The sequence below is a fragment of the Micropterus salmoides genome, unplaced genomic scaffold (genome assembly GCF_014851395.1).
Source record: "Micropterus salmoides isolate LMB-PRFRI ecotype aquatic unplaced genomic scaffold, ASM1485139v1 Ms_hic_scaffold_11, whole genome shotgun sequence".
In the NCBI taxonomy this organism is placed as follows: Eukaryota; Metazoa; Chordata; class Actinopteri; order Centrarchiformes; family Centrarchidae; genus Micropterus; species Micropterus salmoides.
This window is the reverse complement of record NW_024040152.1, coordinates 10216202-10283835: the sequence shown is the minus strand read 5'-3', so window position 1 is coordinate 10283835 and position 67634 is coordinate 10216202. Positions and strand designations below refer to the sequence as shown.

General features: G+C 41.0%; 2 protein-coding genes across 2 annotated transcripts; one reads left to right on the top strand and one right to left on the bottom strand.

Annotated features, from left to right (window-relative positions):
• The first annotated feature begins 17987 nt into the window (after positions 1–17987).
• On the top strand, positions 17988–35123 carry si:ch211-107n13.1 (uncharacterized protein LOC798535 homolog). The gene is given in 4 exon segments (XM_038710840.1): positions 17988–18144; positions 31671–32657; positions 32660–32815; positions 32818–35123. Coding segments are annotated over 3 exon segments (1347 nt in total). The 5' UTR covers positions 17988–18144; positions 31671–32374; the 3' UTR covers positions 33726–35123.
• Positions 35124–60718: 25595 nt separating this feature from the next.
• On the bottom strand, positions 60719–66247 carry LOC119896855 (uncharacterized protein C1orf232). The gene is made up of 4 exons (XM_038710284.1): positions 65920–66247; positions 63664–63744; positions 63273–63379; positions 60719–62041 (listed from the first exon to the last, which is right to left on the bottom strand). The coding sequence occupies exons 1-4, from the start codon at positions 65998–66000 to the stop codon at positions 61702–61704; spliced, it is 609 nt and encodes a 202-aa protein (XP_038566212.1). The 5' UTR covers positions 66001–66247; the 3' UTR covers positions 60719–61701.
• Between the last annotated feature and the right edge of the window lie 1387 nt (positions 66248–67634).

Sequence of the window (67634 nt, the reverse complement as noted above, 5' to 3'; positions counted from 1 at the left end):
TTAGATTTTTTTATTGTGTAAATTCTTAAAAGTAATCTTCCTTTGAGTTAATTTTGCTTATGTCAGAGCAGCCACACCAGGCATGTGAGTCTATGCACAGTTACCACATGATAACGTTAAACAGCAGTGTTATGCTTTGGCTTCAGTCTGTTCCCAGCGGCATTGCGTTTTTGTGCTGCCAAACATGAGATGCCTTCTGATTGGACAGGGAAGCTGTAACTTCCATAGTAATGAGAATTTTTATGATGGTCTTAGCCATACACAAACTGTCATCCGCCACTATGTCATGATGCCGTACATTTCTTTTTTAAACACTGTTACTCTTAAGTAAACTGTACTTCTGCTTAGCTAAATATGTCACCATGCTCTGTCACCCTCTTTAATCAGTCCAGCATTTCTCAGTTTTAGTCGCATAACCACTGTGTCAGCTCAAGGTGACGAGTCAATTCCAGAGTTCACTGCCACTGTGCCTCGAAGTGAAACCACATGAGAGTTACACAGTGACCACTGAGTCTATAAAAGGAGCAGCGCGTTGCAGAGAAAGAACCACAAAACTCCGTCTTCACCCCATTTTCAGTGTAGGAATGACAAAAATACAGTACACAAAAACACATAAAGTATGCAGGGCGCTATTTCTGGAAGACAGCACGTTTATACCAAAGGGCATAATGGGACCTATAAGGGCAATCCTTAAATCGGTTTATAGACTCACTGTTACTATGTGATGACTTATTTTATGAGTGAGGGAGAATGTTAAAGCGTAACCTTGCCTGTGAACATACAGTATATAGTACATGGACAGAGGCAAGAAAAGCAATCCAGCACAGTACAGGACAGGAGAGGCCACATCCTTCATGGCTCTCATTATATCTCTGTTCACCATACTGTACATCTGAATTATGCTTCCTAAGTAGTAATTCTGTGGGAGTAGCCACAGCGCATTAATGCATACTGTACACCCATTTCAGATAGGGCGGTTGCTGCTGTACTGGAACATGAACAGATTACTGAATAAACATGACCAAGTTAATTCATGACAAATGCATTGTAGCTCACCTGAAACACTGATAACCAAATCATCCTTAGCAGGAGTTTAAATAAAGAACTGAATGGAGAATATAACATGTAGAAGTCCTATTCCCATGCATTATCAGCAAAATCTTAGCCAAATATATTCCAAAAAGTAAAAGATTGACCAAGTAAAATCAAAAGATTGGCCCCTTTGAGTGTGCTATATCAGTATGCATATGATAATTCTACTGATTATAACAGATGCTTAACATGTACGCGGCATTGTAATTATACATTATATACAATTTGAGAACTATGTAACCAGAGATTATGTGTTTTTAAAGAACTGTGACTAAGACATTAGTCACAGTTATAGAATATACACTATATGCAGTAAATATACTTACTTTCCAGCACTAGCAAGACTTCATGCTTTTACATTAAGGTCAGTGTAATTATGAAAAATCACTGTCTATGTGCATTGTCAATTCACTCCAATTAGAAAAAAAAAATACAAAGTATATTAACGCATATTTTGTGTGTTCACACACGCATTCGTGTTGTCTTTAGCTTGAAGCATATGGGTTTGTGTGTAGGTGCCGAAAGTGTGCAATTGCTACTTACTTATGTTTGTCTTAAAGCACATGTGTGCATACATGTGGGTTTATCCACATTCCCACATGTGTGTTCACCCTCACTGCCCTCGAGTGGTACAGAGAATGTCAAGAGGCTGTGGAGGCAGCGCGGGCGTGGGGAGCGTGACTCAGCGTGGACGGTGATGAGACAGGACAGATTTACAGCAGCGGGGCACGCTGCAGCATCAGACACAGGCAGGATTTGAATATTGCATTAGAGCACTGGAGCTGTCTTCACGTTGCCCCAAGGCTCTGTGGAGCTATGGCCGGGCTCTAGACCCTCATTCTCGGGGAAAACGCCTCAGAGCCTCAGACACAGTTGACCTTATAAGTCTGGAGCTGGTAGGGTTGGACCAGACTCTTCCTCAATGTATTTTACAAAGAGTTTCCCATGGTTGAGTGTGAGCCACAGTTTGCTGACGTGAGTCTGTCTGTCTGTGTAAATGTGATGACATGTTAGGTAGGTGCTACTGTGAGGAGAGGGAAACTGAGCTGCCGTTCCATTCAGCCTGTTTAAGTAGTGGCTGACCACAGAGTTGCATTCTGGACTAAACCCAAAACCACAAAGCCCAGTGTGTAGTGCAGTGAGTGGAGTAGGGTGGGAGAATACAGGCATGGCCTGGGCTGAACTCTGCAGGATTGCAGAGTATGGATAAGGATCTGCATATCAAAATCAGGAAGATGTTAAGAATTCCTGAGAGAAAACAACAAGATCAGTGCAAGATCTTCAGACCCAGAAACAAGTGAATGTGAAGGGGATTAAGATTCAAAGCTAGCTCATGCAACATGAAAAATTCAACATTATATATTTAAATTACATACCTAATATTTTTTACAGTAGGGCACAGCAAAAGAGAATTCTCCCCCTCTGAAATGGTAAAAGAGAAATCCTGAAAGCACATCAGCTCAGTACAAAGGACACACAAAGGACCATTAGCCACAATAGGCATTGTAAAGTGCAATACTCATGTATGGTAAAGCTTTTTTAAAACAACACTGTGCCGAGTGTTCATTTGACTCACAGCCATTAACAATGCCCACTGGAAAGCCAGACATGCTGGCAACCAGGGGAACAATACAATAGACAAACACTGCACTGTAATCAGCCCAGCCCACTGATGGATTCCAAATGAAGATGTCATCTACTACACAAGTCTGTGAGCAAAACATCAGTGTTGACAGGAACTTGGTGTGGTGCAAAATAAAGGAAATGTTAGCCCAAAGGTAGAAGCAACAATAGTTTTGACTGGAGCACTGCATCTGAACTAATCTGGACAGGATTAGTAGATGATTAACACTCTCAACAACCACAGTCAAGGTGCTTTTGTGCAGTGTTTAATCCCCAAACTGCACATGAAAATTGTTTGAGAAAAGAAAAACATTTACTTAAAACCAGTTGGAGTTAAGAAAAAGACTTCAAAAGAGGTAATCCAGATATTCAGTCTCTGCTGCAGCAATACAGGAACCCTTCTTTGGTCTTGACCACATCTTCTGTGTCTCATACAAGATGATACACTCACAAGGCCCGTTCTGAATAAGCCATTGTCTTGAGTCTGTGGTCCCCAGCAACAACAACAACAAAGGAAGATGACAAGAAACAAATAACAATTGTACTGTTTTTGGAAGAGAAAAAAGTCAGCGACTGTTGAGTTTCTCCTCGTCAGCGATCATAAGGAAAGGGGGGCAGAGAAACAAAGACACATGTCATGGTGCTCGTTTGGGGTAGAACTTGAACCGCAGTCCCTAATATTCAAGAGAGCAAAGGGACTGTGTGATGTGGTCTGTGCATTTGTGTGTTCTTGGGTGGGGGAAGTGGGGATATGTGTTTGAACTTCATTGTATGCCTGCACACATTTAAAACATAAAAATTATCCAAGCTATGACAACAACCAAAAAACAGCAATTATACATTTGAATGGGCCTCTGTTTGCATTACGTAATAGAGAGACTGACGGCGACAGAACATTTATGCGTGTCTGTACCTCATGTCCCTGTAATGCAAAGCTGAGCTAGGCTCCAATTTGAGAGCACTGCATACTGTATATAGTATGCTTTTGCTGAGCTCTGATTGAAGCACTCTACCCTTTTATTTATTTATAGGGACTAATTTAGGGTCAGGCCCTGTGGCTAAAAAAGCAGCACATTCTACATGCATGCACACATAAATGCTAATTAAACATGCCATGTACAGTATTCAAATACCTGAGGGTGAAACATTTTAGAGATTACAGGGTTATACAGAATTATCTTTTAATGTAACTAACTACTTCTAATTTTTGAATACTTATTCATTGGTTTTACTTTTGGACCGACAGTAACTGTAGTTCCCTGTTCCAAAAAAACTGTTTTAAAGAGTTATCTGGATATCTTTCCCGAATAAAACCTAAAATCTTCAACATGGACTCATTCACTCAGCTAAAGTTATCCGGATAACTTAGCAAACCTGCTTCTTAGAAAAGGTACTCGCAGAAACCTTTTTTGACTAGCTGTATTCAATGATAACCAGGTTTTCCATTGAGTCTTCCAGAAGTTTATTTGAGCACAGGTGTTGTTCTCGGGTCACTGCTTCTGTAACTCTGTCTGTGCATGTGATAAGAGCCTTGGTCTATCACAGCCACCATCAGATGCAAAATTATTGATGAGCCACATCTCAATGGGAAAATCGGTGAGTCTTTGTTGGAATAGTATTGCAGTTTTATTCTCCCATGTGATATTACCGTGAAGTTCACCACAGTGGGCCTTGAAATGATCACTTCAACACATTTTATATTTCCATTTTGGAATCTGAATATCTTGTTTATTTAGATTATTGGTAACCTCAGATAGAATTTGGTCATTTTCACAAGAAAAAAAATTCTGTTTAATTATTGAGTTAGCAAGATTGCTATGACTTTTAAAAAAAATATCACTTGTTTGTACATGTACCCAAATGCACACAGACCGAATGCAAGCGAGCACAGAGAATCAATAATATTTCCTTTAAACTAATTTTAAGTCTTAGTACTAAAGCATAAGTCATTTTCTTTCACCTCTGGCTTTTCACCCATGCCATTCTCCTAATGGTTGTGGAGTTTTATGTGGAGTAGACATTGTACAATTTTGCCCAATTTAGAATTGTACAAAATTTCTACTCTCTTGTTCTCCTTTTGCATACAGTTTGAGGAGGATCAGGTTTCATTAATAAATTTTCTGAATGATCAACAATCTGGCTGTTGGGCAGTCTTTGAGGAAGCATCCATCTTGTTTGAATAAAACTGATGGAATTGTGAATGGACATAATCCACCCGGGGTTGTGTTCATGTACAGTGTGACCTTACACTATGAGCGCAGAAGTAGTGTGTTTTGGCTGTGCAGAAAGGCAATTAAGAAAAACATACAGTGTTCCAGATACACCAATCTAAAATGTTTAGAGGTCAGCAAGCTATGCCAACGTGATGCCCAACCAGACAACACATCAAGTCCCAGAACAGAGTAACAGACAGCAGCTTGGAATCCATCTAAAACTAGAGGGTACTGTGTCATTTCTGTTGACCTAGTTATCAAATTTGATCCATAAAAATGTAGAAAAAGAAAGTAACAGAAAGAGCAACTCAGGACTTTCTCCTTTCACATAGTCAGACTCAATCAGAAGAGTTATGAGTCATCGTTTCACAGTTTACTGATGCCTGACAGTCCTACTCACATCATCCCACAGGGGTTGTCACTTAGATGCACTTCATCATTCAGCATCATGAGTCCCTTTTACCTGCAAACACAGACTCACTTAGCGAAGAACATAGTGCAGGTACATAGAGGAGGGCACACACTGACTCAAACATACACCAACACACTTAAACACTTTGACCACACAAAATACAAACCGATATTTACACATATGTCAAGTAAAACTCCAGGGACTGAAGAAAGAGGCGGGCCAACATAAACACTTGCATTTCCTTTCCACTCCTCTTCTTATCTCCTCTCATCCCTCTCCCTCTTGTATTCTTTTTCCTCCTGGGTTTTTCCAACTCCTGCTGACACAGCTGCATATTGGTCAGGTTGGACTCTACTACTATTCTGACAATCCCCATCTGTACGTGGGTGTGTGTTTGTCCAAGTGATAGAAGCTGAAAAGGTAGGGCTTGTTAAAGAGAGACAAATTCCTCTCAACAGTGAAAGGAATTCATCTGGCACTTGCTGTCGTGCAATGGAAAGTTTACTTCCCAAAGTAAATAATTCATATGACGTGTGTTATCGGCACCTATGAAGCACATTTCCATGGGGTTTCCCAATACTGTAGACTTAAAATAACTTTGTAAATCTTGTAAATGCCACTGATTCATTCACTCATTGTTTAGACTCAGGTTATTGTTCTTCTACCAAAATATCAGCTCCAGAGAATCAAAAGAAAACATGACTCCTGCAACCTAAAGTTAACAAGGAAGTGAAGTAATAACAGAACTGCATTATTTTCCACATTCATGAATCACCAGCCTTCCACTAAAACTCTTCTCCGAATTCTGATCACTGCAAAAATGTATGTCTCACATCCACATCCGTCTCTTTCAAATAGGATTATGAATTCTTGGACTTTTTCAGGCTGGATCAATCCTCTCAGGGTAGTCACTATAAAACATTTTGAGGTAAATTACCACTTACTTGTGGTGACAAGTGGGAGGATTGAGGTGGTAAATAAAGCCTGATACCTGATTGATAATGAGGACTTTGTGTTTGTGTGTGTGTGTGTTCTGGTTTGTGTCACTCACTGAAATGGGGCTGTCTCTTCCTGGGGGTTGAGATGAAAACAGAGAGGGGCTCTGTTTCCTGTTTATAACGTCTTCGTTTTTAATGCTTTGTCCCCGGAGACAACACAGAAACCTCCAGCTGATAAAAGGAGAAGGGTTTAGAATAACAAGTGGACAAACAGACTTGAAGTACTATGGTGTTTTTTTCTGTAGCTAATCTCTTATTAGTGACATTAGAACAGTAATCTTGTAGTACTATCTGTAAACATGCTACTTTCCTACCAGAAACAATCTTACAGTTGTGTCTGTCTGTTGTAGAGTGTGTGCTTGATAAGCACAACAAATCAATTAAAGATTGACGAGATGAGGTGCAACAGAAAACCAGTGAAATACGACTCTGTCAAGCAAAAAGTGTAACCTGTTGTTTGTGTATAAAGGAAAAAGAAATACACATGTACTTCCACTATTATACAAGGGCAACCGTGTATAATAATTTCAGCAGGAGCAGGTATACAACAAGAAAAAGAGGATCCTCTGTAACCCATAATGCAACAAGGGTCAGTTAGGGCAAAGTTCCCACACAACATGACAGAGGATACTAACCAAAGCAGACTTGTGACCTTTGAATACAACCTGTGAGTGGGAGGTCTGAGGCAAAAGGCAGAGATGGAGGTCAAGCTTCATTTAACATTGTTCTAGGGGTATACACCTCTAAAGGACACTTTATAGATGAACAGTAAAGGGTATTGGCAAAAAGATAAATTCTTATATTTAGAGTTTTTACAGTTTTGAAAAAGCATGGATTTTAGCTCAGTCCCAGTGGGATTCAAACTCTTAACCCTTCATGTTAGTGAGCTCAGTGAGCAATGGAAACACTAGACCAGCAGTTCCTAACCTTTAGTCTGATGTACCCCTACAGGTGTTCCAAAGGTATTTACATTTACATTCACATCTATTCATTTGGCTGACGCTTTTATCCAAAGCTTTTTATGTCAGAGGTCGCATGCCTCTGGAGCAACTAGGAGTTAAGTTTCTTGCTCACACATTGGTGGACATGTCACAGTGGGGAGTTGAATCCGGGTCTCTCACACCCAAGACATGCGTCTTGTCCACTGCGTCATCACCACCCCTTTATTACAATTCTTTTGAATGGATATTAATTTCATTTTAATATCAATAATATAAAACTGGAAATTGTTACAATACATTTTTCATACAAGACATAGTGATTATGGAGGTATGGCTGTTTGTGTTACTACTACTACAGAAACTGGACGTTTCAACCATTTATCCATTACCTTTACCTATCAATTTTCACTTCTTTGCTTGCTTGCCAACTAGTCACACACTTCACACACTCAAAATCATGTGCTCAGATATTACAACTCAAGCTATTAAAACTCAAGCTGGAATTACATTTCTATGAAGATTGGCTTACCTTTGTAGAGAAGGTTGTTATGGGTAACTGTAGGTCATTCAGAGACTCGCAGAGGAGCCAACGCATTGTGATGATTCAACTCATGTTGAGAGGCAGTTTAGAAATTTTTTAAAAAGTATAAAAGTTGTACATACAAGTACAAATGAAACAGCCACACGAACATGCCAAAACAACCTGTGCATGTTTGCCTATGTGCAGAAGCATATTTCAGCTTTGACTCATGTCAGTTGAGCCCTGTGCAGTCAGTTTATTGGAAGTAGTAGTTTAAAGATTACTGTGACTTTATTTCTTTCCTAAAAACAAATAATCTTGGTAATGTTAGAAGAAGATTCCTACTGGAATCACTGCACTACACAATATACTACACAATTAAACCACTGGTCAAGCTGAGTGCTTTGTTGATTTACCTCTGCCTATAAGCACTGTCAAACTTCCCCTTTATGTTAATAACTCTACACTGAGCAGTGGTCCCTGTGATGGTCACATAAAAGGTGCAGTGTGTCAGACCCTGGTGTCAAAAGCAGTTGTGTCCAGTTTAATGGAGACTCCTTGATTTAATGACCATGTGACATTTGGCATGGGAGTACCCTGAGGTTATCCATGGCTGGAGCCAGACTGTGCATATGCCAATTTGGCCTCTTAACACTCAGTCTTCTCTATGCCCCCCTCAGGGAAGCTTGGACTGGTCCACAAACGGCTGATTAGGGGGTACTAAAGCTTCCTGCAAGAGCCCTAGCAGATCAAAGAGCAGAGGGCGGTGGGCAACTCAATCCAAAGACCCAGGCCAATCAAAGTTAAATTCAGGATAAGCCTCCAGGTTTCACCATTGGCCAATAGCTGTAGACAATGTGATTTTGATTAAGGTTGATGGCACTGGGAAAATCCATTCTCTTTGAAACTCCACAGGGTTAAAAGCTAAGACCACCTCTGTGACTGACAGCCATGAAACATGGGAGCTCAGACTGCCAGCATCAGGGCGACATTTGCCAAAGCACAGAATCAAACATCTGTGAGCATGGTGAGCTCTTGCAAGGTTACGCACAGTACTGGGACACATTATGAAGAGCTCTCCTCTATGTACCCACATGTGGGGGCTGAACAAGTTAACATGAAACATTCACCGTTGTTTCAAGCGACTGTAAATTTGTTTGCCCCCCGGGCCACAAACTCATTAGAGACAAACAGACATTCTCTCAATAGAATTAACATCATAAAAAGTTGTAAATTCAGATTGTGTGTTTGATAAATGGCTGCCATTTCAAATCAAGCTCTTCCAAATAGATGAGTTCGACATTAAAGAGCTTCATATCCATACCCTTGGCTTTAACCATGACTGGTTTCATGGTCATTTAGACACTGGTTGAAATACAACTCACATTTTGGCAAAGTTGCTGGTTGATTGTTACTGTCCTTGTCAAAAAGGCAACGAACACTTTGGCACCTGGGTGTGAAGCCTTTGGCCTGGCAGCAAGCTGCTGCACTCCAACCCTCATTAACTGGAGCACCATTTGGTGAACACATGGCTGATCCAAACAGTTGCAAGACCCCATCAATTAAAATTTGAACCATGTTTAACTATACCACACATTTCAAATTATATCATAACGCTTTCTTGCTGTCTTTAATACCAAAACACTTGCGTATGCGGAGTTCTGATCCAAATGATCTGTTAAAGTTTAAATCAAATTCATGAAAGAACTACTTGTGTGAACCTAAATAGGAAAAACAAGAGACGAGCAAACTGCGGCACGCCTCACGTCCCTACAAGATATGTCCACTTAGTCTCATGTTTTGGGACAAGATAGGTGTTGAAAAGGAAAGTGTATCCACATCCTACCACCCTGCTGTTCAAAAAGCTACACGAGGTAAATGTGAACCCATGCATGTTCCCACAGGTGGGGACACCAACCTGGTAAAAGGTCTGTGTCTCCTGTTGAGGGACAAGCAGAAAGGAAGGCTGAACTTCCATCCCTGAGGGGACAATAGGGCCTGTCACAGGGCTACTTAACCTGCTCAACACCTCTGCCACAGGACAAGTGATGAGAATTTTGTCTTCCTGAAAGGGATGCGGATAAATCAGAGAAAACCATTGGACCACAGAGAGACGGACAACATCCTCTTTCAGTCAACTTCATCCAAGGGTGAATTACAACAGGAAAAGCTGTTGAGGCCTGACTCTCCTTAGATGAGGCTTTGTTTAGCTTGTTCGCTAACTGTGGGATTTAGGCTCAATCTGCAAACCATCTCTCCCAGATGACCGTATAATGCTTGGCGTAGCTCATTAGCTAGCATACATAGCCATACATCACCAGGCAACCAGAATACATGTGGAAACCATTTTGATTTCACCTGGTCCCTCTGCTGTAGGGGTAAAGTTCAGGCGGAAGTGGCCTGTAGGATGTAGAGCGCTCCTTAAGGATGCTAATGGGTGGTGTAGATGTAGAATAGGCCCAGGTTTATAGATTTGAGTGGAAAGTTGTAAGTTTTGCAGACTGAGGCGTTTGGCCTGTATGGAGAGCCACATCTGTTCTGTGCCAGCTGTTTGACAGATTCTTTTGGAGTGCATGGGCAGGCTATGATCAAGACCTTTGAAGTCTTTAGCTTCCAGTAAGCGCTGACTGTCCAGATTAATCCTCCATTACAGTCTGAGTATCTTCCAACAACAAGCGAAATGGGAAAAACACATGATCTTTCCAATAGTCTATAGCCTGAAAAGTGAGAAATGTGAATTGCAAGGTAAAAAATGTGCTGTCCCAGTTCCATTGACAGCGAGATCATTAGATGAGAAAATATGGCATGAAAATTCAGATGCAATCAAAAGCCAACACCCATACTAATTTATGAGATGTTTAAGTGTTTGTACTTAATCTCTCTTTAGCTGGAATTAGTATCTTATTCAATTAATGACAAAGTTTCACAACGGGAAAAAAATATCTAAAATCCATACAAACCTCTCACTCCTGTAGCATAAACTCTAGATATCAGTCAACTGTGGCTAAATATAGTCCCTCTATGTCACACAGATTTTGGCAAAACAAAGACTTTTCCAAAAAATCTATTTATCTCACTTTTTCTGAGCTTTTTGATATTTTTTATGTGTTAAAACAAGGGTCTTGTTTGTAAATTTGTAAGATTGTAAAACCCTTTAAGGCAAGGTTGTGATTTTATGCCAGCCTATGTGAATAAAAATGACTTGCCTTGACTAGTGAAAACAACTTGGAATCCATAATATGTTTCACATTCACGTATCTGTTCTGTGTTTTATCTGGCTGAAAGTTTAAACTGACCACAGCTGCTGTTGTTTGTGATGGATCAAAACACAAAAAAACTTTTTAAAGCCATCTTTCAAGCCTACATGAGGTGAGTATTTGTATTTCTCAAATGTTGGACTTTGGGTGGCATATCACTTTAATATCAAGCCAGCATACATAGAAGGGTTCTTACACTAAAATCACAACCTCCTCATTTTTGTCTTGTTCCAACAAACAGCCCGATGTTTACAGTGTTCATTATTATTGCAGGTGGCAGAGCTGCCATCTAGACATGACAACCTCTCCAGCCATCCAGCTGACAGACACTGAACCACATACAAAAACTAATCCCCTACTTTCCAGTGTTTGTTTTCATAGAAAGCCTGAATGTGTTGGTTTGGGTCGATTATGTGGAGACCTCTTGGCTGACTGACCTCTAAGTCTGGCTGCAGTGTGCATTTCATAATGCCAGCTCCTTCTCTTCAACGTCTGGTATTGTTTCACCACAGGAAAGATGTTCTGCCAAAGGATATGAATCCCTGAGCCAAGATGAAATACCCAGAGAATGTCTCCTGATGTGATGAGATCTTTTCTCTGTTCTCACACAAATATTGATCTTTAATATTAGAAAATATTACACACACAGCATTCCTGCCATTGTCATCATACACTTTGGATGCCCATCATATTATGTTTTCTTCATGAAACAATAAGAGCTGTAAGCCTCCAGAGACATGCCAGCAGATGGCTCCGATCCACAACACAGCATTTCACATCTTGCCTGGATTCAACAGCAATGCAGGCATCAATCAGAGCTGTGGCATGTTGCAGCTAAAATAAAACAATGCTTCATACATCCAAGCAACTGTGGCGCTGGGTCAACAACTCTGACATATTTAGGACTTTGCGAACATCTTTCTCCCTTTTTTTGTTTCTTTTTCCTTCTTCTTTTTTGATTAAGAAAACAATGTAGGGGCATGCTGTTCCTCCAACAGATTTAAAATGAAAACAAAAGGCGCCGTCACTGGCAGGAGTTTAGTGATGAGAGGGGTAAAGGTCAGCACAAAGGGCAAAATAAATGGAGGTAGACACACCTGTGTGAGCATGTTTAGGTAAACCAACAGGTCTGGGCTTTAACAGATCAATGTGGGAGATCTTGTAGTATCCACATGTATTGGAGTCAACTGTCTCCTAGGAATTATGTACTTATACTTGCATTTGCACATTTATTTCGTAAGACATTTAATGCTGCGTGGATCACATTTATGGTTATTTTGAGGCAACTCAAAGCACTTGATAAAAGTTAGAGAAAGTCCAGGAAAGATCTTGGTTAGGTATTAATATAGGTCAATGCTGACTCAAGCACGAGACAGCATGTATTAACTTTTTTTAAATATCTAACCAAAAACCATGAGCTTTCCCTGTATTTATGTTTTTTTCTTTTGGCCACAGGGGAACAAGCTGTAAACACAACACTAACAACTGTGTTAGCAAACAGCTGTCTATTTATACATCCAGCAGACACAGAGCAACATTAGCAACATATTTATTTAGAGTCGTGTTTCTGGCCACTTGGTGAATTTATGTCCAGCAGTCATGCTCCTTTTAGCTCTGTTTTGGTCTCCAACCCTTAAAGGAAATATGTGGCTCTTTAGCTGAGTCATTATGTTTACCAGCTAACTGTGTCTGCCTGCCATTTGGTACTGGGCTTGTGGCGTACTGTGGGTTTTTAGAGTTTGTTTTTCGAGTGAACCAAAACAGTAAAATTGCGGGCAGTAAAACCAAAACAATCAGCTGAAAGATGTTATAATACCCCAAAGAGTTGAGAATAAAACAGCAGTTGGGTGATATTTCTCTTTGGGTTCATCTACAGGATTCATCACATTACACATAGTCATCTGATCCATTATTAATATCAAAAAAAAAAATAGTGCAGCTTTAACCAAGTGATTTGGTAGCTGTGCCAAAGTGTCAGAGTCCTTGTAAGGAGAAATATCCACTTAACTTCCTCTTCTCTGTGACTTCATAAATAGGTGACACTCCCTGGAGATTCTTAGCCAGTTAGAATAACTTCAAAGCAAATTACACTTTACACAAACAAGGAAAAATTGTGCCCGGGAGAGACAACGATGCCTATACAGGAAAAAATAATTACCCTCCTCTTTTCACTCCATTCACAATAAAACCCAAGAAGCATTTTTCATTCCGTCAAGTTTGAGGCAGTCGATACCACAACAAGTTAAATACCCCAGGCCCCTTATTGTCAAAGTTCACCTGCACAGTGCTACTACATAAAAGGGTACCTGGGACGATTACCCCTGTGTTTCCCAATAGCCACCACATGGCTCACAAGGCCGTCATCAGCTACAGAGAAATGCCAACAAATGGTCCAAGATGGACTGGGGCAAGAAGCTGGCCACAGTACAGCTTCCTCTCTTTGAAGTGTCATTAATCCTCAAGCTTGTGTTTGTGTGAATGTGTGTGTGTGTGTGTGTCTGTGCTCTTTTGTGATGACCAATTTGAATCTGTTGAAAGTGAGGACAATTTGACTAGACTATCTGTGAGTCAAGTGATCAGTGTTGTGATATTCTATGTTTTTCTTATTTAACAAATCTCATGAAAAGACCAAAACCAACAATTGCTTTCTGCCTTCATCATTTGTGGCCCCATGCCCACTGGTTCCTACTGAAGATAAATATTTAAAATCAGCTCAAATATATTTTTCCAATTCACACACACAGGCCCTCACAAACCCCTCAAACAAGTCATCCCACTTCTGACACCAAATGGAGATTTAAACCAGGGTCTATATGGTGCAAACGTGCAACTTGACCACAACACCAAAGAGCCTTACAAAGGTAGGAAAGAAACTTACAGCCCCCCGGTTAGTGTTATAGAACCAAAAGGATGGCAAAGAAAAGAAGAGATATAAAAAGAAGCAAAACAAATGTAAATAACGCAGCGGAGGAGACAGAGACTGTGGAGACAGCTCTAAAGCTGAGTAATGAGATGCGGTTTGATGCTGAAATCTGAATGTGGCTGTTTTCTTGTTACTATCTTGGTGAAATTGAGCTAAGCAAGCTACACTATTGGCCGATGCCACATTTGAAGATTAGCAGTGTTATTTTGATTGACTCAGCAGTTTGGTAGAAATGTGATTATTCTTGCCCCGCTTTTTTATATAACTGATGAGATTATGGACATAGTAGTAGACTGATGTTGATTGGTTCACTATATTGTAAACACTTATATTACTTACATTACAGTATTACTGTTATGAGATGAGGCAAGACTGAAAGCTATTCAATTTTTGAGGACATTGGACAAAGTTTATTGCACATGTCTAACTGTACACAATCCTGAACAGTGTCATCACTGCATTTAGTAAAACATGCAGTTCTTGCACAATACTGCCCCCAATATGGATCATGTGACCAGGAATTACACATTGCACTTAAAATAGCTCTCAAATTAAGTATTGACCCCTCAAACATGCTCGGAATAGTCTCAATATCTAAATCTCAAATTAGTCCTCACAAAGATAGTACAAGAGAATTCAAACATTTCCTGTTGACGATCCTTATTAATATACATGTGGAAATGTATGTGTGCATGTGTGTTCTACCCTGTAGCCCCTAGTCCCTAAATGGAAATATCCATCCATCCATCCATCCATCCATCCATCCATCCATCGTCGACCGCTTATCCTGCGTACAGGGTCGCGGGGGGCTGGAGCCAATCCCAGCTGACATCGGGTGAAAGGCGGGGTACACCCTGGACAGGTTGTCAGTCCATCGCAGGGCCACACATAGACAGACAACCACTCACACTCACATTCACACCTAAGGACAATTTTGAAGACACCAATTAACCTAGGCTGCATGTCTTTGGATGGTGGGAAGCCGGAGCACCCGGAGAGAACCCACGCGGACACGGGGAGAACATGCAAACTCCACACAGAAAGACCGGGGAAATATCCATATTAACAAAAAAAAAAAAGATTATTTAGAGATTAAAGCATACATACCTGTCATTTTTTTGGAAAGATGCCCAGCCATCATGGAAAGACATCAAGTACATGAAAACTCTGACAACCCCACTTCTAACATTTCCCTGATTTTTTGTGGGTATCCAATTCCCTGGTGTTAGATAACATTTGTAAACAGGAGCTGCATGGAGGGGCCTTCAGCCTCGTCCCTGAGGAAACCGCTTTAAAGAAGGCTTATGGAAAATGCTGAGCTATTTCAAAAAGAAGATGTAAAAAGTATTTTAAATGGCCACAGCTCTGCCCATCAATCTCTTGCCAGACTACATACATGAGGAGTGTTGTTAACTTCTGTTGCTTAATACCATATGTCATAAACTGCTTTTGTGAGTCACGTGAAAAGGATATTAACATTTTAACAAATATCATTCTTAAATGTGAACTGAGAGAGACTTGCCCTGAAAAAAGGTTGATGTACACTGCAAAAGTGCTATCTTTTCCAGTTATTATTGACTTTTCTTTACAGCATGTTTACCCAGTCTAATATCTCATAAGTTAAAACACTGCAGATCCTTTTGGATGCTGCGTGTAACCCTGTTGTCTCCCTCACCCTCTCAGTACGTGATCTTTCACAGCTTTTACAGGATTATCACCCCACGAGTTAACAGGGTCTTAAACAGCTGACTGGCACCAGGTATCATGCTAGGAATTAGCCTCCTGCTACATTGACCCACATAGCAGCAGAGAGAGACAGAACTATCTACACAGGAAGTGTCCTCCGGCGGGCAAATATGGCGTCAAACGAGGTTGAGGTCGCTTGCCACCTCGCACACAGTGCTCAGCAGGAAGTGTGGCTTCCTTGAGTCGTGGCTGTGAGGGCAGAGGTCAGGGAACGGGATCAGCAGATTGTGTTTCCTCACCCAGATGTGGCAGAGGACAGGCACGGCTCCAGTCTGGAGGTGCCCCAAATGTAGCGTGACTGCCTTCTCAGTTCTCCAGAAACAGGAAACTTCTATTTTGAGAAATGCCATAATACAGGAGTGCATTGATCTATTTTCTAAAACCTGTATTCTTTCAAGCTTTGCTGAGCATGCTTGCTATTTTCAAACTTCCCATCTAGACACTTTTCCTGTGAACTACAGAGCTGCTTCACAGGAGTAGGTTTGGCCAGTTAAGTGTGAAATGTTCGTCAGGGTCATGGCAGGAGGAAAAGAGTGCATGTGTGTGTATGATGTCTGCACTATGTATGTATCATGTGAGCCTTAGCATGTCGTTGCTTTGGAGCGTGTTTATATTCTCGGTAAAATATTTCCAGTGGCTCTGTGTGCGCTGTGCTTCCTCAATCGGCTGTCTTCCATGTCAAGAGTGATGAGCTTGGGAATGAGAAACAGGTGTGTGTGAAATGTGTGGATCACTCCTTTATCTCAGCCTTTCTCTCCCGACCTCTCTGAGCCAGTCGTGCTGAGCTGTGTGGGGATGAAGGGAGGAGGGTGAGCAGAGAAAACACAGAAGGAGAGAGGATACTGTTGAAAAACAAGCAACATACTACTGCAAAATATGCTGTTTATTCTGTGCTTTCAATCACGTACTGAGAACAACAGCACGGTGACATTATGGTGTTATTTCATCGAGAATTCCCCAAAGCTAATTATTAAATCATTTTCATTCAGAAAGACTACAATAAGTAGAGGACAAGAAATAAAAACATCACAAAACTCACATCAAAATAAATCATGTGAATGGACTACGAGGCTTGGGAAAAGGAATATATAAATAAATAAACAAACATTTAATCAAACTGCATCAAATGTGACTTTATCAACAACAAAGGGTGTAAAGCTGCTCACATCATGTGTGATAAACCTAAGTCATCTAAGATAATGTGTGAAGTGCACTGTTAAGATTCATTAATCAGCAGCAGGAGAACAATACTGATTAAAGCGCAGTCAATCAATCAATACACTGGATTAACTAATTAGTTAACAAGCTACAACCAATGAATAAACTACTCAGTAAGCATAGCAACTAATTCATTTAATAATCAATTCGAAAATAAAATAAAAAATAACACTAGTGTGAGTTGTCAACGATTCTGGCCTGCACACCAATTGCTAAGCTATAAATAATGACGGAGGAATAAAGCACGGTGGGGCATCAGTGCTTGTGCCAGAACTCTCACTTCAGGAGAAAACTTCATTGTCAGATACACATCCCATGTCACATGTCAATCTCAGCACATCTTATTGGTTGTTGGCATTGCTCATCACACAAGACCTGTATTAACACACTGAGAGCACATTTGTTTCTAATATGTCAACAATTAGTGAAGTTAAAACTGCCAGTTTGTTGACACAATCTGTCTAATACTTTGGTTTCTGATCAAATACTTGTACCAGCTGTAGGCTAGTTTGGTGAAAGCAAATCATTGCATTGCATCACCGTGCCTAAGAATAGCCTCACAAAGCTGATAGCAGAGCTGTAGACTGTTTTCAGTGCAAGTAAACTTTTCAGAAGGCTAGCTACCACTTACAGGCATCCTCTAAAGTTTGCTTCAGTCGTTCTTGTTTTCTCCCAGAAAATAAGCGGTACCAGTGAACACCCTCCCCCAACTGTAGCCTACCCCTATAGGCGAATTAAAGGATATAGCAACACAGAAACCCCAAATTCTACAAAGGATTAATAGGTATTTCTTACATTTTAATAAAAAAACATGTACTCTATGTCCTATTTCATTCACACATAGCGGATACTATAATGTTTATGAAGCTAAATAACTTATTATGTTAAATTTGACACTGTACTCTTGCCCTAATCCACAGACCCCCTTACGGCTCCACTCAGCTCCCTGCATGCTACACAGGAGTCAATTTACACGGCCTCATACCTGCCCCCCCTCGCCCCTTCCCCCTCCGCTGTAGGGAGGTCGGGAGTCCCTCTTTATCGCGCTGCTGCCATGCAGCGGTCCCTTCAGTGTGCCAGCTGTCCGCGCAGAGCGCAGAGCGCAGCGCCACGGTGAAGCAGACCGTCTGTCACAGGGAGGATCTCCACACCTTTACCAGGATTTGAAAAACAACCAGAGTGGATAAACTGAGCGAAACAGGTGAGCAAGGAGCTGACTGTATTTTTTAATGGTTTCGTTATAAGCAGATGTGTGAGTCGAGATTGATTTATTTTGTGAAGTTTTCCGGGTACCGATCATGTTCGATTCGGGAATGAATGGATTCAGACGAGCGGTGATTTTGCGAGTAGTGTTATTTTGACTTCTCGTTCTGTTTTTAACATGTGGCAGCGTTGTTTTACAGCTTTACACGAGAAAGACTGGCATGGGCTGATCAGGCATTAACTGAATCATATTTACAGCTGGATTATTTTTGTAGCTACTGCTGGACAAAAAACAAAAGCCTCGTAACTGAAAAAAGACCATATGTGGCACACTATGTGGCACAGAATAGCTGTGGCACTCACTGGTCATTGATCCAATGGTAGGCTACATGGTATAAAATCACTATTATTAAATATGAGTTAAATCCTAAATTGGATAAATATGTACACCAAAGAAGAGTACACGTGTCTGACATTTTAAATTTTACTGCGTGATTACTTGAGTTTATATTCTTTAGAGTCACGACTGAGATCTTTATGGTGTGTTTATGGCCGATGTATGGCAGTATGTCTGTGAGGGATGAATGTCAAGCTTTTTGTAGGTGGATAATCCATAAACAACAGACCAAGCTTATGTGTCAACCCCAAACAGTTTTTGAGAACTTAGTACAGCAATTCATCATCTGCCATGTAAACCTATATGTAGGCTCTCTGGTTTATCTCAGCCTTGAAGTCCAGTCAGTAATAGCTGCATGGTATGGAGGGGGTGAGAGGGAGAGAGATGACTGACCACTGAGCCCTGATTAAAGCAGATACAGTTGACCTGAGGCACCAGGTTTATCCCTTCCTAACTCTGCTCTACACTATTTACATCTGGATGAAATCAGGGGAACGGCACAAATGAGGCTCTGGCTTCCAAACATCTAATCAGGGAAGAAACATTTTGTAAGCTTGAACTAAATTAAGCATTTTCCTACCAGTCAGTTAATTCATGACAAATACATGTTCCGTTTTGTAGTCAGCTATGCGAATTAAAACAAGCATACTCATTATAAAGCCAGTGTTACCTGAGAACTTACAAAAGAACAAAAGTAAGTTGGAGACCTGAGGGGTCATACTGCAACACACTCACTCTAAAACTTAAAAGACTGGTAAGACTGTGTCCTCCAAGGAGACAATCATGTACCCCTAGGGTCAACTTCACCTTGACCCAATCGCTCCCCTAACTCTCTATTCATATGTTTAAAGCTCATGCGTCCTGAGTTGGCTTGATCAGTGCGGGGTCAGAAGCATAAACAAACTTTTTTAGCTAGACTAAACAGACCACACATACCTTATAAACACATTCACCCTGAGATTCATAGGTGAGTGTTGGTTTGGCCGGCGTGCAGCAGCAGGAGGTTTAATTCATGCTTTTCTTGATGCAGATCATGAACTGGCAGTGAGGAAGCTTTCCAGAGGGGGGGTGGTCTTTCAGAGTCAATGTGACTGACAAAATGTTGGCTTAAAAAGATGAACTAATACAAGATAAACACATTGCTTTTGTCATAGTTTTGGGTGTAATCCCCCTCAAGGAACTTGGTAAAATGAATGTGGTGTATGCATGGCATAAGGAATTGTTAGGAGGTAGATTCAGGTCTACTTTTCCTTGATTCAACTTTTGTTTTTCTTGAAAGTTTAAGCCCACAAATCTGACCTGGCATGCATCCCTGCCTGAAAGCAACAGTGAGTCATAGGTCATAAACACCATCAATCCTTCATATTGTTCATGTTTAAACGCAGGATACTAACATCTCTCCGACTGAATACCTACCTGCAAAATTACAGTGTCAAGCAGACGACTCGTAAACAGTCTCCTTTTTTCTCTCCAAATTCATGTGGCAGTGCGCTAATTTTTCCAGCTGAAATACGGCTGCATCTGTGTTGGATGCTGATCCCAGCGGAGCAGACGAGAATGCTTCCTCCCGTAACAGAGCAGAGAGCCCAGGGGCACCCAGCGTAGAGCTGCTCGCTGCAGTCTCCGTCTGGGGTGTTGACAGGAGGCCTGACATCATTAACATGACTAAATGAAATGTAATTTGGGTCTTTGCCTTCCTGCTCGCCTCGTAGTACCAGCAGGACATTGATGATGATTGTGTTGATGGTGCAACACTTCAGAAAGCCTGCAGAATCACATTGATTTTGTGACTTTTGAGACAATAAACTGGGATGTAATAGTACACCAGGATTTTTTCTTAGTGTTTTATTTTCCAATTTTCTCCCTCTTTTGGTTTATACTTGACGCTGTTTTTTGAGGCTCTACAAGTGTATAATCTTATTCGTTTGAGCCACATCAGTGCTGAATGCAGCGATCGAGCAGAAGCTGCAGGATTTTTCATGATTTTAGTTCACAAACTTATGTGTTTCTCATCACTTCAAGCTGCACCACAGTCACATTGAGGCATGGTTTTGCTTTCCTGCAGAGCCCTTTTAAGACTTTGTGATAATACATTTTCTATTAAGAGGCACGTCAAACACTTGTTCTGTTTAATCCTTGTTTTGTTGCATGGCTTCATTTTAAGACCCCCAAGTTATGGCGGGAAGCTCGAGTTTCTAATTAGAGGGGAAAATGTACCCTGCTAATGACATCATCTTCCCCCTGGCACTGTGTTAAAGGAGTGTGTGTGTGTGTGTTGCTAAACAGCAGCTGGTTTTAGACGTTCACAAAAGTGTGAGACTTCAAACACTCAAACTGTCAGGCTTATAATTTAGCTTTATTGCTCCTCGTCACATAGTTTGGGCCATTGTGCCAATGGTCTCTGGGAACTTCCTGGCCAAATGTTTTCAGGAAGAAGTGTTTGAAAAAGAGGAAGAACCTGTCAAAAACGTCACATCTTCCAGCGGGAAAACAACATACTCAGTCAGGCACCTTATGGTAAATAAACATGCACTCCTAAAAAGTACTGTTGGCTGAAACGAGAAGTAAAACCTACCATTTAGTATTTCTTCTGTTTTGTAAACACCAGAGTGTGGAATCCTATTATCTAAAGTGATAATTTGATGAGCAAAGACAGATTTTTCAAAATGGATGAGTCCAAGTATGTAGCTTTTTGGAGTGAACCCTACTTTCTGGCTTATCTTTTAAGATTTATGTTGCTGCTCTTGAGTGTCTTCAGATGTCTTTGAATATCTTTTAACTTGCTAGCAGAAATCCAAATTTGCGCCAAATGTTTGTATCCACCTTTTGAACTGATATGACCATTATCATAATCGGTCTAGCCATTTCGTCAGGCCTGAAGTCGGTGTCTGCTCTTGCATCACTCACTTCTCCATGGGCTCATAACTCAATCCATAATTAATGGTGGGCAACAAAATCATGAAACATGATCTGACAGATCTCCATCTCCTGACAGTCCCCTGTGTGTGGGTGACAGCTGTGAGAGCAGCCCTTCTCTCCGTTGCTCCCACATCCCCGTAATTGTTCACAGTCCGACCGAGCGCCTCTGCAGCTCTGCCACATCCCATCACACTCAGCCGTGCCGCACTGTGTCCGCTCAACCATGAGGCAGATGACACAGGTCTGGACATTCCCTTCGACACAGGAGGGGGCCGTCGATGCAGCTCCACGAATTCTTCCGGCTCCTCCAGATGTTTCTGATTCTGACAGGAGCAAGGGAGGAGAGGAAGGGACGAGTGACGAACGGTGGGGTCTCTTTCCGTGGCACTCGGGGTGTTGTTTGTGGGAAGGAGGTCGGTCGATGGGTAATGAGAGAGGACAGCTGGCAGGTTCAACGGAGGTTAACAGCTAAGCGTAGATGGCAGCGAGGAAAAACAGAAGATCTCATTCGAAGGTCTTTGTGTGAGAGACTTTTTGTGATTCATTTCTTTTAGTCTGGATGTTTTGGGAGAAGTCTGAAAATCAGCTTTTTACTTGAACATGCATTTTTGTTTTGCCAACCTTTTAGTTATTTTACACAAGAGATTTCTGTATTTCTGTTTTTGTCCTTGCGTTTCTCACTGGTTTGAAGTTGACAGGACTCAAAAAAAGACATTTCTATTTCTGCACCAAACGGGATTCAGCACCATTTGAATCAAAGCATGATGACATCTGTAGGTTTCATTGCTTGTGTTTTCAGCTCTGTCAATCAAACCTCACCTACACATTCCTGATTAAGAAGATTAGCTAGAGTTTTTTAAACTAAGGGTGTTTTTTTCCAAGCTTTAACTTGAGTGTTATTTATTTCGTCATTGGTATTTATTCTTATAGAGAAATACAGAAGGTTTTTAGGAGCTTTAATACTTGGCACACAAGCCCATCCTGAGTCACAGATGACCCAGTGTTTGGGGACCCAGCACAGCTGGAGCACCTTTAAGCTCTATCCAACACCAAACAGCCTTGTCACAAGTCCTCACAAGCTCTTACTGCGAACATCGGCAACATGTGTTTACAATAATTCTGCAAATGTTGTCTGAATGTCCTTTTGGCACCCTGGTGAGTCTCTGTGAAAAGAGGGTGGAGTTACACAGATGTTCCACTAATTTTCTTTCTTTTTAGTCTTTCTGTGAGCTGTATTTTTCTGCTCACATGTGACCCCTCCTTTCTAAGTATAGAGTAGCACCCAAATCTCCTATCTTGAGTCCAGATTTTAATTAATTTCATTCATCATTCTTAATCTTAAAACAAAACCTAGAAATAATGGATTCCACCCTCACTTTGTATGTGTACCTCTTCTGTCCATCACTGTAGAGTGTTTTTTTATTCTATGTTTTTTAGACGTTTCCGTCAGGTCGAATGGAGATATACAGGTGTATGATTTAACACCACTAACCATGTTATGACATTTTAGTTGCTCTTTGCAAGTCTAAGAGGCATCATCTACTGAATCATCTTTTATCACTTTGCTGACATATGCCTGGCAGAGTGAAAAATGTGCCGACTTGGTGAAATAAAACATCTGGCAGCTTGCCACACAGAGCTGTCTTTCAGAGCATTCTCACCAGCTGAGAGCTTAATGAGGGTTCACAGTGTAGAAACAGGCCTTCATAATTTAAGACTCTGGAGGTTGAGGGATGTGCCCAGATATTTGCCTATGCACTGTACTGTATAAACAGCCTCAGGACAGGCTTTTTTGGGGAGAGATCTGTGTTACCCTGAGTTGTAAAGTGCATTCCCAGTCCAGGGCTGTGCTGCACACACAGTAGGTCACCGCGGTTTGTACTGCTGGTCACATAAACCAGGCTGGCATGTGGGGGGGAACAGCAATGATGGTTATAATTTACCGAACAATACTGTCCAGAGCTGGGTTGTCTACTTGATGTAGCCCAGATCTGGACTTTTGGTATACAAACTCAACTTTCTCCTGCACACCCCTCTCTCACTCTCTTAGTGTCTTCTCACACGCAAACATTCATGACATACTGCACCTGCTGGCTGCACTCAATGCACTAAAGAAATGAACAATCAAAACTGCAAAACTCTAATTGCTTTAACAGTATTGTGTTTTATCAAGCCAAAGCAACAGCACTATAGGCAGTTTTTGGCCTAGGGACCACTGTTGGAATTGCAGGTTAAATGACAAGCTGGGGTTAAGAAAGGAGAACATTTCCTGACCCTCATACACGTTTACAGAAATTGCTCCTTTGAATGATCTGAATAGTACAAAGCCCCTGAAGTCTTGTAAGATGCTATGTTTTTTGTGCACACAAGTTAATCAGTCAGAACCTGTGAATTTTTGGCCCTTTATCTTAAAATAGTTGCTGGTTGATTTTCTTTGGTTTGAGCAAGCTCTATCAAAACATTATTTTTGCATCAAATTTATATGTGTGGGTTGTCAGGCATGCTCAGCCAGAAGAGACATTAATATGAATTTAGTATGGGCCCCGGAGTGGTATAAAACTTTTTGTCATATTCGCAGAGTGAGCACTTTTTTTTTTGTTTAATAGATTCATGCTCCACAGATGAGTGCATTCCATAGAGAGAGAGCTCCAAACATTTTGTCCTTTATTCAATAGTTTATTGACAAATCATTCATTCTCTACACAACGAACTTAATCAACCAATCAACAAAAGGTCTAGCTCCACTGCACACATAAATGTACACATACAAGTTCTCTCCCACCAGTGTCTTTCTGGATGTTTGGCTGCTTTATCTGGGTGTTTGGCTTTGATAATCCATTTTCTGTACAGTTCCTATATGAGGATCCAGGTATGCATCATCTCCTTGTAAGTGCATAAGTTCACCCATCAATAGTTCACTCATTGACAGTGAGGCATCGCAGCTGGGCTTAACATTCCTTGAGTGGGAGGCAGGTTCAGGTGTCTCTGTGCTACAGTGTGGATTGTTAGGTTTCCTTGCACAGAGTACCTGGTGTAGAGACCATCTTAGCTGAAACTTAAAGCTGAAATTGGAATTCCCATGATAATGATAGTCTTCTCATTATTCTCATAATATAAATCTAAAATTTAAGATACGTATTCAAAAAAATTATGGTCAGATTTTGGCAGTTTAAGTCCAGACTTACAAAGGCAAAGTTTGTTTGTTTTTTACTAAAAATTGTAGATGAAAAAGTAAATAGTGACTCATATAACTTTAGACGTCAGAGCTGTTTAATCATCAACAGTAACAGCACTCGTCCGGTGCCCTTAGCTTGTCCAGTCTGTTGATAAAAGCAAGAATAAATGAGAACATGTTATCTCAGCAGATGTTATCTGCGTTAGCACTGCATGGGTGTTACAGTGTTGGTACAGTATATGGCTGTTATAGGTTGACTATATCACATGTTTGAAAGAGTCACTCTCAGATCTCATGGTGATAATGTGTTTTAACTAACTTGGTGGAATATAGCCAATTAATAACTATTATATGTCGATTAAGCTTGTGAAATGATTTATAGTATAAAAATAATTGCCTATCACATGTTACCAGATAGACACTACATTGTAACTACAGATGTTTATTATTTTATTGGTATGGTATGAATAATAAAAGAGAGTTAATTAGCTCATTATTTGCCAGTTTACCAGCCAGTTGGCTAATAAGCTAATTAGGTCAATTAGTAGATGTGTTTGAAAGGGTTTGGTTATTGTGAATAGAAGTTTTATTTAGTGTCAAAAGCAATTACATTTTTTTAAATGATGAAGCAGAATTTTACAAATCAGCTAACAGATTTATTAGCTAATTGTTAGTCAGCTTGTTAGCCAAGTGGCCTGACATACTTAGAAGCTAGTTGGCTAATAAGCCAATTAGCTTGTTGGCTGATTTACAAGCTAATTAGCTGTAATGTTTAGAATGTTTTTTGATTATTGTGAGTAGAATGTGCTTTCTGCCTTTTGTAGACGTTTAGACTTAAAAAAAATATCTTCAACAGTTAGCCAAAAGGATTTCGGCTAATTTTACAAACCAGCTAATAATCTTATTAGTGTACTTGCACATTTACCCAGCATGTTCTTGAGTGGCACATGTCTTATCACTGTCATCTGAAAGTCTGCACAGGTCTGGTGTCTTTGTTTTGTGGCTCCAGAGCTCAGCTGTCTCAGCTATGACTTGTTTTGAATGACAAAAGAGCAGTAGAAGTGAGTTAAGAGCCCATCTTGTCCATTTTATGGTTTGGGAGGAGGTCTATTCAGGTCGGGGGTCCCTTAAGTCATCCCAGGTGGCCTACTGCTGCTCCACATGAATAGGGTGAAAGCCTGTAACTGTAGATCAAGCGGCAAATGGCGCTCAAGCCCTTACAATGATGATTGGATTTACAATTGCCTACCAGGCTTTGTTTTTGAAGGGACAGTAGCGTATGTGTCCCTTGGCACCATCTCTTACATTTTATTGCCACCGTGGTGTTATTTGTCCCTTTTCACTCCCTGCTAATGAGGCAGCGCAACCAGGTCAAGACTTATCTGTAGACCTGGAGGAGGAGCATTGTTGTGGTCCATTAATAATGCAAAGAAAGGCCGGTATGCCTCTTTGTTTGGATAATAGAAAAAGACACCTCTTTTTCTTTGCCCTACCCCTTAACAGACTTCTTTTAGTCTGTGTCTGTTTTGTTGGTTAATGACTGAACTGGACAGAGTCATGAATCTTGGCTCATTAGTGGCCATTTAGGCGCTTCATACTCACACTGTAGAGAATCGATGTGCACAGATGCTTCGTCATGACATATAGGCATCTTTGAATGAGCTTTAGTTAACGTTTGAACATTCAGACATTTCAGTCCTTTAGTGGTGATCGTTAGTCTGTGTCATACTTAAGTAAGATGCCAGATGTTAATATAAAGAAAGTGAGAAATGCAAGACAACAGAGAAAGAGAGGAAAGACGTAAGAGATGGTCAGTTGGTTCCTTGTCGGCAGCAGATGCCTCTCAACTGTCCAGAGATTAATTTGACAGGAAAGCGTGCTGAATTCATTTCCTAGCAGCTTCAAAGTTGGTCCTTGTGAATTTATTGACCTCTTATCTTATGTTTACCTCACTGGATACATAAGTCACAGTAGAACTTCCTTTAACCTTCTGATCAGAGCCAGTTATTCTTCTGTGGGTTGTTTTGAAGCAAACAAACACTTCCTAGATCTTTTGTGTTTTTTTTTCTGGGGAACCACTTTCACATCCGAAAAATAAGCAGAACTGCATTTTTCACTGTCAAATATGTGTATGTGACAATATAATAGATTACAAAACTTAAACCTGACCTGCTTTGTGTTCTCAAAGGGTCAAATGCAAGTAGCCCAAACAAATAATGCTGTTGATTAAAAGAAAAATTTAAGTACATGGTCCCTTCCCATGACAGGTCTCTGTCAGGGCTGTCCGTGCATCTTAGTGTACCATGACACAAAACATCTGGTTCCTCTTTAGCTGCATGGGGGTGCCTGGTTAAGCCTCCCCTGCAGGCTGGGCCATCCGCTTCACAGAGAGGACACGGGGGAGGGAGGAAAGGAAGGAAAAGGGCAGACAGACAGACAGGAGTTTTATTAAAGAAGAGAAGAGAGATGCAAGAGAAGGGTCACATGCTTAGTGTGCTGAATTAATCCTAGAGTTTTTTCATGTTTGGATTTTGGTGATATCTTTTGCATTGCATGTCCGATAGATCGCTTTTGAACGAGATGTTTGACATTTCAAGTCAGACATTTCAGGTCATGTTTTTCAATCTGTTATTTACAAAAGCCAGAGACTGATATTGCGCACGTCCCGTAACAAGCCTTACATATGTAAAGCTGTGAAATATATATTATAATATGTAGTTATACTTCATCTCTTCCCACACCTACTTCCATCATTGGTCGTGTGTACAACCAAATGTAACAGCATGAATGCTATTGAGGAGAGACTGTCTAAAAGTATATGTTAGCATGTCTCACCCTTCTCTGCGATGGCCTGCTTTTTGCCCCACTGTTCATTGGATTTTCAAAAGAGGTAACAGTTTTTCCTTGGTGACGTGTTCCGACAACACTTTGTACAAGCTAGTTTGTATAAGGCATATTGTACCCTTAACACTGTTGCCCATGTTTTCTGGATTCACAGCTTGATAGGGAAAACAGAAGAAAACAAATGTTGACATACTCAGATCACTGGTGGTAAAAATGAAAACAAACACATTTAAATTTTTTTGTGTATGACAGGATGTTTCTTTTGAAAGATCAATAAGATTCTAGACCACTGGTTCCTGATTGTGGTTTGCTTGAGTCTCTGAACTGTGACCACTTTAACCAATGTGTGATTTTTCCCTTCTCAGATCGTTTCATTTGAATAGTTTCAGAGTCCATAATGGCTGAAACTCTCTGGCTGAAAAATTTTGTTAATCCTATTGTGACCTCTTGCAACCCCTTGGCTCATCCTGTCCCACTGTGCCATATAAAAATATTGGTTAATACTTACATTGTAAAAATACATTGTCAATATATGAACAAAATCCATTCTCATAAATAAGGCCCCTTCTTTGCAAAAGTAACACAATGTATGTTGTCCCAAGCATGACAAAACCTTTTGAAGATTGCTCTCAGATACAGAGAGTATGCAGTAAATAGAGCAGGAGAGAGACAGAGTTTCAAAGAGAAATAGAGAGGGCAGATACACAGGGTGTATACAGGAAGAGAGTGATAGAGAAGGGAGGAAAATGAGAGGGTAGGGAGGCCCTGTGGCATATACATGTAGAGAGATGAAGAGTGGGAAGGAGTGCAGGAGAATGCAGGGGAATGAAAGACACAAGGTTAGGTAGCATTAAGAAGCACTGAGAAAGAAGGGAAGGGTTTAGAGGTTAATGACAACCTATAGTGAGAGAAGAAGGAGGTCATGTAACACAGGAAAGATTCTCTAGTCATCTTACGCTTCTCACAAACCTTGAGATCACAGGAGAAGGTGCTGGGTACTACTTTGGCATTGTGGTCAATGGTCCTAATAGTGGCTATTGTATCCAGCAAATCCCACTCACTCTGTGTGTGTGTGTGTGTGTTTTCACATTACCTATTTGTCATGCAAATTTACATTAACTTTATGTTCAGAAGAATTCAGTCGTTGTCTATATTTAGCATCATTTCTCGTTAAGACGTTGTGTCCCAAACAACTGTCAGTTAGCAGTGTGACTCAGATTTAGTCATTTGTTGTCCGAGATAACACTTGGAGCAAGAGCTAACCTCTGAAAGTGGCTGGTTTCCTTCAAGCTCGTAATGTCCGATTCAATGAATGCACACTGCCCTGAAGAGTAGAACCAATGAAATACATTAGAAGTAGGAAAAATACAGATATTGCCCATATTGTTGTGGATTTCAAAGTTATACCTGGTGGGTCAGTAGGGATTAACAGTTGCTATATTGCCTTCGTATTCTTCATATAATTTTGCATACTTTACCCCATCCCCCTCAATGGAAAGCCAACATCAGGATTAATGACTTTGTTTAGGCTCCTGTGGTGATAATCCCCTTCAATGCTTCAATAGAATTATCATTTTGGACTCAGATGGAGAAGAGATTGTTATGGAAGGAAGTTGTTTAATAAATACCCCAGCCAACACACCGTAACCCCTTTTCCCACTTCCTCCTCATTTTCTACCCATATTTCTTGTTTTATTCCCCGTCCAAGCCCTTTCTTTCCCTTTCACCTGTTGCAAGACATTTTTCCCGGAACTCTACCTAAACATTGGCAGACTTTCCCGAGCTCTGGCAGACCGACATCTGGAAAAAACAACTAGCTGGCTGTTAACCCCCTTCCTCAGTGAATTTATAGTGGCATGCCATTAGACATGCTAGAGCTTCTCTGTGAGGAGACTGATACAGGTTGATGGTTACGTGAACGTGATATGTCATCTTCTAATGTATGAATAGTAGTTTAGTATTTAGTATAATTGAGATAATTTTAGGAATTATTCTGGATAGTTTTGTTATTAATATTATCAGTAAATGGGCTTATTTTGTAAGCCAAATAAAAGGAATATGCTGATAAATGAAACATTCAACTCTTCCAATGATGAATTTTGATAAATATTTTTAACAAATGAATCTCTATAAACCCACTGCGGGTAATTTGCTGGTCTACGAAAATATGAAAATAAGTCTGAATATGAGACTAAAAGAGTTATTTTCCCTTCAGAGAGCAACATTTTTTGTTTTACTTTCAAGTCGCTTTATTTGAATGTCAGTGGGCCAAAGTGCTTACAGTCATGTTGTCTTAGGTTTGAATGTGGCTCATGACCTTTGTCATTTTGTAATTCTGTCACACTATTATTTACTGTCTTGAAAATCAAAAATGCATTAGATAAGATGGAAAACCAGGGGTTAAGTGTTTTGTTGTGTTTTCCACTATCAGCGGTGTCATATGGTTTGTCTTAAAGGATGAGACATGGATCCTTTTTCCTGCCAAAGGAGGTTGTTCATTGTTTTACCTCATGTGAAAGAAAAGTTAAAATAGCATTTGATAACACTTGAGGCAGACCTGTGGGAATAATAAGCACAACAATATAACACCCTCCTGCTGTCTAGCACGGCACAAGGAGCATTTATCTCTCCAGATGGACATTTTAAAGGGGGGTGAATATAAAACAGACTCCACCTGTGCCTCTGGGTATTTATAACAACTTCATGTTCAAAAGATATGTTCTTTGTCTTCCCAGTTTGCACGTGGCAAACTTGCTGCTTCTTTTTGAGGACATGGAAAATGTGCAGAATAAGAGAAAGGCTTTATCATCTGCAGCCCAACTATGCTTATTACCTCGCATGCTTATTACACACATGCTTATAAGCTCAGGAGCAAAACTAGAGCAGATACACAAATATACCCATGACCACATGCACATGCACACATAGAGACATGATAACGGCACTGGGGTATTTTCATGCTATAAATAACCCTTGGGCAGAGTCTATCCTGTAATAGACACGTGCTGCCTCCTTCCCTGACCTCCCCTCCCAAAACTCACATAGCATGAAAGCTTCATAGAACGCATGATAATACAAAATGTGGCAATGCATTTCACAGAGTCATGCCTTATGTTTGGTTTAATGTGTCTTTTAACTTTTTAGAGGCTTGTTAATTTGGAGAGCAAACTGTTTAACTGTGCTTATGAAATAGTTACGTCAGAGGTATATTGGGTTATTTAAGCAGCACTTTAGGGTGTTTAAATGGCAACAATCTCAGTCTAGTTTTCAGTAGAGATATTTGTTTAAAACTGTAAGTGTTCAGCTACACTGACAGATTTCTGCCCCTTGAGTTACTTGTGACAGACAAGAATTGGCGCTTTGTAGCAGTGCTACATCATAGAAAACAAAGAAGTTGATTATACAACATTAATTTAAATTTAAATTGCTGTCCTTTTACAACTACAAAATAATCGCCCAACTTTTTTCTGATTGCCAGGTTTCCTCTGTGATCAGTCATACAGGATGTTATTTGCCACTATTTCTATTAAAGCAAACCTGAAACAATTGGCCCAAACAAACTTCCTGCGCTGAAAACTGATGGAGGCAGACATGTCATCATGCGCCTGGACAACAGACATTGTTGCATCCAACACTTACAGGATGCTGCAATACTGTCTGGACAACAGACATCTGTCAAATCAAAAAATATACCTAAATGACTGAAGGACAGACACAAATCAGTTATAAAAGATTAAGAATGCATGGATGGGGAAACATTACTCAAATGTGATAATTCATATATATGATATCATCATCATGACATCATGTGTTAAAATTTATGAACCACGTTCAGTGACAAAGGAAAAACATTTTGTAGTTTGTCCTTCTTCTGCTTCTGACTGGTTCTGCAGCAACATGGTAACCATAGTTGAACCCTTACCTTTACTCACTTAGAAAGTAGTGTCAGCTACATATCTAAAAGTAAAATGCTTATTGTGTTTAATGGGTAAGGTAGAGGGTCGTAAAATGCTTACATGTGTCAGCTCTGCATTGCTGCCTGCTTCAAACATGTAACTCCCTCCAGCTTTAAATAAGCCCAATCTGAGCTAAGCTTTAGGGACCACCGTCCGTCCTGCCATCTGGTCTCTGTTGCTTGCCCTGGAGAATAACCATTCCAACTAAAACTCTTTCTCTCTGTCTCTCCCAGGATCCATGCAGGTGAGGTGAGGACAAGGACAAGATCTGCATCTGCCCCGTCTGTCTGTCAATGAACCAAGTGCCTCGGTGCCGGCCACCCTCAGGTCACCTCGACCATGACGGGCGCCAAACAATAAAAGTCTTGACCCAATGTCCCTCAGACAACCTGCACAAAGCAAATATTTGAGGCCATTATATCTAATTTAACCAGGCAGCCATCACTGAAAAGATCAACAGTGAAGGGTGTTGTCGGGAGACAGAAAGAGAGAAGAAAAAGTAACCCTGCCTGCTATTTCTGCTGTGCTGTGGGCAGGCAGTGTCTCATTTGGGAGTGCTCTTGGCTGACAAAAAAAAAGGACTTCCCTCTGCCCGGCCTGCCTATCCAAATGCCTGTGTAAATACTGGATAGAGATAACAATTTGTCTGGGCTCTAAAATTGCCCAACAAACAGACTGTAAGCTATCTATAAAAAACGTTACACCAACCGACTTGGATTCTGTGGTCTCCTGAATTGCTACCAATCTATTACACCTCAAGGAAGAGTCGAGAGCTGTGTGTACAGGAATGAGAGCTGCCACCATTTTCTACACTTAAATACTTTTACAAACACTCTCACTTGGTTTGAAATTTTCACAGGGCCAACTGTCTCTGGGGGACACTGGAAGCTGTCAGTCATTTGCAGTTTTGATGTCTTTCCCAGCTCAGTGAATCAACATGAAGCCCCTAACACCCATTGGATCCCCATCACCTTTAAGGCTCCTCAACAAGGGTCCAGACTACCTGCGCAGGCAGATAGATGGCGGAGGCCACGGCCGCTCAATCAGCGCTGTGGAGAGGCTTGAGGCTGACAAAGCCAAATATGTCAAGAGCCAGCAGGTGATCAACACCAAACAGGAGCCTGTACTGGTCCCCTGTGCTACACCACCACCACAGCCTCGGCGAGCTTTTGCCATCCCAGGCAGCCTGACACCTCATCTTTCCCCACGGTGTTCATCCAACACCCCTTCTCTACACTGTCTGGCTCCTTCACCTCAAGAGATGAAAATGAGAATGATGACTCCAGAAAGGAGAACCGACGGACTTCTGTTGACATTGAGGCGCATAACAGGAGCAATGTGAACAATGTCATGCCGCCCAACCCCAGGACTCCAGGAATAAGACTTTGGTAGCACCACACAGTGCCCCTGTACTCAGAAGAAGTACAGGCAAACGCATGCTGAGGCCGGACTCCCTTGTCATTTACAGGCAGAAGAAAGAGTGCAAGAGCCCCAGTGATGCAGCAGTGGGAGAGAACAATAACATGGAAGTGAAGGGCTACAGTTTTGTCCGGCGCCTCTTCCAGGGCTCCATGAGGGATAAGAGTAGTGGAGGAATCCAGAAGATGGTGATTGGTGAAGAGAAAGCGCCATCACGGGATGGAGACTCCCGCATGTCTTGGACCAATGACAAAGACATTATGGATGGTGGACCAGGGAGCAGGAGGTCAAGTAAAACAGATCAAGAACGCAGCCCAGGGTCAATCCCCAGCCCCGGGTTTAGCTGTACACTTGAACGGACTAAGAATGGATTTACAAATGGTACCAGTGATGGAATTAAAAATGGTATGACCAATGGCAACCACTCAAGTAAGCATGATGACGAGAATGACCCGTGGAAACGGGCGTCACCACTACCAGCACCCAGAAGGCGGTTTGGGGAGTTGCAACGCTCCAAGTCAGACCTGCGTCTGCGCTGCTCAGTAGTGTTATCAGAGCATGAGCATTTCTTTGACTTCTGTGGGCTGGACATAGACATGATAGAGCGTCTGGGTCGAGACAATTTCCTCTCTGGTGCCAGCTCCATAGACACACTCTCACTGGCCCTCCGCAGTGTAAGTGGGGACGGCTGTGGTGGCTCAGAGCCCAGTGAGTTCTCCCGGCACTCAGGAGACGGGCTATTTCAGGAGGAGCTGGCTGAGCAGCTTCCCACTGGTGTGTCAATCATTGAGAGAAACGCACGTGTCATCAAGTGGCTTTACGGGTGTAAGAACGCTGCTCGAGAGGGACCCAAAGAGTCTACTGTTTAATACATGGACAAGGAATCATGTGCCACGGAGTGTAGAGTCTGAAGGTTGTGTCTTTTCTGATAAAACAGTAAACCAGGAAGGAACTAATCAGTGAAATCGCCTGGTGTAAAATTTGGTTCTGCAGCAACTTTACTCTTTGTGCAGAAATTTGCACTATAAACCAAAAGTCAAAGATTTAAATCATGAGTGACATTCAATTGATTTTCAAAAAATAACATTCAGAATGGGCTGTGATGAGGTAGCAGCATTGATGCAATGCATCATAGAACGAAAAAATAGGACTTGGTTGTAATTTGAGTCACAAGCAGCAATGTGATTTTTCATTTAATTTTTGAAAGAGTGTCATTGACAGTCAACTTAGGTTTTGTATTGGGCACGTAGAGTTAGCATTCCATGGCACATGATTAAAAGAAGCTGTTTCTTCAAATGAGAGGACAACAATTGCTACTAGTTATCTCCTGTCAAATTGCTATATTGTATTTATAGATCCTATAGAAGTATTGAAACTTTTTCTCCCAGCAAATTGTATTGTTATCAGTGTATGTGTGTGTGTGTGTGTGTGTGTGTGTGTGTGTGTGTGTGTGTGTGTGTGTGTGTGTGTGTGTGTGTGTGTGTGTGTGTGTGGCTGTAAAGTATACATTGCTGTCCTCTCTATTTGTAGCTTCTTTTTAGTTATTGACTGAACTGGATTCAGACTGATCTGAATTCAGCCCCTGTGACCCCTCACAAGGCACATATGTTTACTGTATGTTAGTCATGACACAGTGGACACAGTTTAGTGTCCTTGACACCGACACTCTCCCTTAATGACTAAATTGAAATGGAAAACCACTAAGCTAAGTTTTTTCTAAACTGGAAAACTGTTGTGTGAGTGTGAAGTGAACCATGAGTACCTCATTCGATCTGTCCCAGTTTAGTTTGTGTGTTGCTTTTTTTTACTCCTTAAACGCAGGCGTTGGAACAAACATGCGAAGCACCCCTGTGGGGTTGTTAATGCACTGAACTGGACAGAGAGAGAGGAAATGAAAGATAGGGATGTTGCTTTTACTCTGTACAGAGATTCATCTCATATAACGTTAAACACTGAGCTGCATTCAAAGGAACACCTGCATCATAGAAGACAAAAAGCCATGCATGGCCAGTAATTTTCAGCATTTTCATTCATTTTCCAAACCCTAAAGAGGTTCAATTCTCACACAGAATTCTTACACTTTCCAATAATCACTTATGACACATTCATTGATTACCCCAGCTAATCGTTCATGTGTTCAGTACTCACATCTGTGTAAGCTATAGAGTTGCAGAGATGATAAATGGAGAATACAGAAGAGAGGGGAAAAAAGAGCAAAACTGGAAAATCTCACCAAAGAAGTTGAAAAATGAAGCATGTTCAAATGATATATTACCTCCAAAAATAAAGGAGCTCAAGTTGTCAAACCCTTGCTGCAATATGTTTTAGGTTGTCACTTTTACCATCTGGCAGTTTATAGACGTTTAACCTTCCCAGCTGGCTTCAGACAGCCTGTTTCCCATCAAAACAAGCAGGGGAGGCTGAAGCCGCCCTCCTTTTTCTGATAACCCAGGATCCTACCTCACTTCATCCATCCTTCAATGTTTCTCACTTTATCTCCATGAAAGGTCATTTCCATTGCTTGTCCTAGAGGACGCCTCTGAAATATGAACTAGGGGTCTGCAGAGGTATGCAGAGGTTAGACTTAGAGGCATTCTGGGCATGTTATATTTGTACATGTGATAAATGAACACACTTACGTCTTCTGCATCTTTCGATATGTTTTTTTCTGTATTTATCATCTGCATGGCACACTCCTGAAACCCCTTCAACTTGGACATTTTAGGTTTTATAACTGCCTGTTGAAAATCATTTGGTTGCATGTTTACAAAGTGGCTCCATAAAATCAAACATAAAATCTCTTTTTATTTGATATATATTAGAGATTTAAGTTTTATTCCAAAGAGATTTGTGTATGATGTACACAGCAAATAAACACAAAGAAAGAACTACTACTTGTGTGAATTTATTTGTTGTCTTTGTTGTGTTTTTGGGTGATTTTAAGGTTAAAGTTTATTGTCTTCCACAGGAGACATTTGTTTTGATTAAGGGAATTGCTACATCAAAAACAAACATTATAATAAAACACATTAAATGAAAACCTGAAATAAGATGGAGATAAGATTCTTATACAAATAGCGCACATAGCAGACAAAGATACCTTTTATCTGCATAAATAATTTCTTGTAACATTTTCTATTCCAGAAAATCCAGTCAATATTTACTAAATATTTAATTCATATTACCTTAAATTCAATATAGCATACAGAAAAGGCTGTGACTGAGTCGTTCTCTAATCTTAAGAGGGTAATGGTCGACTGAGTCAGTGTTGTGTCTCGTCCTTGACTCTTTGTTTCCTCCCTCCACCACATCACGTCTCATTTTTCACATTATCTCAAGTGGCTAGGCGCTAATCCTTTTAGCATTCCCTGCATAGTATGTTGAAGTGAGTTGCAGCAGGTTGTGTTTGTAGACAAGGAGGGCTGTGTGGCCTGATGCTATGTAGACCTGAGTCAGCTTTTGTTTCCACTTGCGCCATCGTACAATGTATTCAAATCTCAAGGGTGGGAAAAACTACAAGCATTTTATTTTATGCTGACAAGTCTCCCTAAACTGGAAGTCAGAGCTGGAATCTTAAAGTGAATATATCAGGTGACATTTGTTGGAAATGTTCCATTGTCAGTAAATTGGTGACTGACTTGCTTCAAGAAAAGTAAACAATTTGGGGAAATGTTTTTATTCTCTTTCTTGCTGAAAGTTGGATTATAAAATTAGCACCACTTCACAAAGTATACTGGTAGCAGGTAAACAGCTAGCCTACCAGCCCAGCCACTGTTCACCAAGAATCGTTACAGCATGTAACTCCCTGTAGAAACACAACATGTCATATTTATATTTCTGTTTGTGTACAGATTAAACAAACAAGCCATAACTTGTTAATTAGAGCCTGACATTGAAAGGCAGATTGGAGAAAGACTAGCTGTTTCACCCTGTTTCAAGTCTTCAAGTTAATCCTGGCTGACTCTCATGTCTGTAGCATAAAAAGTTCTGTAGCCAGCAGCCAGTTAGCTTAGCATTGCACAGAAACTGAAAACAGCTAGTGGGAAACAGCTAGCCTGGCTCTGTCCGAAGGTAACAAAACCCACCTACCAGCCCCTCTAAAGCTCACTATTTATATCTTGTTTATTTAATAAATAGCTTACAAAAAATGTAAAAAAACAAAAATTGGCTGTTTGTTGCCAGGCAAGTCGTGGGAACTACACAATGCTACTTTTCATAAAATGGCTAATTGTCATTGTTACACTTACATTTTTGTACAAATTACCTTAGAGGTGCTTGTTTCCTGATACCCTCTGTTCCAGAAGCTAATTGCTAACTCCATCTATAGTATTTACCATGCAAAAATGCAATGTGGCATCAATCTTTTAATTTTTTGGAAAGACAGTGAATTAGCTTCCAAACATATCAAACCCTTCCTTTCAGATATCCAAATTAGCTTTATTTATTCCCAGGGCTTACAGATGTGAATTACAAAATGTCTCCACATCCCAATACAATTACATGTGTGCTGTCAGGCTAAAAGTTGTTCCATTATTCACTGTCCATGGAGCAGCTCCAGGGTTTGTCTGAAGATGACTTCATCAGCTGTTCAGCTTGAGAACAGACTTAAAATTTACAAAGGAAAAAATATGTGATTTCTATTTTAGGAAGGACTTTCCCTTTAAAAAAGCCCAGAAGGACATTTAAGGATAAAAACGTCTGACATATGACGTAGATTCCCTGGGCTCTATTATGCAGACACTGAACAAAATTTTGCTAGCTGGTTGTTTTTTCAGATAGCCCAAAAGTCTTTAAGTTTCTAACAGCAACACATACAGTGTTATCTACACACACAAAGACACACACACATCCAATTTCTCTATCCCTTACCACACTTCCTTTTCCCTCTCTCTGTCTTTCCCAAAGCAGAACAAAACAATAGCCCTCCTGTGTGCCTGTGTCTATGTCAGTTAGTCTGACCGGAGGGCCCGCTGTGACATCCTGTTTTGGATTCATAGGACAAGGTTTAAACATATGGTCATGTTTTGGGTTTGGTCTTTCTTCTTCTGTCTGCCTGGAAATAAACAAGACAACAGCTGGCACTGTAGAGGACAATTCAGATCTTATTATTACAGGAATGATAGAGTTTAGGTTGGTCTAAAGTTCAGCTTATCGGGGGAAGTCGAGCTGGTGTACCTGTTTAAGACTTTAGTCTGCTTGCAAAAAATGCTTGGGTGGGATCCACCGCTGCTTTGATGCTGCTGATGTGGTTTTTCACTCACATTAAAAAACACCACAGGGGTCCAAAGACCTCCTGCTTTACACTTTGGCCCATCAGCAAATCCTGTAGAGCAAAGTTCTGACCCAATTACGACTTGACAAACTGGTTCGGAGTCTTTGCATCTCTTGGAACACAAAACTTCTGTTCTACTTTTCTCAGTAATTTAAAAACCCACAACTGTTTATAATTCACACAAGCATTTGTGGTTTACTTTATTCATTTTGTAAGAGTTTTGCTTAAAGGCCCTAGCTGCCATAACAGCATTACAGACTTAGAGGGCAACAAATGAAAATCTTATTCCTTTTTTGCCCAGAGTTTAAAACTCATTGTGGTCTTGAACGCTTCGGGCAGTTGTCACAACAAGAGATTGTTATATCGCACAGAAAGGCATAACATGAGCTTTGTTGGGGATAAAAACCTCCTGTCCTGCAGTTTGACAACAACTTGTCAAATACAACATTTCATGTCCGAGTGGCCTTTAACTGTGATGCATTTGTAGCCAGGATTTTTCCTCTCTGCTCTGAGAAGCAATAATATGTGTCAGGGTTAGCATGGGTTGTGAAGTGTGTCAAATCTGGCCTAGTTCTTCTGCGCCAGCAGCTTCAGCAGACTGTGGATGTCTACGCTTGAGAGAAGCTCAGTTCATGACTCAGGGACAGGCTGAACTTACACAAAGCTAGCACACAGGTCTGTAAGGTCTGCCAGGACAAGAATAAATCATGTTAGCAATTAGCAGCTGTTACCAAGGCATAGTTTCATCAGAGATGTGCTAGATATATCGAAAGCTACAAGCATCGGGGACTTTGTAGAAGCATAGGTGTGCTGTAACTGAAGATACTTGTGAGGACAAGAGCTGTGTACTACTGTACATACTTATTCTGACTGGACTATCTCAACATCAGAGATCATCTTAGAGTTTAGCTTGTCTTACAGAGGCACCTTGAATGAACAGGTTTAGGATAAGGCTAGTACAAGGCTGCAATAAGTGTTCAAGGTACCGAATCAAGAATGATAGAGAGAACCCAAACCTGACCCCACAGTCTGATTTGATACAGTCGCAGACTGACTCACGACTGAGAGACTAAAATAAAATCCTCATAACTGAGTCCAAGGAATGACTGGAATGATCCAAAACAGTATCAGTCAAATCAGTTATGTATTGGTGTTCCAAAACAGAGCAGCTGGTTCACATCTGGGAAAGCAACCTATCAGAGAATCAGTCAAAAAGGCATGATTACTGTGTTGTACCAGCCTATTGTCCTAACACAAAGCAATTTCAAAATCCAGTTTCACCATTTCAGTTACTGCCCCTTTCACTCTGAATGCCAAGCTTCTCCCTCCAAATGGCTGAAATCTTAAACCAACGTTGGCAGGACTTGCTGGGGGAAGGCGCTTTGGTGTACCCCCACCTCCGTAACAAAAACCATCCCTGAGCTGAAGGTATCCTATAGCTACGTTGGGTCATAAATCAGAGGAGTGGCCCTTTTCATTCCCCTCTCTCATGCGTGAACTCTGCTTCCAGGGGGGGTCAGGGAGATGGGCTGAGCCTCGGGCCTGTGGGAAACCTGACCAGGAGCTATGGACCCTCTTCAAATAACTATCTGACATCAGGAGAGACTAAAGCAGAACAACGGCAGGGCTGCCGGAGGGACTCTGGTTTAACCCCAATTGAAACTTACAGGAAGAGGAGACAAGTTTTATGTGTTCAGTGAGGTCAGTTGACCCTCATTGTAGAACAAAGGCACTACTGACTGCAGCTGGGTTGAACCGAAACTAAATATTGAACAGGTTTCTTTCAGGGAGTATTCCATCTATTGACATTTTCCTGGTTTAGGTGTTCCGTCGGTCACTTTAACCTTCACTACCTTGTGAACAAGTTCATGTTAGTATGAATACACATAGGCCTACACGGTCACAACTGCCACACAGATTGACAGTGAAACATAATGTTATCAAAAGGCAAAGCTGCCAGCTGTCTCCTCTCTCGTTGAACCACACTGGTAAGATACTTTCAGTTACTAATAACCAGTTAATCTCTGCAGCCTTCTTGACACTAACACGCTACTTGTCGGCAGCAAAGTCTAATAAGATCTTTCTGGCACATTTTTGTTCTTAAAACTAATCAAAGAAATGGATTAGACTCCCAGAAATAATTCTCACCTCTCCAGGTACTATTGTCTTTATATCATAGTTATTAGCAAATCTAGATTAATTATTGCCCTCCCATCTTTTATTTTAATAATAATTTGGTGTCCTGACTAAATCATTTAGTAATAGACATGGTCATCCTTCATATTCCATATTTGACTATGCAACATGTTTTAATATTTCTCTGTACATGTTGGAGAATAAATAAATCACCATATATTGTATTTCTAAGAGGATTGTTTCGCTTGTCTTTTAGTACTGGAATCTTAAAATTTTGAGCCAAAAAGCAACATATTGTCTGGAAATACATGTAATATATTCAACTCATGTTGGCTGTGAATACTATGCTTTGTACAGAGCTACCCAAGAACCATGTGTTTAACCCTTTTTTAACCCAAATTAGGTTTTGTAAGTAAGAATACTCATACTGAACTGAATTTCTTTAAGATAAATGTCTTAAACCCAATGTTCATCTCTACAATACATCTTTAGTGATGCCAGCTGTGAAAATCTAATAATGAAATTAGCAAAAGTAAGACACATTTATCATAAAACATGTCACATAAGTGCTAGATTCTGACTAATTCCATGTTATTATAGTGCTGTTTGCATGGTCACTGATATTATACAAAAAACGTGTTGGTACCAAGGTCTGCCCTATTATAAACCCATTAACATCTTTTGAGCAGTCACTACTGTACTGCACGCAAACGGGATTACCCAAAGACTTTCATTTGTTGTGACAGGAAAGAGAGAAATGAATGTTCTTGTTGTTGTGAGTGTAAGTCCAGTGTTTTGGATAGCTGGGATTGAGACTGTGTGGTCGACAGTTCAGCAGAGCTGGGACAAATAGTAGCTGCAAATAATCCTCAGTGTTTGTTTTCACCTGCTAGGAGTGCAGAATTAGCAGGGTTTACCACATGTTTTGCTATGAGAAAGAGGAACATTCTCACTGTAAAGTATATTAAATCAAAACCCAAACGCTGTAGCCTTCTAAAAAAAATGCATTGTACCCATTTGGTGAAAAATATAGATAAGTATTTAACAAGCGAATTATCCATGATCTTGGGGCAAATGTTTTAGTTCTCTCATGAATATCAGTGAAGATGCTGTGGAATTTACAGACCTGCAGAAGAAGGTTTTCATTTCAACCATTTGAAGCTTTTCATTCTCTGCAACCTTTATTCAAAAGACTACAGGAATACATTTATCAAAATTAAAGCCTGAAGAACTGTTCTTTTGGCAGTATAGCACAAAATAAGTTAGATTTGTGCCTCTTGCTGTCAAATATAGCATTGTGAGTACTAGCATAGTCTTAGTGATTCCCAGTTTATTAATTCAAAGTCATCCTCACTTTGAAGTTTGCAAGTGACTTTGAGAGCAGATATTCTGAGAGCAGATGTTCCTCTAAACAAGAAGTAAACATATTTATAATAAAACTCTGGAGATAAAAAAATCAGAAAATCAAAAATCCACAGTCAGCCACATGACATCTTTGACCAGCTAGTTGATGATGTTGGTTAACAGGGCGGCAAGCAGCGATCAAAGTCAACTTTCTTTTGGTTGCAAACCAGTATTTTAGCTGCAAGAATATTGGATCTGAAGTGACCTTTCATTCCTAATTAATGACAGTAATTGTAAGAAATTGTTTGTAAAGTTCAGGATTTTCAACAATGACCCATTTTGAATTTGTGTTTACTCACATAACATGTCTGAATGTTACAAAACTCTTGATCCTGATTCTTGATCATAATTGAAAAAAGGAAAATGTTACTTTTATCCAGTGTTGTTGTTTATTCCTTGCAAATTATCATGTGACTTATGGTGCATTTAACTGCAAATACTGCCTGATAGCTGCATAAGCAGGTGAGAGCTGATGACGATCTGCTTAAGGGCAAATCACTATGCAGGATTCAAGCTTTACGTGTGTGTCCAAATGTTCTACACTTATGCTGAATTAAGTTAAAAATGTATTATGTTTTATATCCAAATCCATCCTACATCTCTTGCAGTAACATTCTGCATTGATATCTTCACTGTGAAAGCAATTTAGGCCACAGGGTAGTGAGAAACCAGCCTAATCACACAGTCAGATCTATGTGGGAACAAGAAAACACCAGGTCGACAGCTGGCCTTCGCTTCACATCTGTATTCATGAAAACATTCACCTACACTTCTCCAGCTCTGATATTCAACCCCCAACGAGGGCACAGAGTTCATAACCTAAACTCCACGATACAGTCTCTTTACTGGTCACTTTATTGCACCCCTGTGGTTTTCGTTTATTCTCTTTCACTTTCAGTTCTTGATGTTTTTACCTCAACGGGGTAAAAGCGTCTCCTGGGATCATATGTTCACAATATGGCCTCGGTACAACCAATGACAGGCCCTTTCCTTTTCAGATGGCAGCTTTGATGTGTTCCACAGTCAGTTAAATTTGTTTGGGAAAATGTAAAAGACAAATCTTCAAACAGACTGCTTCCGCAGCACCTCCCCCTCCTCTCACAACGATCAGGATGCAATTATCTTCAGCAATACTGTATAACATAAGCAGATAAAGTTCACTTTAACAGAGGCTGGTACAATCACAGTGGATCAAGTTCCAAAAACCCTCAGTCCTACAACTCCCACAATGCAATTCAATAGCATCTTTTGCAAGATACCAACCTAAGTACTATCTTTCAAACTCTGTGTCCCCAGTTACAAAGAATTCAGCCACAAAAATTTGTGGACCATGTGTAAAAAGAGTCACAGTCATTGTTTTGTTTCCAATTTGCAGGACAGCAGAGCTTCAAAAGTATTTTTTATTTTTACAAAACATGTCAATATGGCCTTTCTGTGTAGAGTTTGTATGTTCTCTAAATAAATAAAATCAAATAAATAAACAACAGCACAGATTTTGAGATCAGCTACAGCGTAGACAGACTCCAGGCTCAGCTAATTTGTGCTTCTATGTCAAATATATGCTGTATGTTGTAGCCTCTGTGTAGCCACGTACTGTGGTCTGATGTGGTTTTAAAATAAAAATTAAGATGAGAAGAAAATTTGAATATCATGGAAAAGTGAAACTTTCATATATTTGAGATTCAATACACATTTTTTTGATTTAATCTTGATGGAAATCAAAAACCCATATCTATCTAATACAGAAATACTGACCAATATGAAAGTTCACTTTCTTAGACTTAAATTACAGAGCTGCACCTGTAAGTATGACTTAACAACAGGACTTGCAGTCCCTGCCAGTTTGTAAAGATTGTTATACCCCGGTCTTTGAAAGGAGCCTGATTGGGCTAGATGATGGTCAGGTGTGTGGAAACTGACTGCAGTCAGGTGAGGAACAGCCGCCAAAGCAGGAAGGCCGTAACGCCCACAGAAATCCACTGAGAGGGAGAAAAAAAAAGAGACAAGCGGACAGACAAAAAAAAAAACAAAACAACACCACACCAAGCACACCACATTCACCTAAAGGAAAAAAAAAATTACAAAAAGGACACACACTCCCACACCAGCTGTCACTAGCAGGAGTCACGGCAGGGAGATCATGACATATAATTACCAAGCTATTATTGGGCAATCGTTGCTTGGCTGAGTTATTTATCGAAGAGTCAGTTGCCAGCTGTTGATGCAGGGGACAGTTTACCACAACTCCCATGCATTATCACAGTAGGGGTGAAGCTGTGGGGTAGTGGAGAAGCTAGGGAACAAAATAGCTTAACAAATGCACCAGACCATTTATACAGGACACATGAGAACAAATGGGGACCTTGGACAGATATTCATGTGTCCCTCTCAGCTACATGCACATTAATTAGCTTGATCTCCACATGCATGAACCAAACAGGAGCAACATAAGTGACCAGCAGAACATGATGATATGTCCTCCCAGGGTCTGGCAGGCTCCACATGAAGAGAGTCTGTCTGCTGCTCTCCGCAGCCTCCATCATCATCAAAGCAGACCAGAGTGTTTGACCTCGCCCTCATCTCCACCACAGCTCTGGGGTTAGCCTTTCCTAATTTAACCCCATTCTGGTTGCCAGGACTAGGGAAGGCCCACCACTATGGCGCCATGCTGGGCAGGCCCTCCCCTGAGGATTCAGCCAATGACAGCCCTAAGGAGGATCCCCACCTGACATATTATCTTCTGTGGGATGTAATTGTAATGTACAGAAGAACGCCTGTCAAACTCCTGGGTCAAAAAATAACCCATAATAGGTTATTTTTGACCCAACTCCTGGGTTAAAAAGGGACCAACTAATTTCTGGGTTAATTCAACCCAGATACTGGGTTTGTTCTTTAGACACAGAAGTTGCGTCATATTAACTGCAATGTTGGGTTTTTCTTAACCCAACATGTGGGTCAGGTATTTAACCCAGAAGTTTGGTCAAAAACAATAACCCAATTTTCTGGGTTGAAATAACCCAGAAATTAGTTGGTCCCTTTTTAACCCAGGAGTTGGGTCAAAAATAACCTAACTTGGGTTACTATGCCAGTATGTCTTATTTCAGAAAATAAAACTTTGTTTTACATTATATCTGTCACAGTGTGGTGCAGGCCGAAGAAGAAGAGGAGTCCAAAGTTCCATTTAAAATATTTTACTAATCAAGTAACTACAAAAAAGGTACAGACAGGCAGGATGAACACACATTAAACAAGACTGCAAAGTAGAATGGCCAAAGACTGACTGAACTGAAGGAACTAAATACTAACACAGATGAACATTGATTAACAAAACACAGGTGGAACAGATGATGATGATGGTAATTAACTAAACACAGGTGATGCAGATGAACTAAATGACAGAAACCATGGAAACAGATGAGTGGCTGGAAAACAGAAGAAAGGAAGACATGTGACTAGGGGTGACTGTGACAATATTACACACTTCAAGCACTTTTACATTTTTATTGCATTAAATTAAACTATATAAAAAATTGAAAAATAAACAACTCTCAAACATTCTCTCTCAAACATTCAACAACATTCAATAACTGAATTGAACTTAAGGCTTAAAGTCTTCAAACACTGGTTGTGTCATGTCATATGTGACTTTACACGGACTTTAAACTAGTTAGATGTACATGGCAACCACAGAATTACCACGGCTAACGCTAGTCTCAATATAGCAATTAAGCCATGGTAATTGTTTTAGCAAGTGGTGCTGTACTAGCAATGGGGATATGGACACAGAAAAGTTACATCAACACTGAAAATACTCACTTACCTTGAATACACGACGAAGTTGCACCGAAGAAGCACAGGCCAAAACAGATCGAGCACGAAGCGATGGTTATTTCAAAGACTGTTGTGACAACAACTGCGGGGTGGTTGCTATACATTCATGCCAAAAAAGTTAACTTGAATTTGAGAGAGAGAAAGCCAACCCTATAACCCAGAACATGGGTTACTCTTTGAAAAATAACCCAGAAACCCAAACAACGTCTCGGGTTACGTATGTAACCCTTGTTCCCCGAGAAGGGGAACGAGACACTGCGTCGGTGACGACACTATGGGAACGCCTCTGGGCGTGGCAGGGCTGAAATCATGAATGAAACTACTCCAATCCTATTGGCGTTGCTAGAATGGTAGTGTGTGACGGCGTAACTGGAGGCGTATATAAGCACGGCGGCACACCGGACACATTAGCTCTTTGCTATGAAGCAAGGCACTCCAGGCGGGGCGAGGTGTGGCGGACCGACGCAGTGTCTCGTTCCCCTTCTCGGGGAACAAGTGTTACATACGTAACCCGAGACGTTCCCCTTCTAGGGAACTCGAACTGCGTCGGTGACACTATGGGAATGAGAATACCCACTATTCCACGCCTCCGCCTGCCCCCAGCGTGCAGCAACCTGTAGGCATGACTAGGAGGAGAGCACACGGGTGCCGGGTGCAGAAGGAAGGTCCAGACTATAAAACCGGATGAAAATGTGAGGAGTGGCCCAGCCAGCTGCCTCACACAAATCCTGGAGCGAAGCCCCTATGAGGAGGGCCCTAGAGTGGGTTTATTCATTATTTTTATTATTATTATTACTCAGGGGCCTGGCCCTCCGCCTGAGACAGCAGGTCCCTCCTCAGGGGGGACCTGCCGTGGCGGGCCCTCGTATAGAGATATTATGTCCGAGAACCACACTCGGGCCGGCCAAAACGGGGTTACCAGCAGTAGACTGACACCGTCCTGACGGACCCGCTCCAGAACCCTCCAGAAAAGCATACAGGTGCAGCCTCGGCCACGTCTGCACCATGGCATTCAGCCCTAGCGGGGCTGGGGGCGAGAGGGAGAACCACAAGGGACAGTGCGTAGTCTCTCGAGACACAAACAAGTCCATGTCTATGGGGCCGAACCTTTCGCATAATAACTCCACCACCTGGGGGTGGAGTCTCCATTCCCCGGGCCTCAGCCCCTGTCACGACAGCAGGTCTGCTCCCTGATTCTGGGTCCCAGGGACGTATGTCGCTCTGAGGGACAGCAGTCTCTGCTGGGACCACAGGAGGATCTGATGTGCCAGTTTGCATAATGGGCGCGAGCGCAGACCCCCCTGGTGATTCAAATAGGCCACCACCGCCGTGTTGTCGGTCCTGACAAGGACGTGGTGACTGCGGAGAGCGGCAGAAAACTCCTCAGAGCTCTGAAAACCGCCAACATTTCCAGGCAATTTATGTGCCAAGAGAAAGGAGCCTCTCGCAAAGCGGCCGTCCATGCACGCGCCCCACCCCGCGAGTGAGGCGTCTGTCGAAATAATTGTCCGGCGACATGACGCTCCCAACACGGGACCCTGGGACAAGAACCAAGGCTTCCTCCATACTGACAGGGAACGAAGGCACCTGCTCGTAACCCGTATCAGACAGAACGAATTTCCCCTCGGGGAGAATCCCTTGGATTTTAGCCACCACTGCAGGGCTATCATGTGCAGCAGGCCAGACGGGATTATGCTGGATGCTGCCGCCATGAGACCCAACACCGTCTGAAAGTGTTTCACAGTGATGGTGCGGCCTAGCTTCACTCTGGTCACCGATGACAAAATTGACCCGATGCGTGCAGGCGTCAGGTGGGCCCGCATCGTCGTCGAGTCCCACACCACCCCTAGGAACGTAGTCCGTTGGGCAGGCGTCAGCACGCTCTTCTTCGCGCTGAGCCACAGCCCCAAACGCTGAAGGTGGGCGAGGACGACATCTCGATGCCAAACCACTAACTCCCGAGACTGAGCCAAGATAAGCCAGTCATCGATGTAGTTTAATATGCGGATGCCCTGGAGCCTCAGCGGGGCCAGAGCTGCATCCATGCATTTGGTGAATGTGCGAGGAGAGAGTGCTAGGAATAACCCGATACTGGTACGCCCCTTTCTCCAGCAGAGAGCGAACTTCTTGTCCCAACACCTGGCTCTGTTGCACCGCAGTCCAGACCACCCTGTTGAATCTGGGGGGGCGGACCTGGAACTGCAGCCTGTAGCCCTCCATGACAGGACCCACGGGGAAATGTTGGCAAGGCTCCGCCAAGCTCCTGCGAAATCCGCCGGGCTGCAGAAAAGCTCATATAGGTTACTGCCGGCCCGCGGTTCCTGTCCCGCCTCTCATAGCTGGGCGCGGTCTGATGACGTCGGCCCGGCTCCCGGAAGTCATCCTCCATGATGCTAAGCACGTCCAGCTCCTCAGAATCAGACTGTGCAAGCCTCTCCAAACTCATACCTCGGGCGGGAGAAGCCGAGAATGGACTCCGGAACGGGGGAAGAGAGGAGGCAGAGTCAGCAGACGAGGAACGGGAAAAGCCTCGGCAGTCACCGATGCCCTCGGAGATGTAGCGCTGGGCGCCCAATGACTGAAGCCGCCGTGCCGCCTCAGCGACCACCGGGCGCGAGCCACGAGGAGAGCGCATCCGGCCGTCTTCGGAAAAAGAGCCGCACGGGACCTCAGCACCCTCAGGGGCAGGGCCTCGCAATGGCCGCAAGCAGCCCCCTCGAGAGCTGCCTGGGCATGCGGCCTCCCCAGAAGGAAACACACAGGGCGTGAGTGTCCCCAGCCGTGATGTAGCGCGGGCATGGAAAGACACACTGCCTGAACTGCTCACCAGCCATCTCCTCTGCTTCTCCTTCCAGGTAACTAGATCCTCTTGTGGTAGTCTCAAGCATGCCTGCTGAATAGCAAAGAGCTAATGTGTCCGGTGTGCCGGCGTGCTAATATACGCCTCCAGTTACGCCGTCACACGCTACCGTTCTAGCAACGCCAATAGGATTGGAGTAGTTTCATTCATGATTTCAGCCCTGCCACGCCCAGAGGCGTTCCCATAGTGTCGTCACCGACGCAGTTCGAGTTCCCTCGATGGGGAACCTAGGAATTGGGTCAAAATATTAGCCCTATAACCCAGAAAATGGTTACTCTATTAGAAAATAACCCGTAATTTTAACCCAACACAACTAACCCAGAAAATAGGTTGAAGAAATAACCCAGGAGTTTTTAGTATGTTTCACATGGGGTGGGTTGTCATTTATTCCCCCAGTTATGTCATGGATCATTTGATTTGTTTCAACGAAGTGTCACTTGTCAAGTGTCTCTGCAGTAACTGACACTGATTTTAGCCGTAAACCATAAACATAACTCCCATTTGTTTGATTGTTTTTCTGCACTGGAATATATAAAAACATTGTAACTTTTTACTATTAACTATTACTACTTTGCTTTACTTGGATATTTCTTGTAAGTAGTACTGAAAGCAGTAAGTGGAAAAACGAAAGATTGAGTAGCATCCTCTGCTATTTTAGAAAACACTAGAACAAAGCTTGTTACAAATAATGACTGTTAAAGTGAATGCAACTACATCTGAAAATGTTAGATTTTAAAAAATGACCAGCAATAATTGACAACACTTTTTTGGAAATAAGTAAGGGATATTGAATCTAATAAGAATAAACCCACTGAGGTAATCACTTCCGAAAGTAACTATCGACAAGGCTGATCACAACTGACAGATAAGAAACTTGAAAACAAATATCTGTCAACAAATTACATGTGAACTGCCTGTTGACCCAGTGAAGTCTAATGTGATAATGCAGTCTGTTTCCTTTAATTACATTCTTCAGTCCATCAGCATGAGCTCTCATGACTTATTGCCAAGATCCTGAATTACTGCGCAGGCCAGCGAGGAATGCAACTCCATGACGTACCTGCTGCAGAATATTTGAGTTATGTAAAGACAGTCTCTCTTTTTGTGTTTTTTATTCCCTTTAGCAGCCATGTACGGTAGATCTAGAGCTGTGTTTTTTACACTGAAGCAAACTTTACCCATTAACTTAGGAATAACAAACTGAAGCCTGAAGCAGACTTACTCATTAACAGTCGTGTGAATGATATAAGCAGCAGTCAAGATCACACATTGGCTGTGATGTTCAAATTTATGCTGAAGAAATCTAACAGAGACGCATGAACACATTTTCATTGAAACACAGGGAAGAGACTGCTCCCTTTTGTAAAGCATGTTGCTGCCCGAGGCACAGTACAGCGATACATTAAGCTTGGGAACATCTTCAAACTGCATGAGTGAATGCCACTGCTGAATTTGAATTGTATTGTCTAAAACATGATATGGTGCCTGTACCTGACACCCAGTTTTGGGACTGGGTCAGACATCTAATTTACCAGTTAGTGTGTTACTCACACAGATGTAAAGGTCCTTGAAAGGAACAACAGTCACTCCATTAACTCCAGAAGAGCTGAATTGAATTGAATTGAAAGGATTAGGCCTGCTGTAATATCCTCTCATTCCCCAAAAGGTGTCTCCACACACCTGCGCAGACAGACCAGACATGATGCTAGACAGAAACAAAGGTTTAACGTGTGATGAGAAGCTACAAGTAGACCAGCATTTTCATAAAATGATTTTCAGATTTACCATCAGACTTTTACTCCTTAAAATTATGTTTTTATGTTTTTTTGATTTTGTTTTCACCAAGAAATTGCTTGTGTCTAGGTTGAATTGGCTGACAATTGGGAAAACGAAGTGACATAACAAGACACAAATTTTAAGACAATATTTAACAGTTCAGAATAATTCTTATTTGACTCATAAAGACCAACTCCCCTTAACAGTCTTGTACCACAATTACTCTACCTCCTGACAACCTCCGTCAACTCCCTATCAAGTCTACTCCACGACATCTCCTCACCAACCACCTATACAGCCAGACAGACTGTGACACTCCAGATTCCCATGTCGGAAATAGAGATGGACAGAAGAACGACGACTCCAAAGAAAAGCAACATGCAAAGGAACGCAGGAATTTCTGTTGGGTGGGGGCAGCAAAAGAATGACCAGCCGAAGGAGAGACGGAGGGGCTTTAATGACATCTTGATGACAGGCTGGATGGGGGTATGCACGGCTCCTGCAGGAGCAGAGGAAGAGAAGGGTGTAAGACGAGCCATATGGACTTGTGTAGCTGTGAATAGATGGCTGCTCTCTTACGCTCCAACCCTGCATGTTTCCATACCTGCACTGATCATACATGATGAGAAACAGGAGCAGTGAAGTCTCCTGCTGTGCATCAATGTGTAATTTCCGACTTGGCTATGTCACGGGCCACTGGTCCTCCAGGCTCGATTTGCTGGGAATGGATGCATGATCAGTCTGTGATGTATGAGGGCTGTTACTGATGTGGTAGAAAAAACCTGCAAATATCATGTCTTCTCTTTTCCTTTATGTTTCTTGAATGAAACATGCAAGGACCCTACTGAAACTGAAGGAATTGTTTTTGGTAGCTTAAACATGCTCGAAAACTGATGAAACTTTGCATAAAATTCAAGTCCCACCAAAATGTACGTGTCATATATTTTCATGCATGGACGTGGCAAAATGGCTTACTAGCGCCCCGTAAAGACCAGCCCCTGGGCCATGTTTCTCTGAAATATATTACATTTTTGTGCCAGATGTATCATGTCTCCACCTATGAAAAAGCTCCCTGGAGCAATACCCTAAACCAAACAAGAAGTCAGAGATTTTGGATTAGATGGTAATTTTTAGCAATTTACATATTCCGTACTTTAATGAACTCCTACTACAGAATTAATCCGATCGACTTCAAATTTTAGCTGTGCAATCTAAAAGCATTGACATGAAAAGTTGGGCTATCTGTGAGGTTTCATCAAAGTGTGTCCATGGCTTGGCTTCGAAAATCAAGGATTCGCCATGAAACAGGAAATTGTTATGACTTTAGTGTACATGTTCACATCTGTACCAAACTTTACAAACACACATTCATATGCCAACATTGACTCATAGTCATAGTGCTACCTACTGGCAACAGGATATGATAAGTTTTATGCCACATCCACTTGAAAACTGTCTCAGAAAAGCCTTTACACATTGATGGTGCTGTGTTGTGAAGCTTATAAGTTTTCGCTTAACGGCTTCACAAAAATAGACACTTGAGATGATGTAACAAGCAGCAAACCCAGTTACCTTTGACTTAGTGCTTCTCAACATCCTGCTGGATAACAGAGAATCTTCATATACTTTGGGATTTTGAAACTTATTGAAGCACATTCATAAATAAAAATAATACAGTGAGTATTTGTCTCCTTGTCCTCAAAAATGTAATTTTCAGACACATTTTTTGAATGCCTTTTCAGTGTCTTGCTGGAGTCGGTTGGTTCTCACGGTGAGCTCTGTGTGTGCACGTGTGTGTTTGTGTGTGTATATATGTGGGTGTGTGTGTTTAGGCTTAGAGGTTGTAGCTGCAGGTCGGGCGCAACAGCAAAGAACAACAACCCTAAACAGCTGTAGCAACAGTAACTTGAGCCTGACAGAGACTCTGTGGAAGACTAAAGAATCGATTAGCATTCCTGCAACCACAATCCCCAAATATACAACCTAAAGATATCACACACACTAGCACTTTTATTGTCTGAGCAACCACAAAAACCAGTGGTCCATAACAACAACTTGACAATCCAGCTTTGAAAAGCAGTGTGATTGATGAAGAACTGTATCCCTCTGGCATATCGCTCTCTTAAAAATAACTCTACAAACTATAATTTTAGAGTCAGAAACATCTCCGCTGCTCAGTTTTATTTTCTATGTCATGTATAGGAATACCAAGGCTCATGTTTTACAGGCTCAGCGCTCCTCTTGGTTGGTGGCTCCTGTCATGTGGAAATAATCAATGCAACCAACAAATGGAGAAAAACACACAAACACACACACACACACACACACACACACATATTGACTTTAAAATGTATTGACTTGTGTTCACAGGACAATCCTTCAAGCCCTGAGCTCGTGTTAGAGAGTGTCAATAGCTGTAGCAAAATCTATCTATTTACAGCAGACAGACCTACATTTGGAGATGGGTGATCAGATTTCAACAGAGATGGAGATAGATGATGGGTGGCAGGGTGTGTGTGCGTGCTTCTTCGTTTGCGTGCCTGTGCCTGTGCCTGTGTGTATTTGAGTTTTTGGTGTGTTGCGGTGTGGCCAGGAGGGTGGCTTAGCAGAGAGATTACCCCTGTGCTGGGAAATAAAGGGTGGATGGGAGGTGGGTTTTCTTTTCCAAGGGGGCCCCAAATCTGTTCCTGAAGAGCCACAAGATTACAAAACTGAGATTGAGCCTGTAGATTAGAGGGATGAAACGTTCTGTGAGAACCTCCTTAACGCAAGGTGAGAGACTGAGGATTGTGGGTTTTTGAATTATTCACTTCCCTGCCTCCATTCGCCTCCCCTAAAACACCATAAAACCTTTCAGAGAGGCTCTACAGTTAAATAATTACCACCACTCTTCAGATTAAAGAGCAAAAAAGACTATTTTTATTCATATTTTGCGGTAAGTTCTCTAAAATGTTATGTATATGAGTACATCGAAATGATTTTCACTTCCAAATGAGACATCAACCATCAAGCATCAATTATATGTTGCCGCTAAGAACTATTTCAAGCTCCGTAACTTCAAAATATCAACGTTTTTAAGGATTAATCATCCTGTATCTGAATATTAAGTGACAAGCTTTTCATTGAAAAAAGTATGCTTTTAAAGCCAAACCACACTTTAACAGGGATCCACACATTATCACTTAACAAGGATTAACAAGGCTACAGGTTGCAAGACAGAGGTCATAATAACCCAGTGGAGAGGTAGACTTAATCACGTTGCCTCCTTCTTATCTGTGCAGACATACTGCAAACACTGACGATTAATACTGCCGCCTGCTTTGGCTACGTGTTTGTTTTAGGGGCTCTCCTGCTTTAGCTGATAAAACTATCAGAGTGTTGTCTGGTGCAAAGTTTCGGCTAATCTCCCACTCTTCTGCCTGAAAATGACCTCTGTGCGGTAACTGTAGTTCTGAAATGTCCAGTCAGTTAAGTATGACCACATTACTTTTGGGACATTAGCGTAATTACTGTAAACAAGAAGATCCATTAGAGAGAAGAAGAGCTTAGCAGCCTCTGGGGATATTTCATATTGATTGCCTCTGGATCAAATTTCATGTTCAACCTACTAGAAATAATGGTTTACAACATAAATAGACTGCTGTTAATGACATTGAGCTTAATCTTGGAAATCAAACAAGAGATAAGACTACTGTGGGGGTAGTCTGGGGGCCACGTTAAAGGAGGTTTAATTCTTTGTAAACAAGTACAGTTAAGCTCATGTTCCCTGTTACTCACCAAAACTAATTGTGTGTTTCCTTGACGCCCAATAAACATGTGGAAAACTCTGCCTTCCTCAACATTTGCAAAGCTGATTTTTGGAAGAATTCTTCTACCTTCCTAATGCATTGCTTTACTAACAGAACAGGAACCCACTCCTAAAAACATTAATAAAAACTCTACAGAGTATCGTAAACAACAGATTTTCTGTTCTTTGTGGTGGGGTTCGTCTTTTAGCTGTTCAAAAGATTAAACATATTACACCTCAGTTATATCTCTTACATCTGCAGGGAGATTGCATGAGAGCACATGTACAATATTTATGTCTCGTGTACAGCTTGTAAGGAGGACAATGACATATTTTGTTGTGTTGGCTCTGTAGTCCAGCACATTAAATTTGAAATGCTGGCTGTCACCTTTAACTTGAGGGAGTTTATGTCCACACCAGATGAAAAATGTAGGAATTGTGGATTTTACACAAACCCTCAGTTTTAGGGAAACAAAATTTATGAATGTAATATATGTTTAATATTTGGTGTCAAACTTCCATGGTAATGCTCTACTGGTCCTGTCCTGCTGACACATTCTTGTCCTGTTTTGAGGAAGTCTCAACAGGTAAAATACATCCTCAGTTAAAGCTGACTTACTTGGTCATTGAAGAACATTTAATAGTTTGTGTATTTTGTAGAATCATTTTCCTGGTGCATTGTCTTAAAAATGGGACGCTATGTATGCAGAGGGCTATACTTTTCACCTATGGGTGGACACCCATAAAAGTAATATCTTTCTACCTTCATAGACATTTAATTTCGTATGAAATGTGGTGGAGGGGAAATAAAACAATGAAAAAGTGTGCCCTTCTAATATTTTCAGACTGCACTATATGCACTATATGTTTGTCTGTGTGCGCATGCTTTCCTTAGACTAGCTGACACATTCTTACCTCAAACAGGTGTGGCAATTGTATCTGAAAAGCCTCAGACAGTGTGTTTTTACATCTTTGCACCCGCAGGTTGGTTTCTAGATGGGACTGCTGCTGGAGAGTGTGACTCACCGTGTCTGTTGAGACGCCCGCCACAGCATTGTCATACCTGAGTGCTACCAGACATGTCTGTCTGGCTTTCATGTAAGAAATGTGTGTGTGAGGGTTAAAGTCAAATATCACCTTCCCTGTTTACTTTTACAGCCCCTGTTCCACAGCTTCACCTGTAAATCTTCTCTCCAACTAACTTCTGGTCCCAGATTTTTTCAGACAAAACAAACTGGGGGTCGACAACACCTCAGGGCCAAATATTCATCCGTGTTTCTCTCTAGCTAATGCTATTTCACAAGACTGACAACTTTGGCTGTAATCTTGAAGACACACTTCCCCAAAACTGGCATAGTCCAGTCACTTTGGCTGCACAATTTATGTTATGTTGGCCAAGAGTAGTTACAAAGGGACAGACGCTGGAAATGCACTATCAACTTACAACATAATCATATGGTAGTTTGGCCCCAATTTATTATACTGCACTATCTTCTTCAACAGTCCCACTGACATCATGTTTTTCTTTCTTTTTTCAGCATGCCAATCAACAAAGAAATTTGTGTTATGGATAACCAAATTTCCCTCACAAGATTAAGAAATCATCAAAGTATAATACAAATCTAATTTTAATTTTCTTGTTTAGCTTGTCTAAACTTATTTAAGCCTGTACTTAATTTGAAAACATGATATAAAAGCTCTATTCAGAGCACCAGAACACATTTGTAGCATTAACCTGTTGTCATAATTACCTTGTACTATTGCCATATATCATTATTATAATTGCAAAGGTAGTCCCACCACAAAAAAACCCAATCATGTATATCAACAGATTTAACATCTTATCTTCTTTAACCACCTCCTGTCCAGATGAGTCAGCAGAGAGAAGGAAACGCATTGTGGGTTATGTGCAACAATTAAAGCATACTCGCACAACATTGTGGGCTGCTTTTGTTTGAAGTAATTACAGTGTGTGGAACAGAGCTCAGGGCAAGGTGTGAAGCAGTTTAGTCATCGTTGTTTCATCAGCAGAAAAAAAAAGAAAGTACTGAATGATGTTTTCTGTGTGGGAGGGGGGTGGGGAAATGTTTGCACTATACTGTGAGCCAAAAGTGAACCAAATGGCAAAGGCCACAGGGAGAGAGAGAAAGGGTGCAGTGTTTGTAGAGACTACAGATAATAAAAGAGTTACACATTTTGGGGGCAGCGTGTGAGCATATGTACATGAAAGAATTTCAGACTTTTGTTCTAATCAGGAGTGGAAAAAGTTGATCGAACCCCAGCTCCTCCTAACACATCCAAATGTCATTGAATCCTTAACTTGATCCTAATATTTGTGTATGTTGGGCAAGGGTGTCACTTTGTGTTGAAAATTGGTGGGGACACAGGGCTCAGATTAGGGGTGTGAAGAGACGCTTAGCGTGTGAGACATCACGATACATGATATTAGGTTCACGAGAACAAGATGAAAAGATACTTAAACAGTTTTTTAAATATATCCTCAATGCTGAACTATATGAGCCGAGGTCGGGGGGGGACCTCCCCTAGGAAATTTTTATCATTAAACACTTCATTTCCTGCATTCTGGTGAATGTTTCTGCAGGAACTTATGGTGGAAATGTTTTTGTTTATGTAAAAGGAAACACAAAATTCAGGTGGCAAGTAACATTTCAAAATATATTAATATAGGTCAGTGCAGCTCTCAGGCATTCTGTGTTGCTTTCAGATGGACTGGCGACCTGTCCAGAGTGAACCCCGCCTTTTGCCTGATGTCAGCTGGGATTGGCTCCAGCCCCCCGCGACCCTGTAAGCGGTTGACGATGGATGGATGGATGGATGGATATTTTAATTGCATTTTATATTTTCTTAATGTGCAAATAAACCTTTGCATTTGCATGCATTTTCATAAGACACATTTGCTTCTGGTAGCAAATTGACCTGCCTCTTTCAGTTCAATCTATTTAACTTTGACACGTCCAATCACAAGGCTCTCCAATGTCCAGCCAGTTGGAGAGAAGGGGTGGGATTGACCTCTCATTCAGGAAATATTGTTTGTTTATGCTAGCAAGAAAACAAGCAGTGGAGAAGGAATGATGTTGTTATGCTGTATGAGTACGACAAAAGTGACAGAGGTTAAAACAGTAAAATGTTTGATAAAATGCTGTATAATTCACAACTTTGTGGGCTGTTGTTGTTAGCCCGCTAGCCATGCTAGCCCAGCAGGAACTCCATGCTCCATGCGAGTAAAGTTCGCCTGGTGGAGATCCCAATCAAGCCCAGCTTCACACAGTCCAGAGATGAGGTCTGATCAGGCAGATTGGGTAAAACCTCTGTAGGGGTGTAGGCCTTTAAGAAGGAGACACACACAACACAAAATAAATGCTGGCTATAATCCCACTTTGGTCCTCTTAGGGGATTTTAAAGATACTGGAGAAGCTCTTTGAAGACTACTCTGTGTAACAATGTGCTCAATGTGAATTGTGAAACAGCTAAAAGTTATTAGGCATCTGACCAAAACCATAAAATATGAATGTTCCATCCAGAAAGTTGTTGCATTTATTGCAACTTGGGAACCCACTTGATTATCTTTGTAATTTTGCCACAACAGAATAACTTATGAGCAGATATTTTCAGATTAACCAAGGGATCAAATGACTGTAATGTGGTGATAAACCCACAGAGAAATATCATCCTACTCTACAGTTCTCCTCAGCTCTATGGAACATTTCAACATCTTTAAAGTAGAGTAAGAGTAGGCTAATACAATTTAGCATTGTACTCCAGTAACATTGGTGGACTCGCAATGGATTGTCAAAAAAACCCAGATGTCTTTTTTTCGTACACAGCTCCTACACCTACCAAAATGCAACTCAAACGCAAACCGGTTAACTAGTTGGAATTTTGGGGTATGTTAGCAGAGGGTGAGCTCACCTCTTCAAAGATCATACCATTTTTACTTTTGAAACATGTAGTCTTCAACCTTTAATTAGTCTTCACACAGCTCCCTGTGGAACCACAAAATACTTTATACAACTAGTAACATTTTATAGATATTCTTGCTCAAGAGCTCATAGAGACCAAAACAGAGCTAAAATATATGTAAATTTTGAACTTACATTTGTCAGGTGGCCAGAAACACAACTCACAAATAATGATAATGTTGCCCCATGTCTGCTTTGTGTATAAGTAGGCACTCAACTTAAAGTGGTAATATGTTAGTGTTTTGTTTACATCTTCTGCTACCCCCAAGAAGCCAGAAACTCAATTAGGCTAATGCTGCTTTAATTTTTTCCTGTCCAAACATAGTTGGGTACAATACTTACATTTTCTTAAAGGTATAGAATTAATGACATTAGATTTTACTACAAAAACACAGTATAAGTATCTGAAAAACTGCTGAGAGTACTTTATTTTTGTTTTATTTCTGCTTATGAATGCCTATGATGATAAAAAGAAGCCCCATAAGACACAATTTTAAAGCAACCTAAAACATGACAGACTGCTCGTCCATCCAGTTTTGTCTCTCTGTAAACTACAAATCATAAAACTCAAGTTTAGGATGCTTTCATGCTCTACAAACCCCATTTCCTCACTTGGTGTCATAAAACTGCAATATAGACCTCAGCACTGCACACAAGCATCAAATAGTCATAAGCATTTGTCAGATTTCACCCAAACAAGCCACTCTCATGACCCTTTTTGAGGAATACATTTAAGCTTTTGGGGAATAAATTTCTCTCCCAAGCTTTTTTTATATGTCCACAAAGATGAACATGTCGCTTAGTTGTGAGTGGGGAAAGATCTTGCTTTGACTCAAACTAAGGCTGACAACTGTGGAAGTTTGTACAAAACTACTGAGACTCACCGACTTTCACAAGATCCACGATGACAGCCTGAAATCTGACTGACAGTGGAAACACATGGAAATAATAGAGGCTGGTCAGCTAAAAAAAGTTTGAACTTGAGCTTTGGGTGCATTTGCTTTTTTTTAAATCAGAGTGTACAGTCAATTTCAAATGGAAATGTCAACAAAGGCCTCTAAATTAAAAAGGAAACTGTATTGTATATGAGTAAACTTGGCACAGTATGAGAGGAAATGGGTGTAAATCAGGGAAAAAACAGGAAACAAAAGAGGAGAAAAATAGAGATCAGAGAGGAACATTTAAGTATTATTGAAAGGGAATATGACCCAATTCCTGGCTCTATTATATGTGATGGCTTTAGTGTGTATATGTGATAAAGAGGATGGGCAGCAAAACAAGGCAGAGGAAGAGAGGGGACAGACGTTTTACAGTCAAAAGGCAAAGGGAGCCCCCTGCTGGTTAGAGGAACGGATTAAACCATGCTGTGGAATTTGTGTGGATTTAGTCACAATTTAAATTCTGGACTTAAGAGCCAAATTACACAACAGACAAAAACAGAAGAATACTGGAAATAACAAAGACCAGCATGGGGTAACATATGGCCCTGTGTATTTTTCTGATGTTATTCGATTTTTGTTTTTTTTATTACCCGAGATGTCCCCTCGTTGGGGAAAGAATAATACAAAAATAAATAATTGTCTGTGTGACACTGTTCTCTACCCATGCTGTTCGTGATTCATGAAAAGCAATTAAAGGCCTTTCAAATAGTTCCGCTTTCAAGGACAAACTCTTCTATGTTTTTGAAATTCTACATGCTAAATGTCAAGAAGCAAAGCAAACATTTGAACCTCTGAAATGCAGTACCTACATCAGTGTTTTTTGCTAGAGATCACTGATTATACTGTAGCGCGACTGAGACTATTTGTAGCACAGAAAAGTCCATACATGAGCAGTCACAGCAGATCTTTTTCTTAAAACACTAATTAAGTGAACATGGTTTTACTACACCCTGACGTTTGAGCACCTCCCTTGTCACAGCCCACGTGTCTGGCTTCCTGTGGTGCTCTGCTGTTGTTCTTGCAAAAGCCTGGGTAGGTTTTCAATGCAACTAGCTGCACCTGAAAGAGGGGAGTGGTAAAAGGCACAAAAGGTCTGCTCTCCCACGTAGAGCCCTCGCTTTGTGGGCAGCCTTAACATAGCCTGATGGCCTCTTCATCTGTGTAGTTTAATTTAGGTTTACATAATGTAACAACACTTACGTATGCATATTTTAATTCATCCATACATTCCCTACACCCCTGACTCCTTCTATATTGCCACACCACACATGATAATTTCAAATACTAATTATTTAATTTCAGCTTGTCTGCTTTGCATATGTTAATTACAGACTAAAGCTGCAAAGTGTGTTAGGTGCATCTCACTTATCCTCTATTGTTTCTCTGTTTATTCTCTTTTCAAAATAATTGTAACTCAATTATTTGCTCAACCCCTCAGCCTGTTTTTATTTTCCATTTAACTCTTTTAACCCTGATTATACACTGCACTGTAACTTTTACTGTCCTGTTTTACCCTGCTTATTATTATTATTATTATTTTAATCCTGTTTTTATTTTCTATTTCACCAAAATTATATTTTAATGTGTATTTTTTCAATTTCCCTATGTTGCTTTTATGTTTAATGTAAAGCACTTTGAATTGCCTTGTTGTTGAAATGTGCTATACAAATAAACTTGCCTTGCTTCTATTAGAACTGCAACACCCTTGTGTAAAGACTTACCACTACATTTATTATTGTAGGTGCAATAAACTGTCTTGGTCTTTCTTGTTAAAAAGCATTTGAATAGAAGTGGCTCACTCATGCGTTGTCAGACCATTTAGTGCAGCAGCCTTTATTGTATCATACCAGAAAACAAAACAACAAAATAAAACATACGACAAGATCAAAACCAAAGTCTGAGATAAAATGATATTCAAAGCCTCGTTTCGTTGATTCACAAAATTAGGAATGTTCAAAAGCTCACACTTTGCACATGTAAGTCTCAGTTAAGTCATCATGTCAGCGCACCTGACGTTATCTCACCACACACACATTCATATTTTACACATTTTATATCATTGTGCACAACAGAGGAAGCGGTTTATAAACATTTGTAATAGTTATGTCGCACTGCCAAATCTCCTGACTGAAATCCCCTGCCCTCTGAACAGGTTAAGTGAGATAATCCTCAACTAATCCAGCTATCACTGCCTTTAATCTCTTAATCCAGTTTTTGCTAAACTACAGATTGAATCAAGTTTGCTGACAGGTGTGAAGGCCCCTTTTTGTGGTTTAAAAAGCACATTGGGAAACTAGATATCATCATATAACCCCTAGATGGTAGACTGAATTGTGTAGCCTACATATCAGGTTCCAAACTGGATTGAGTAATACATCTGTTGTATTCACGTCTAACATCTAGAGCTCTTGTTAGCTATTAGCTCTGTAGGCAGATATGCATAGTACACCAACCTCATCTCCAAGTAATAATAAAGAATTTGTATTTGTAATCTGTAATAGTACACTAGCGGTAATATATTCAAGAGTATGTCAATCTTTGGTCCAGGCCCTAACTTTGTGTCTCTAGATGCACAGACAGGGACATTTATATTTGGGTCTATAGGATCATGGGAAAGTAAAGGGGGAAAACACTGGTTTATTGTACCTTTATACGTTCATTGTGATGTGACATTTATGGGAGAGTTCAATAGTTCAGAATGTGATAAAAAAAAAGGGACTTCTATAATAGCTGTTGCAGTTTAGTTACAGGACATCCTGTGTAAAATAGGCCCTCCTCCTAAACTTCCTCCACACTCCTACAGTCTAGCCCCTTCATCATATTGTTTATATTCTCCAGATTCCTTCCATCATGAAAAGCTAGTTACTCTTGGTCTTCAGCTCTGCCAGCTTGCTGGTGACAAAGTTCCACTTGAAGGATGTGTCCTCGCTCCCTCCTCCCATCGAGACGTATTTGGAAAAGCTGTTGTTGCTGCTCCGTCCTCCTCCTCCTTCACTCTCCTCTCCCTGAGTGATCTGCCCATCCTGGCTCTCCTCCCCTCCGGCCTCTGTCACCCCCGCCTCACCCTGCTCTGCTGCCACCTCGTTTGCTGCAGCTTCCGCCTGCTTCTTGGCAGCCCAGTTGGCCGCAAAGTTATCCCAGAATGCTGAACGCTTACTTGGTCGAGGAGGCGGCTCCTCCGGTTTCACTGCAAGTGGACTGAGAAAATAGTGCGGTTAACTTTAGGAGTCAGTCAAGTATAGGTGGGTGCTTTGGCTTGGAATTCACCATTGTCAACTAACTGTTAGGTCTTCTGATTTTAGATTTTAATTCTAGTGCTCTGCTCATTAGTTATACTGACTGATATTAAGCTACTGATGGTAAGTTTATTGTAGGTTGCAGTTTAAATCAAACAGATCTGCTCTGAAGAAAGAAACAATAAAGATAAGTTGGTGGACAAACTGGTTAAAAATAAAGTTTGACTGCAGTGAAAAAGTGTGAGGCGAGAAGAGACAGTATTACTAGCAGCCCAGTTGAATACTAAGCATTCAAAGCAATCCTAGTACCATCTACCATCGAGTATTGAAACTGGACTAAATTTGACATTTCTAAAGTTAAACATCTTTAGATTTCTGGGTTACATATAATTCTTGTTTCTAACAGCATTACAATTACTATTTTAATGTGTAGTTAGTTAGATGAGAAGATCAATATCACTCTAAATATAAACTCCACTAAATATAAACTCCAGTCAGCAGCTGGTCAGCAGCTTAGCTTAGCATAAAGACTGGAAACAGGGGGAAACAGCTAACCTGCCTCTGTCTAAATGCAACAAAATTCTCCTACCAGCTCTTCTAAACTACAACCTATCAATTTGTAAAGTTTGATTTAGAGAGATAAAAAGTGTTAATTAGTGATGTTAGTTTGTTACCTTTGGACAGAGCCAGGCTTACTGGTTTCCCCTGTTTCCAGTCTTTATGCTAAGCTAAGCTGCTGACCAGCTGGCAGGAAAGCAAAACAGCAAAAATTTCTACCACAACTACTTTAGAAATAGTCATGTATAGTAAAGACTTTTCAACCAAAGTGTGCCCAGACTTACCCTAAATCAAAGCTTAAGTCTTGCAATATATTGTTTCAGGTATATTTTGATCAGACTTCCTTTTTTGCATTTGCTAATCCTGCTGCTGTACAACTTATTTTACAACAGTATGTGGGCATCTTTTAAGTGTTTTATAATTAAAACTCCAATTTGATAAACAGACACAGACAGAATTTCATGACTTTGTGATTTGAATAAATATCACACACAAAAACTGGAAAAAAAATTCCATATAGTTCACAAATCAGCCCCTTTACCCTCAAACCCCACAGATGGTACAAGGTGCTAGAATGACATTCGACCAGGAATAAAGACGACAGATGTTAACAAAAGACAAAGACTTCCACTCACTGGTCGGCAACTGGCGCACTCTCGGTTTCCTCTAGAAGCTGGTGTTCATCGTCTTTGTTGAAGAGAGCTGATAGCCTGTTCCAGCTTTTAGTCCCGGCCCCCTGCATCTGGACTCACAACCAACCACACACATAGGGTCAAAGGCCAAAGCAGGTATATATTTAGGTGTTTTCAGAGGATCAGCTGAACAATGCTCCGGTCCTCTCTCATACTTATAGAGGAAGCCTTTTTTAAATGATTTTACAACCACCATTATGACAGTTCTCATTACTGATACAACACTGAAGCTGTGGGGTATAGTTAATAGTTACACGACCACATTAAAACAAGCATTTGTCTTGGAATATGAAATGGTCCAAAGATTAAGTAAGAGCTGTCAATGTTCACATACTTTCTTGGCCAACTGGGATACAGTGTTGGGTCCCTCATCCTCCTGCACTGGACTCATCACATCATTCTCCACCTCTGTGACCTGAAAAAAAAGACAAAATGGATGTACCTTATCAGTCCACACAGCAATGAGCTGAATATATTTACAACATTGGCTACTTTCTGATGTTAACAAACTTGCACAGAATTTGTGTACATTAGTCGCCATCTAGTGCACACTGTGGCTGCTACAACCTGGAGAAAACCCAGGAGAAGATCTTAAAGCATCTGAATCAAGAAATGTTCATCAAGAAGATGGAAAACAAACATATGTTTGCATTTAACATCTTTGCATTTACATAATTTGTTTTTGGTTTATGCCAGGAATATACTTGAATAGTGAAAAGTCAGTGTACTTTTAGACACGTGTTTATGGTAATAGCCTACACTTTAGTTGTCTCTGTTATGGCAGAACATTGTGTCCTCTTACATGTAATCTTTCATGTATGATCTTTTACTATTATTATTATTATTACTATTACTATTCTCGTTATGGCTTATAGATATATGTATTGTGTTTTTTTTCCCTTAACCTTTTCCTCTCCTATACTCCTTATATTTACTAGGGTTTAGGTCAGAGCTGTGGGATTGTTTTGGTGTTTTCCTCTCTTGTTGTTTCTCTCCTGGAATGTTCATTCAAGGCTGAGAGAGGATCTCTGTTCACCAAAACATAGAAACCTACAATGTGTAAATGATGATCCATCCCTTTGCTCTGGACCAGCTGTATATGTGCTTAAGTACTTCTCTGTTTGTTCTCTTTTGTTAAATAAATTCTTCAAAGACGTTGGTTGTTACTCAATTATTTGCTTAATCCCTCACCAGGAATATCATTTCCACGACAGTCTCCTATTTCTCGAGAATGTGTGGAGCAATTTCTACTCAAACAGCAGCGATGACAACTCTGCATGTAGTACATCTAAATGGAAACTATCTCTTGAAACACACACATTATTCCCTGTGGTAGATGCCCTGGCACACCCCTATGCCCCGGCTATCGGTCTCATCCCCCCCTGTCAGTCAGTCAGTGGAATGCCAACTAATCCGTTTGTCCAGCTCGCGTGCAAGATCGAGTTTCTAGGCCCTCCAGAGATCTGGGTCAACATAACACTATGTGTGTTTCTTTGGTATCAAACCTTGGATGGAGTCACAGTTGTCACAATGAGGCCATTAAAACCAGTGGAGAAAGAAGTTGTCAGAAACCAAGTACCAGTACAACATTGCAAAATACTCCATTACAACCTAAGGTCCTATGTTTAAATTAGGCCTACTCTTACTGATGTAATAGTGTGTAAGTAGCATTTTAGTGATATAGCTGGTGGAGATGGAGCTAGTTTTAATTACCTAATACAGCTTGATAGTTTAATCCAGGGCTGGAACCCCTTCAAAGGGCTGCAGGATGCACCTGAGGGGTCGTGAGTTGATGAATGGTGCAGGAAAGAATAAACAACAAAACTCTGCTATACAAATGTCTATTAGGTACTTTATTGGATTTTTCTAAAATTTTTGCCTTTTGAGGTGAAATATTGCACACTTTTACCTTGAACATTTATTCAAATGAAACCATCTGAGAAGTTACAAGGAAATGTCTGGAAGGGGTCACCAGCCAAATAGACTGGAAACCACTGATTTAATCTTTAACAATGCACTTGTTTTAGCTTATCCTCATAAAATAGTAATCTGAAAAGTAACTAAAAGTAATGGAGGGAAAGGTACAATATTTCCTCTGAAAATGCAACGGACCAGAAGTATGAAGTCACATAAAGTATCTCAAAATCTTTACTCAGGTAATGTAGTACTTTTTAGTACTTGGTAACTTTCCACCACTGATGAAAACATTGATCACGGCTTGTAATGTTGGCTTGATGTACAGTGCTTCAGCTACAAGGTGCTTTATTGGTGCTGTGATCTGATACTGGATTTCATCTTTGACAGTGGAAATAGAAAATTTCACAGAATATCCGCATGCCAATATTCTGTCAAAATTGCATAAATACACAAGTGGAAGTATTGCGTAGGCATAACTTTTGCCTTAAATTTCCCTTTGCACAAAAAACAAAACAGCTCGTCTGACCCTGTGATGAATAAAAAATGATCAGGAAACACAACCTGGTGACTTTCTGACTTCAATGCCAACAACCACATCACCTTTCTGACACTTTAATACACACATATCAATCAGTGAGAGTAACAAAGATGGAGAAAGTTGAAAATGATGTACCTCTTCAGCAGTGTCCTCCTCATACTCAGGGTTAATGGTCTTCAGCACTTTGCTCTTATATACCTTCCACATTGGATTCATACTTGCTCAAATAGCTACTCAACCCTCAGGGCGAAACCTGTGAAGACCGCTTTATGCCTCTGTGGTCCACCCTCCACCAAGTCTCCACTTCCAGCTTCAGCTTGTCTCAGTTGGTCCAAGTTTGACCTTTTTCCATGCGTACAGTTCTCAGTAGCTCAGTATGGTTCAGCACCGAGACCCGCACTCTTTCATAGCGTTTCTCCTGGTCAGATTACGTCTATCTCGTCAAACCAACAGGGTTGACAGCTCCTTTCGTCCCTACAGAGTGTCTGAACAGGTAAAGCTAGGAAGCTGTGCTGTTTGTGCATGCGCCCAGGCAGGTGTACATACACACATACACACAGACTACATTCAGCGTCACGGTTCAGAATCCCTGCCTTGGTTACCTGGAAACAGGTGTAGATTTCCTCATGCATATTTCAGAGGGTCTCTTTCCCTGAGCCAGAGGTCCATTGTCAGCCAGTGTTGGTAGACTGGCTCCTGTAACCCTAATGCACATGCACACACACACACGCACGCACAATATTGACATGTTTGTGTTATATTTTTGTGCTACAGCAGCTCAGTGCCTCAAACAAGTTCCTGTTTTCTCATAACCGATGTACCTTCCTTCAAAATTAGCTGTTTCAGTCAAAGTTGGGTATTAACTCAAGTACCTTAGCAGACAGAAATATAAAAAGCAGGAAGGATTGTTTTGAAACGTGCATTAATTACTTGGGATCTGTAACTTCCTATGAATGAACTCTGTAAATATTTTTATTTATGGAAAGTTTATACGCTCGCACCAAAAAACCCATTTATATTCCATTGTTACCTGGTCACTTCCTTGACCAAGTCCTGCCCTCTGCTCTCATTGGTCGTTGCAGCGTATCAGTCAAACACCAACCAGTTTCAGGTACATCGCAAGGTTTTTTGAGACTGGGTCGCTTGGCAACCTGAGAGGGCCGACGAGTGTCGTGTAGATAAAGAGAGATGTATAAAGCTTTGATGACTGATTGGGTTTCACCAGCCACCCACAACAATCCAGCTGACTACAGAGATCCACACAGCTTTGCTTATTCGCTTAAACACGTATTCTAATAAGAAACAACCACATTTAATGCTAACTCAAAATTATTCTCAGTTATCTCTTTTATTGCACTGATGATTGCAGCATTGCAAGAACTCTATATTGATTATAGCAATAGTGATAAAGTACTTGTGCACTTGCTGTGAATTTAAACGAAGTCATCCAGTGGGCCCTTGATGATAATCTTGATTATACACCTTGGAAATTTGATCTAACCTGTCCTATAGCTCTCTTGTTTCTGGTTTTGATTACCATACAGAGTTGGACAGTAATGAAGCTGTAAGGCCGGGCAAATCCATAAGATCAACATTAATTATAAATGTGGGTCTACATCTATGCACATACACTGACGGATGTTGGTTCTTTGAATAGCAACCAGTTTGTGGCCGGACCAGCTCACGTTTCAGACTGGAAAGGACACACCCAAGTAGTTAACATGCCGAGGCAGTGCATTATTATGGTGGGAGTACGGCTTGGCATACACTACATATATATGCCATGTTATAAATACAAAAAGGATTATATCATAAAATTTTGTGACATGGCTAATGACAGTTACGCAGTA

Coding starts and splice junctions, on each gene's coding strand:
- LOC119896855 (XM_038710284.1), bottom strand. CDS start 66,000: ATGAATCCAATGTGGAAGGTATATAAGAGCAAAGTGCTGAAGACCATT. Junction 63,745..65,919: donor AGGAGGACACTGCTGAAGAG/GTACATCATTTT, acceptor CTTTTTTTTCAG/GTCACAGAGGTGGAGAATGA. Junction 62,042..63,272: donor AGTGCGCCAGTTGCCGACCA/GTGAGTGGAAGT, acceptor CTATTTTCTCAG/TCCACTTGCAGTGAAACCGG.